Here is a 63,702-nt window from a genome sequence, read left to right as displayed (position 1 = left end):
GCCTCCAAGCATTTATGATTTTAGCAGTTCTGACATTTTTTTTAAAATTCAAAGTCAAATATTGATTAAGAGATATTTTCCACCAGTGTAATACATTTAGGAATTTTGGCGACAAGGACAGCGCAAATGGCGATGTAATGTGAATTAATGAAGAGAAGAAATCAACTCTGTGAACTAATTACCGTACACTTGCGGATCGGACCCACAATTCTAAAAGCATTTCTCTGATGTCTGATAATAAATTGGGATCAAACTTACAGCTGCCGGAAGTCAATAAATTCATCGTCAACGGTAGACTGAATATAACCCATCTAATTCCTTAATTTTTCTTCATATTGATTGATACGGATCTGTGAACATTAATCAATACTGCCAGTATGAGTTGAGAATTGCAATAACACAGCATTTTTTTTATATCATTCATGAATAGGAAAAGCGGTCAACTGTGAGAAATTCTCACTTATTCAGCTTATTGAAATAATATTTTCGGGATAAACAACTTTCTAGCAAACAGGGCCTTAATGTTGGAGCAAGGCAAGAAACAACATTCAAGCCAAACACCAAAATCAATATATTTATTGTTTGTTTAGCTCAGGAACACCACGTTCAAGACATTTACTGCAAATGCAAGAATATTGGACCTCTACATAGTTTTTTTTTTTTTTTTCCTGATCTCATCCCAAATCAAATTCCCGAAAGCCCATCCTAAACTGACTTAAAAAACTCAAGTTGGGTTGAGTTGATTTGGTTGGCCCAACCCAATTAAGTTACATGCTTTAGATTGACCACCCAGTTATATTTGTGGTGTTTTTATTGTTTTATATATATATATATATATATATATATATATATATATAAAATTAAGTGTAAGGAAAGGTATTAAAGTTGAAGTACAAGGAATATGGAACATGTATTGAACAATCTAAATAATGTTATTAATGAAAGACAAAATATGGAGCTTACCAAGGATGTGTCATCCCAAGAAATTTGGGACGTAATTAACACTATGGGTGAAACTAAGGCACCTGTATCAGATGGCTTAAATGCTTATTTTTTTAAAAAATATAATTAGGGAATCAGTTGAGAATACTGCGGAAGTTTTTATTTATTTTCATTCTGGGAAAATGACAAGAGATCTGAACAAATCTTTTATAGCATTGATTCCTTTGACTGATAAGTCAGATAAGACTGATAAATTAAGGTCCATCAACTTGTGTAATACAATATATAAAATAATAGCTAAGGTTTTGGTGAATAGACTAAAGCCACTTTTGGGAGATACTATTGCTTCATTTCAAAGTAAATTCTTTCTTGGTAGGCAGATAACTGTCAACATTTTGATAACTCATGAAATGATGAATACTATGAAAAAGAAAAAAAAGAAAAAGGAAAATATGGCTTTACAGCGTGCAAGATTTATATGGAAAAAGCCCATGACAGGCCAGAATGGAGATATATTAAAGAAACACTACAAGAAATGGGGTTTAGTGATAAACGGATTAATTGGATCATGCAATGCATTACTATAGTCTCATACCAAATTCTTATTGATGGTTCCCCCACAAGAACAATAAAACCTACTAGGGGTATCAAGCAAGAGGACCCTCTATCCCACTACATATTTGTTCTGTGTAACAAGGTACTTTGCAAAATGATATGCAATTAGGAGCAAGATAATAAGCAAGTTATAGGTTTTAAGGCAGTCAGGGGTGAACCTAATATCCTAATTTTGCAATTTACAGATGATTGCTTCATTTTTGCAGAAGCAAACATGGATAATGCCTTAAGAATCAAAGAAATTATGGAGAATTTTGCTAATATTTCAGGGAAAAGGCTAAGTTTTGGTAAATCTACAAAAAAATTTCTCTAAAAATCTCCATAATCGGTTTAAAAGGATTATTTCAAGGGTGATGCAAATCCCTATAGAAAAAAAAGGAGGAAAAATATTTAGGGGCCCTCATTATTGAAGGAAAGGTAAATAGAAATACATTTAAGGGGATTGGGGAAAATGTGGAAAGAAAACTAGTTGGATGAAAAAAAAAAAAAACACTCGATCACTTGTGGGTAGAGTGACCCTAATAAAGGCATCAATAAGCACTCTCCCTGAATACATCATGAGAATATTCAAACTTCCAAAAACTACAGTGGAGAATGTAGAGAAAAAACAAAGAGAATTTATCTGGAGAATAAAAAAGAAAAAAAGCCATTAATCTAGTTAAATAGGATACAATATGTAAATCAAAACATATAGTTGGTTGGGGAATTAAAAACCTACTATGGATGAATAGTATAAGCCTAGCTAAACTAGGATGGATAATTCTGACCCAATCAAATAATCTATGGGTCCAAGTGATCAGAAGTAAATACCTGAAAAAGGAAAACTTATGGGAAGCCAAGGCTAGAAGAAATATCTCCTGGGCATAGAGGGGCATTCTGCAGAGTAGAGAGATGTTAAAGAAAGGAATTGGATGGATCATTGGAAATGGGAGGTCAATTAAGTTTTGGGATGATCTATGGGTGGGAAATCACCTAATTAGAATGATCATGACTTCGAGCCAAGAGGAGGAAAGGCTCATGGTAAGTAAATTCATCACTAATGAAAAGAAATGGAATAAGAAAAACAAATTTCCAGAAAGTCCCCCCCGTCTCTTTGGGAGAAGATTAGAGCAATTCCCATTCCCTCAACCGAAGTAAATGATTTGATGATAGGGAAGCTGAGTAGCACAGGTCAATATTCAATAAATTAACGTTTCATAGCACATTCCTGTCGTGTATTGGGAATATCTCCCAATGATAATATCAAAACTGATGATATCATCATCAGGAGATGTTCCTAATACAAGGCAGGGTTGCGCTGTGGGATGTTGTGGGGCGCCCCCTTGTGGGGAACAGATCTAAACTCGGCTTATACTATCATGGAAGAAGATTCGAATGATGGTAGTATGGATGATAGACTAAAAATGGTATGGAATTGAAATGCCCCCCAAAGATTCAGTCCTTCATGTATTTAACTCTAAAAGGTAAGATCCCATTGAAGTTGAAATTAAAAGAATGGGGCCTAGTTAATAACTGAGGTTGTGGCTTATGTGGCAAAGAGGAGAATATGGACCATCTTCTCCTTGAGTTCAAATCAGCCCCCCACTAGATTGCCCTTCATAATGTACCACAGCACATCTCTACCGTGTGTTGTGAACATCTCTCAATGATGACAATATCATCTCTAGTATCATCATTGAGAGATATTCCCAATACACAACAGGGATGTACCGTGGGACGTTGTGGGGGGAAATCTTGTGGGGGGCTGAATTGTTCTCCTCCTCCAATGCAATCAAGCCAAAGAATTATGGAATCGTGCTAATTTTGAAAAGGCAAGGCCTAACTCGGGAGAACCCTTCATGGTACGGTGGGAGAGGCTATGGCCAATAGAAATAAAAATAAATGTATGTGTATAGAGATTGTGAGTATTATTTTATGGAATATTTGGAAAATAAAAAATGATAAACTTTTTCAAAATAAGGATATCTTGATTAATTTGACTATAGAGAAGATCAAAATGGAGCATTGGGTAGAGAAGGCCCATATTCATACTATCCAAAACCAAACAATAGGATGGGAACATCCGGAGAGGGGTTATTTAAAAATTAATTTTGATGCGTCAAAAAAACTAGTTTTGCAAGTGTGCAATTGGGATCATTGCTAGAAATGATTATGGGAAAACAGTTTAGATTGTTTATCGTGATATTAGTGAATGTTGATCCAATGAAGCTGAAGCCTAGGTTGCCCTTTGTTCTAGTATTGACGCAGAATCAAATCCTACAACCAGTAATTCAGAGAAAAAAGGTTCAGAGGAAGTTATTGATGAATGGTGCATACCACTGAATACAAAAACATACTTCCTTTGTGCATGGATGAATCCATTGTGAAATATCAGAAGATTCATTAGATAATATCGATAGAGGTGAAGTAACAAGAATATGGAAGTGACCTATGTGCATGCTCTGAGGGAAGCAAACTTTACATCGGATCGTCTTGCTAATATTGGTCATAGGCTTGCTGCCTCTAACTCTTCTTTTTCTGATGTTAATTTAGATTTAATTTGCTATTTTGATGCTTGGGGCCTTCGTTCTAAGCAACATGGCTTTGTATAATGGGTGTGGGTCGGGTGTCTTGTGTTTTTGTGTCTGAATTTCTTTTGCCTGGTTGTAATTTCAATTCTTCCTCAATTATTAAAAAAATAAATAAATATTAACCATGGACAAAATGTATGACAAGTGATATTTGAATTAAACTTACATGTGCATGACACCCAAGTAAGGGTGTAAGTTGGGTTGGCCCAATTTAACAACTGTTTTGCGTTCGGTTTAGGTTGAGTTTATTGAAATTTTGACAAAATCCTAATATATATATATATATATATATATAATATCCACTTTATATAGTATAGATAAAATGGAAAAAACAATTATTTATTTATATGTATAGGGCTCAGGTTGAGAAATTGTAAAAGTTTGAATAGACTCGGCAAAAAGCTGGGCCAAATGCAATTTAAATTCTTCAAATCAGGTAACTGACTTGTACTCATACTATAAGCAAGTTCATGCCCATGGATGAACATGCCTGGGCCATGAAATTTCCTGATTATCGGCCTCTTGGGTGCTTGGAAGGATGCTTCTGCCATTCATATAAAAGGAGTAAGAACTAACTTGTCTCAGCAGCCTTTTTTTTCCATGTTTTAGTTAAAAACTAATTTGGGAAAATTATTGTTGTAGAAACTCCTAAATTTTTACTTGTAATTAGGAAATATAGAGCAAAATCTTTACAAAAAATTTTGCTCCAATGAAAACTTGTACCTATGTCTTCTTTGTATTCAACCTCTACCCAATTACTTCTGAATTGATATTTAAACATCCAATAACTTTTGTATTGAGTGTTATTATTGTTTAAAAGAATGTCACCAAAGATCTCACATAGTTTTTTGCCTTATTTTTCTTTATTTTTGTACTTTTTTTGCAAATCTAAAATATACTTTCTTTTTATTTTTACTAGTAAATGTATAAGTGAGTTGTACATGGCGATTTTAGATGATAACAACAACAACAACAATTCAGAACTGTGCATAAATTTTATTTTTTATTTCTTTTATAATCTTTTACATTTCTATCTAGTTTTAATTTTTTATTATTTAATTATGACATTATGAGCTGTCCTATTTGAAACAATAGATAAAATTGTTTTTATTTCTATGTAAGTTTTAAACTCTTTACTCCATTTTCATTATCAATAAAAACAATTATTGTCTATGACACTTATTTTTGTATAATATAATCTCCCGAATGTAAAACATCTTCCTTTAAACATTTTTTAGTTTTGTATTCCATTTCCATCATCAATAAAAATCATTCTTATTTATCACACTTATTTTCTTTATATGATGGCTATATAATATTAGAGATGTGCCAAATTTTCTACTAAAATTTTTTAGTTTTTGTATTTCATTAGATTCTTACTAAGACCCCTCCATTAGTACTCCCAACGAACCTTCAAAAAGATTCTCATGTGACTGTTTTAATTTTTTTAAATCCTCAAATTACCCATTTATCCAGTGATTTTTAGTATTTTTTTTTCCAATTTTCGTTTATTACTGTTTTAGTTGATATTAATTGAATGTTGTGCTTATTGCAATTCCAGGTTTCCATGGAAATTTCTCTCTCTCTCTCTTTTTTTTTTTGTTGCAATTTCCATTTGGTAGGTCAAAGCAAATTCAAATTTGTCACCAAAAAACTGCTCCTAGTTTGAAGATTTGGGGCCGGTTTCACATACCAAAAGTTTAGAAAACTAACCATAATTAATCATAAAAATGCCAAATAATTACACCACTTCAATGTCTTTATAAATAAACATTAAATGCAATAGTGAATTACCTTTTATCGTCACCTGTTTATCCCATTTAAGGTTGAATAATTGAATAACGGTACTAGTTTTGTCCACCGAAATAAAAATCATTCAATGCAAAATTAAATACCCTTGTTTTCAAAGTAAATGACCTTTTTAGCACTCTAACACAGCTTTAGGAACATTTTGCACTATAAATTCTCCAAATGGTTTTGGAATAGAGTGCACACACTAGTCACACTTTATACATTCATTCGTTGCCCTCTCATTCAATTCTAAAGTTATATATGAATCTACAAAACAAATCTTCATTCCAAATTACATGGGGAAAGAATATGAAGAAACATTATTGTTTTTATTCTTATTCTCAACTGATTTAAGAATTTGTTACACTCGTCGTCCTTAGTTGGTATAGGGAATTAATATCATACTTCCTTTTATATTTTTTTTGGTAAATTTCCTTTGGTTGTTTTCGGTAATATATATTATTCCTTTTTTGGGGCCGCCCATCGCTTAAACCCTGATCCCCAACCTTGGTGATGAAGGGGGATTGGATCCAAGGTGCCTCCACAGCAACCAGCCAAGACCTTACGAACTGGCAAAATAATGTGGTCCTTACTCATTACCAATGTTTTAAAAGTCGGATCCAACAGAACGGGATGGCCCGTTCTGACTTAAAAATAATAAATAATAAAGAACAGAAAAAAATCGTTGTTGGGATTGATGGTTTGACAGTTAGATCACTCAGGTGAGTAGGTTACTGATCAAATCAATGGTTTTTGGCCAAAAATCATTTTTGGGGTAAAATGAAACTGGTTACCTGATTGGTTCCCAGTTTTTCCGGTCCAACTATTCGGTCTAGTCCACTTTTGAAAACCATGGTATTTACAAATATGTAGGGTGCAAAATCTTGTATTTTGTATTATTTTGTATGTATTTACATTGTACATATAACAGGATATATCAATATTTTGAACCTGAAAATTTACAGTTGAATCAAATAAAACCTAAGTAACAAAATTTATATCTGGTTCAGATTTGCCTAGTAAACAAAATAGAGCCTTATTGTAAGGATTAGGCTTCCTTTTAGGTCAAAAATAATTGTTTGTTGATAAATACATTTATTTCACCAAATGTCAACCTATTTTGAAGCTGAGACAAATGATAGTGGCATGCGTTCATCAAGTTTGGCATGACTTAAGCATGACAAATCAGCTTGTACCGAGTACCGTTGAAGAGACATGAGATTGAGATTTGAGGTCCGTGAATCCAATTTGGACTTAACCTAACTAGTCCAATCAACAACCCCTTTGCCTAAGAGCATGACAATTCAAAGCAAAAATTTGGTTTTGAAATTTCATTAATGGAACAGTAATTCAGTTACTCAAAGCTCATTTTCAAAAAAAAAAAAAAACTAAAAGCTGATAACCTATTGGTGAAAGTCAATCTTTGATAAAGAAATTGACACCCAAATTTCAGCTTAATTTATTTGCACTGGTTTCAAATGTTGTAGTCTTGTAGATACCACTAGAATTTTGTTGGGGGAGTTTTGGTTTGGAGCAGTGTTTTCAAACCGTGGTTGATTTGAATGATCGGACCATTTGACTTGAGAATCATCTACACAACCGGTTTCATTTCACCCTTAACTCGGTTCTTGGCAAAAAATCATTGATTTGGTCAGTGGTCCACTGACTGTTTTATATTTGAATTACTTGTTACTTTTTAAATTGGAACAGACTGTTTATTCAAACCGGTTGGTGGAACTGTTGATCTAGAAACCGGTGGCAAGAACGGTTCTGATTTTTGAGTCAAAATGAAACAAGCTGCTCAGAAACAAGAAAAGGAAATCTGGTATTCAAATTTGAATTTTGATATTGTGAACAAGTCCGTTACGCACTCAGCACTGCTACTACTGTCAAGTCTCAACTGGTTCTGGTGACGAGAGGTTTGCTGAACCTGGCTCAGGTTGACCAGCCTAACAAGTTAGAACTCGGGAATTCTGGCAACGCGCATGGCGCAAGTGGACAGTGTCAATTCTCTGTAAGATGGGGCTTTTTGTAGGCACTCCAACAGTGAAGTGGTTTGATACTTAATGTGAGAGGTATGGAGTGCGTGGCAGTATGTCTAGGGAAACCAACAAACTAACCCATTCCATCAGCCTTGATCATAGCTAAAGCAACCACAAAATGATCAAAGCTTTTTTTTGTTGTTGTCTCTAGTTCAGGAGGACCCCGAAATATTCTTGAATTTTAATGAATTGCCAAGTTGTTCATCTCCTCCTACAGCCTACTAGTGTTTGAATAAATGCCTAGGCGGGGATCTCTCTCTCTCTCTCGAAATTGGAATTTTAACGTGTACAAAGGGTTGGCCTATTAGCCCATTATTGGCCCAGGTTGACTTTGACTTGCATTATCTATCACATGCTTTGGTCTATGGTCTCAAAGCTAACTACAGTTCTGACCTGTGAATGGGTGAATTCTGCTTGGTGGGGTCTTCGGAGGTCCCTGGCCCATGTTCTTCTGGTTCACATTGCTTTCAGAAAAGTAAACTCTGCAACTGGTGAAGCTCTGTTTCTTGTGTGGGCACCCATACTCTTCCAGAGAATATGGGAAATAGATAATTCATCTCAGCTACTGAAAGTCTGAAACCCAGTTGCATTAATTAAACTCCCTTAAAACCCATGTGGTGGTTTGGCGTTGAAGCACCATAAATTGTCTCCCATATCCAACCATGGAAGCAATAGACAGCTTCTAACAATTTTGAATTTAATCAACAATTGTGAAAGTGGGTTTGATCAGAGCACTTCCAATGGAGCTCTGAACACAGAAACCAGTAGAAACTAACAACCCACTTGGGCTCTTAGACTGGGAAAATGAATCTACCATGACAAATTTGTCAAAAGCTTCATGGTGGGACTCTGAGCCCTTGCCATGGAGTGTCTATGTTTTCAACTTTTACTAATAATGCTATAAACATTCTGATGCTGCTCTTCATCATCACATCTATCTCAATTGGCTTCTGCATTCTGGGGTTTTGGAATTTCTCAAAAGTCCCATCTGCTTTGTTTTTTCTGCCCTTTGAATTCTAGCATTGGACTCTGCTAATTTTAGACTTTCCTCTTCTTGTAATATTTTAAATATTTTTTCTCATACAAAGACTGAACTAATATTTAATTAAGAGATGAGGAGTCGGTCCATTTCATTTCTGTTTCGAAGGTTTTCTGAGTTTGGATAAATCTCCCATGCAAATTGATCATGAGTTTGCACTTGCTTTGATGATGCAATCCTTCATAGTCACTAATCACACCCACCCAACTCACCAATAGATGGATCTGAACGATCGTAGCCATCCAACAGTTTGACCATTACAACAGTATTCAGCATGTTCTATATAAATATAATATTGAAATGTTCACGTTCAAACCACCACGACCACGATAGTAACGGGTTACCACGGAATTCATATATATCATATATGAGAACCCAAATACCAATTCAAAATTTTCAACAGAAAATCAGGAAATTGACGGTGATGATCTTTGGATCATCTGAATATCATGGTCCATGAGCATAATGGAACAGTACCACAGATTCTAACCTTAATTTATCAAAGATGAGAATTTGCCACGTGTTAAAGATAAGGACTGGTTGACAAGAATATCGCTTGGTTCAATAAAAAAATGAACCGACAAAAAAAGTGAAAACAAAAAGGGAGGTTGGTTGGTGACTTGGTGCACGTGAGCCGAACCAGCGTCGAACACGAAACCAACGTGCATGAATCCACACTGCTCCACGTCACCCACGTACGACCGTCTATATCAGATGAACCGAATATATATCCCATTAAAAAAATATTTAGTAAATTTAAAGTAAAGAAGTCTGATTAGTGATCATGCGCGAAAAAACAAAAAAGAATCATTCCCACTTAAATCTGTCCGGGTTCATGTCGGTCGGGTCTAGATCCATTATCCATTTATAAAGGGTCCCATGGACCATGGTCTCCTCGAACCGGGTCCACCCAATACGCTCCATTTTCGTAGACAGGGTAAACCCATAGATTTTATGGGTCCCACCAGTGATAACAGGTGAATCGAATTATCAAACATCACCGATGGCACCTAGTCATAGATTGTCAAAAATACTAGGGAGAAAAATTTTTACTTGTAAAAAGAATAATGAAAGAATTTACAAAAGTAACCATAATTCTATTATTTGGATTTTTTAAAGTATATGAATTAAATGAAAAAAAAATGAAAAAAATTCAATAACTACAATCACGAATCAGATTATTCCTGACTTATCCATTCAAATTAAGTCCACGGATTGAAACTAGGGAAATATTAGAATTTTGACGTGTATTGGATGAGTCTTCTAGGTGGGCCCCATGTAATTGATGGGCCCATGGTTCTCGATGAGCCCAGCCCTCCATTTCGTGAAACACGTTTTTGTTTTCTAATTATTTTATTTTTTTGTTTTTAAAGCAAACAATAATCTACTATACGCCCACTCAGGCGTTCACACCATATTGACGGTAGACGTTTGGTAACGGACATTGGATCGTATGACGTTGGTGATCGTTTAGTAACGGCCGAATTCACTGAATTGAACTACTTATCAGCTGAAACAATCAGTTCAGCTTCAGCCAATGGAGGGTTCCTTACTTCCTTACCCTACAAAACTTCTCCAACCGTCCAAGTGTAAACAACAGGAATTTGAAATGCAAATAATCTGTATTACGGCACCTGTGCTTTGGTGGATCCAGATCTTCTCAGAAAGTGAAACGTGGCAACTAATGGCTCCAGACCTTGAAGGAACCCTAGACAAGGAGCCATCTTGTGGGGCCGTGAAAATCATGTGATGAGGGGCATGTTCGGAATTTCATATAATTTGTTATGGCCCATAGGCCCTATATACCATTTCCCTGGGGAAACCAAAACCACGTATGATAGGTTGACTCCAGTCAAGGTTGACATTAAAACTAGGATCACCCTCGTCGTTATCAATTTGACCTTACAACTCCAGTCTTCAAACCAAGCCACACCAAATCATCAATCAATGGATAATGTAGAAAATAAAATATCCATCACCGAAAACGCGTTTCCATTTTTGCTTCTACCCTTTTCTAGTCGGCGCTGGGCCTGGGCCTGGCTTTAACTCGATATTCCTCCTCCGTGACCACTGACCCGGTTAATGGTTCTGACTCGGGTTACAGGTGACTTTACTTTTACTTTGAATTTCTAGAGAAGAAACCGCAGCTAAACATGGAATAATTCTCCTTAACCGTTCAATTGGAATCCTCTACCTCTGAAGTTCGAGAATGGTAATGGACTGAGGCTTCTGATCCTTCTTGTCGATTTAAAAAAAACGAAAAACAAATCATTGTCAAGTTTGACAATTTTTTTTTTATGGCCACCAAAATGGAATCAGTATAACTGCTAGTAGCAGTAAAAGAAGGGGTTGTTCATTGTTCAGTCTACTCTAGAAGTCTGAGCCTTTTTGAGCCTCACTGTATAGGTGGGATGAATCCTGACCATGGATCAAGGATTTTTTATTGTTCAGTCCACCTCAAAAATTTGAGTCTTTCTGAACCCCACCCACGATACAGGTGGGATGAATCCTGACCATGAATCAATGTTAAATTCACAAATCGAATGCCGTTTATTTGGAGGAATGAGAGCTATTAGCTGTAATTTCAGATTTTTGAGGTAGAATTACTTATCCCTAAAATAAGGAAAAAAAAAAGCAACAATGGTGTCAGAGACTTTAGAGCAGTGTTTTAACCCGTTCTTGACAAGCCGGCCAACCCGTGACATAGGGAGTTTAACCGGGTCTCGGATTTTTGACGGTTCGAAATGTCGATTTGCTTGATGTTAAAAAAAATCAAACCATATACAGCACCAATACTCCCTCTTTTACAAACTTTAAGTGAATGCCGATCATTCTACCACCACTTCTCATCAATTATCTTTGTTTAGAGACGAGATTTTTTGAAAGCAAAAATCGTGCAAACACCCTGAGAGTATGATACGGTGCAATACATATCATACTGAACCATGCATCAGATGAACCGGTTGGTTGAACCGTCCAACTGTGGCAATGATGTCCGGCTTGGGTTTTAACTTAAAGCAGTAGAAACGCCCCGATGAGATATGAGAAATACAATACTAGTTGGATATGGTAGAATCAAGTGGTGTGGGGGCCAAAAATGTGGTGATTGATTGATCCTTGATGGACGGTTTTGATTGGCCTCATCTTTTCTCCACGTGGCAAAAAACAGCTACTAGAAGGGTTGGTGCCAAGTAAGCCTCAAAATCAGAGGCCAAAAGTCCAGCCCAGCCCGACCCACACAAGTGGGTTCATGTCGGCACCAGAAAACCAATTCAAACACGAACTCTTTTTTCTCTGTCCTCCCATCCAAACAAACACCGACATTCGCTCTGAGAAAAGGATCAAAGGCTACAGAGTTAATTCTTGCCACCTTAATAATAAACCAGTCAAAACCTGGTGTGAACATAACACAACCATGGCATCTTCGCATTTTTTTTTCTCTCTCTCTCTCTCTTATAAAAAAGATCGAAATCAGGAATCGAAAACACTTGCAGAGAATTCAATTTTTTTGGTAATTAATTAATATTTTTTACAAAGCTCTCAGACGACTGATGATATGACGGCGGCGTAACAGAGTTTGAATTTCAATCAACTATAGTTTATATAGCCGTTGATTGCAAACGAGCTTGAAAGCGTCGTTTGAAGATCGCCGGAATACGAGTCAAACTGGGTTTGAGTTTTGGTGATCGAGTCTCCGCAGAGGTTGGTTACATGTGCGAGCTGAAGGTGGCGAATCCAAGAGACACAGATGAGTTTGCTAGATTTCCGACTGGGTTTGACGTGGGAGATACAGATGAAGGGTTTTCTCAGGCACCACCTGCACCTTCGGTAACACAGCACGAAGGGATTATATTACAGGGATACTCGGGACCAATGTTTTCAGGTTACAGCCGTGCAAGAGAAATGTCAGCCATGGTTTCAGCTCTGACTCATGTTGTTTCTGGAGAGAGGAGTGGTGGGGAATGGGCTTATCAACCAGATTTTAGTGGCTCTGTGGCGTCAACCATTGCTTCTGGTGGGACTACTTATGCTTCTGGTTCGCCTTCTTCCTCTTATACTTCTTCTTCTTCAATGAGCGGTGGAGGACAGAAGAGAGGGCGTGATGAGGAGAGTACTGGTCAGTTGCCTGAATCCGTTTTGAGGATGTACAGAGGCTTTGGTGAATTCAGGACATCATTAGGAGAGTCATCATCTGTTTTGCCGGGTAAATATATATTTCAGTCAATACCCATGTATTTTTCTGTTTTCTTTTTAACTCTGTATAATTTTAAGATATTATTTTCCTTTTATTTTTCTATTTTTTCTTTAATAAAACTTAAATAGTTTGGAGTATTGCATGCACTAATAGAATTTCAACACTACAACATTATCTGTGATAAACTATTGCTATGGTTTATAAAATGCCAGTTCAATATATCTTTTCCAAATTCTTTCCTTTTTTGTTCTGTCTATTCTTATGTTCCTTGGAGAAACCATTGCTAATGTTTTTTGTTTTTTCTTTCTCTGCAGTTAAACAAGAAGGTTCGAGCATTATAACCACCACAACTGTAGGGACTCCATCAACCACCACCACCACCACCGCCGCCAGAGATGAAACCACGTCCCAAGGAGAAGTAGGAGAGAGGAGGAGAAGATACAGAGGGGTGAGGCAGAGGCCTTGGGGGAAATGGGCAGCAGAAATAAGAGACCCACATAAAGCTGCCAGAGTTTGGTTAGGCACATTTGATACTGCTGAAGCTGCAGCCCGAGCTTACGATGAAGCTGCTCTGAGATTCAGAGGAAATAGAGCGAAGCTTAACTTTCCAGAAAACGTTAGGCTCAGTCAATCTTTATCCAATCCTGCCGCGACCCAGTTAACAATTTCCCATTCTCCGGCTACCCTTCTCCCGGTTCCTCAGATTTCTGAGCCATTCATGCCACCTCAAACCCAGCAGCAGCTACAGAGCTCCGATATTGCGAGGGATTATTACGAATACTCTCAATTACTTCAGAGTTCTGGGGAATTTCAAAGACAACCCACAAGTTTACTAGAGCAGATCTTTTATTCTTCATCTTTGGCAGCTTCTCTACGACCATCTTCTTCTTCTTCTTCCCCACTTGCCTCCTCCGTTTCCTCTTCAATGTCATCTAATCCATTTCCTCTATTTTACACGGATCAACAGATGGAATATCTGAGACAAATGGATACTCGTGGACAAGGTAACACTTCTGGCGGTGGTTCAGAGTTCCCGACGCCATCCTGGACGGATTCCGGTCACTATCCGTCTTCTTCCTCTAGTTAATTTTATTTTCTTTCCTATGATTGTTTTCCTGCTTTGACTCCTATTTGTCTCTGTGTTGCTTGTTTAAGGCTATAATGTATTCTATAGGGATGTAAAAGGTCTATTTTATTCGATTGAGCCATCCATGTAACTTCCTCTGTCTTTTTTTTATTTTTTTTCCTAAAAAAATGATATGATAGAAGAACAGGAATTAAAAGAAACAAACGTGATTCAAAGACATAATCCACATCTCAAGAGTTAGTGATATTATATACCTGAAGCTTTGATGTTACATTGTTTCGATCGTTAAAATATCGAGTCAGACGTCATCTTGTTTAGCTGTCTCCTCTTTAGCTTCCATGCAAGATTAATTAATAATTTGATATTCACCGATACCGTAATGGTTTCTGATTACTTCTTTAAACTTCTCAACGCTTGTAAAGGGATAATAAAAACTAAAGAAGAAATGCGAAACAAATGAAATAATTCTAAAATCAAAAACTCAAATAATGGTTTCACTCCCCTCTAAAGCCCAGAACCAAATGACCCCATTTGACTAAAAACTGACTACATACATGACACATCTTTTATGGGCCAAATTTATACCTAACTACAATCCAAATTTGAGCCAGGTTTGACTTAGCTCTCCACTACTCCCACTATATAATAATTAACAGATAAAATGCTTATGGGGGAGAGTGGATCAGGTAAAGGATCATAAAAGGGAGGGAGTTTACCAGAAACCAAAATGGATTATTTAATCATGGTATTTTCTCCTTATAAGTTACTTACAGCTGCAGTTTACGTCTAGGCCAAGTATTCTTTGAGGAAGAAGCTTGTATTTTACTGAACAGTTGAATCACTTCTGACGTGGAAGCACACGTGAACAGTGAGGTAAGAGATTCATGATCCCGTCAAAAGAAAATGGTCACGGGAGGCCACGTGTGGCTTTCATTAATCCACTGTTGCTACGTCACGGTCATGGATGTTCAAAGACTGCAGACGTACACACTTTGATAACCACCTATTCATTCTACACATGTTTCTTTCCTTTGTGGATTTCTCACTCTCTAAAAGCGGTAAAGGCCCCCTGTCTCGTCTTGAAGGGGTTAGGTTGTTCAGTGTCCACCAACCTATTTCGAGAAAGCGAGATGCTTACTTCAATCCCACGACTGGTGCACTAATCAGATCAATCTGGATCAGTGGTAGATAGCACAGACACGACTGCTCCAGTGCTCTTCTGGTGGGGGTCACTTGGTCACCTGGGACAGCTGGCCAGATGGGCTTGGGGCTACACTTGTCTGGTTCGGGCATGGACCAGAAACTTGAGATTTTAATGAGATGGATAAAATCAGAAGAGCCAACCAGTTAGGCACTTGATACCTGGCAGTGGGCCTGGTGTGGGAAACAATGACCTGAAAATTGGGTCACACATCCACTGCACAAACGCACAAAAACGAGACATTAAATAAAAGTGGAAACGACCTTTTCAAATTTCCAATTCTACCTTCCCTAGGAGGAGGTTTGAACAAAGCCTAGGGAGGGAAGAATAGGTTTGGCACCAGTGCACAAATGTCAAATGGAGGAGGACATTTGTTGCAATTTGGATTATCAGTCTGGTACATGCATTATCTGTCCAATTAGGATCAATCAGCAAGATAAATATTCAACAGACAAGAAGTTAGATTTGACTACAAATATCTAATCTTCGCCATGGAACCAAATTATACTTAATGGTTTCCCAACTTTCCTTATATAGGTACAGTCTCGGGGCCTTGCTTGGTTTGTTTATGGCAAGGTAATTGGAAAAATTGAGCGCAAAACAGGTTCTGGATGTTCTCTAATTGTGGTCCTTGTAGCGTAGGTTACTAAGCAGGATGAAGCATTTTGCTGACCGACGATGCCAACGAAGTCTGGTCGTAATACAAATCAGACTCACTTGTCCAACAAGATAGGAAGTGATGTCAGAATGAACCTGCAAGTTTTTATGGATAAATACCCAGTTGAGATATTCATGTTGCACATCTAAGAAATTAGGGATTTGATATTTTGCTATATTAAAGCCTTTTGCAGTTCAATTAATCTTAACAACGATTGTGAAGTCCAAACTCCAACGTAATTTAAATAATAGAATCGCCCATTGATAGATCAGAGGTTCTTACTGAAAAAATAAAAGCAATGTAGAGATAATATCAGCACCAAATTTCCATTTCAGTTTCAATAGAATCTGGATTGTGCATTTTAAAGGGGCTCCTCTTTTTAGCTGTCTCAACTCTCAAGTCTCAACGTAATCTCTATTTTTAGGATCTAGGCATGGTAAAGCTGATTAATTTCGTTTCACCTACTCATTTAATATTAGTCAAAAAAACCTGGGGTGGCTATTAAGTTGAAATAAATGCGTACTTGAGGATCAGAACACACCACAATAGGTCCCAAATACGTGCTTAACCAAGCAATTCAAAGACGACTGTTGCATAATTACAATTGCAGATTTTTTAACCATGAACATTTGAAGGTGGAAACCTGAAATAACTCTTACAAAGCTAAAGTAGTGCATACCAGATTGCCAAAACCCCATCAGAAAAAAAAAATGATTAGGCTGATATCATAGGCACTCTTTGGGACACATCCAATGGTGGATCCCAGTCCTATGATATCAAACAAGTAGAGAGTTAGAGGCAAGACTGCTACAGCATGCCCTGTAGCCCTGATACCGAGGAAAAGATTAATTATAAATGAGCTAGTAGTTTCTTAAAAGATTTCTCATTAATCAACACCTGTTCATCAAATGTAAAATGAAAGAAATTTCAAAATTTGTAGTAAAGATATGAATGGCTTTTACCAATACAAACATGTTTCATAAAGATCATGTCTCACAAATACAAGAGAGAGAGAGAGAGAGATTAGAGAATCATACTTCTTAATCAGTGATACTATCAGTTTAGACTTTCAGAGCAGCTTTGTGAACCATGGTTTCCCTGTGGATTTGGTGGCAACTCTTCTCAACAAGATCAAGCAGCTTCTCCAAGTTCATTGCCCATGAATTGAGAACGTCATTACTATCCTTTGCTGTCTGGAAGCAGACAATTCCCATTGGCCGGTCCATTTTTGCAATCAACGACTTGGAGACGACCATCTCTGACAGGTGCTTCTCAGCTTCCTGAAAAGCAGCAAAAGAAGAATCGATAAATGAACAAAGCTGTTAGTTGAATTCTTTAAACAACTAATGCACATGGATGATGGTAAAAGACCATATCATCAACAGCTTCAGAGACTGATAGCTCCAAAAAGGTTTTGTATATTTTTTTATTTATTTATTTATGGAACAATGAAGTTGGTATTTAAGAGAAAATAAGATACAAGGTGTACAAGGAGAAGAAAATTATCACCTAATACAACAAAAACAGAGGTCTCACTCTACAAACATCTTTTTTTCTTGATCAGTAATCAGATCAAAGAGAATGTATCAAGAAATCACCAGTAGAAGTATAACCGCAAAGAGGAAATAAAATAAAAGGCCGGTTGATACTCAGTAACCAGACCGAATGAATCACTAACTAGTTAGTTGATACTCAGGAGGCGCTTGACTAGTTGATTAACAACTAGCCAACCATAACATCATTTTAAAGCTTTATTTATTTGCTTCACCACATTGATAACAATGGGCAGTAACATCCTATATTGCATGTTTTTTGTAAGTGAATTTTTGTAAAATATAAGGCTGGCAAGCATGAGAATGACAGTTGAAGTCTGAGAGAATCCATTTTGTGCTGAAAAGTGTGAGTTCCAGATGTTAGGTTTGCATCCGCTCCACCCTTTCCAAGACCACAGACGGTCAAGACCAGCATTGGGTAATAACCTTATTATTCTTGTATGTTAACAACACTAAACTGTCACGAGAAAGGCCTTCTTGTATACTAACCTTACCCAGCCGTACAGATGAGTTGCTACAAAAGATTGGTTGCAATCAGATCTAAATTTCTAACATCCAGCATGCAACTTAAAGAAAATTTCTTATTAGGACACAAAAAGGTATGATGCCATCATTAGAGAGTCGAGGGATATTATGAAACAGCACATCTAATGGTTGGAGTAACTTGTAAGTCACAAAACATACAGATTTAGGATTAAACAGAAAAAAATACTATGAATGAACTATGGATGAAAAATGAAATACAGCTGGTTAGTTTCCATGATACTAATGCTGAGCAGATATTTAGGAATGAGAAATCAGATGAAAGGATAAAAAAGAAGAAAAATAGTTGCTGTACTGAAGGGAAAAAAACAAACAATCATCATCATCATCTAAGCTTTGTCCCAACTATATGGGATCATTAAATTGTGGGTGCTTAAATCATTTCTAATTACTTCCACCCAAGTTCTTTTCAGTCTTCCCCTAGCTATTCTAGCCCCTTCAACTTGTAACAGATCACTTTTCCTAATAGGTGCTGTAGATAGACTTGTATGTGCAAAAAAGAAAACATAAAATTACCAGAGACAATGGTTTGGCCTCCATTGACAAAATTAAAGCCAACTCAAAACGAACCAGCAACAACTCATAATTGTCTTGAACCCATGAAGACGATTAAATTTTGACTTGCTCTTAAAACAATTCTAAATACCCATTACTTGATACAGTTAAATTCACCATAAACAGCTCCACATTAAACTAGAAATTAAGTAGGCAGATATCCCATCACTGACATCCTATTGCTGAAATGGTCATAGCTCTCCTGAATTTGCATAACTAAAAACTCCATGTGGTGACACTAAAATCAAGTAAGAAGACAAATTCTGTTTGATGGTCGCAATGGAGTGGCAACTGCCTACCAACAATCAAGTAGCTAAGCTTTGATGGCTGTAGCATGGGCAATCTGAGCAATTTTGGTATAGATGGGGTCTTTGCGAACAGAAATGGTTAGGTTCTTGCAATATACCTGGGAAATGCAGGAATTGAGAATTCCACTAGAGCAGAGTGTTGACAGTATTATCACAGCTACAGGGGTTGAGGCTGGCAAAAATACTCAGCTTGAGAAATCTGACAAGTTGAAGGAGACTTTAGGTTGTAGTAGGCTGGATGAGGGGAAAACAGTTTTCTTGGCACTACAGACACATCACTAGAGAGATAAGGCAGTAAAGCTACAGAACTGGTGGTAAATGTCAACTGGGTGCAAACAACATGGATGACTCGATGGCAAAATCAGGGATGAATAGGTATGGAATCACTTCTTTTTGTTGGAGGAAAGTTGGGAGGCGCTCCAGCTGCAGTGGTGAAGTTGTTTGACTCAGATTGGATGAACTGTTCAACACATAAGCAAAAGGTTCAGTGGCAATGTGTATGTAGGGCGATGCTATGGGGAATTCAGTGTGAAAGAAATACTAGAATTTTCGATAAAAGATACAAGAGAGTGGAGGAGCTGATTGAGTTCACAATGATAAGAGTAGCTCATTGGGCAGCAGCTATATGTGATGGGTTCAAAGGAGTTTCTTTAAGAGGTTGGCAGGTTATTGCTGGCTTCCAAGTTAGAAGACATGAACACGTGGCTGAATGGACTGCACCAACAGTTGGGAATCTGAATTTTAACTTTGATGGGTGCTGTCTTGGAAACCAAGGGGCGTTGGGTGTCGGGGGACTAGGGGTCACGGTGGTAATATCCTCCCGAGCTATTCAGGATCAACTGGTTTAGGTAACTAACTCATTAAAGGCTGAAGAAAAAGCAATAATTCAAGGTTTAAAACTGATTAAGTTGAAGGGAACGAGAAATATGGAGGTGAAAGGGGATTGTCAAACTATAATCTGTTGGATGATCCAAGATGCAGTACCTTGGAAGGTCATATCGCTGGCAAGGCAGACACATGCTCTAGGTGCAGCCTCGAATATCTAGTTCAGTTGGGAACCTAGAAGTGCTAGCATGCTTGCAGATGCTTTAGCAAGAGCTGGGGTGATTAAAGAACAGCAAGAATAGGGTTGTCCAGGGTCGGGTTGTAATCTATAACAATTGATCTTTGTAAGTGGTTTGTTATGCACTTATGCTTATGTTGCGCTTTGGGCTCTCTATTTATGGGAGTGTTCTGTAATCTTTGGTCTGTTGCCTAGTTGGGTATGCAGGATGATGTTTCTGTTTTAATAAAGATAATCAGTTAATTATCAAAAAAAAACTTAGGGACGAATAAGGCACAATTGTATTGACCAAAATATACCACAGTGATGTACATTTGGGGTTGTATAGGTTATTTTAAGTAATTGTCTGTGTAAGACAGTGGATTTAAGTAATATAAATCTGGTTGACCCAGTTATTTGCTTCATAAAATAACCTATACAAGTTTATTTGCATCAATTTAACTACTAGAACATGCTGGAATAATAATTAAAGGGAAAAATTGATGAAGACAATATATATTATTGATAATTGATGAAGACAAAATATAGGAAAATTTTAGAATTCCGAGTCCAAACCATTATAAATAGGTCCCTATACCCATATGTGGACCCATTATTAAGACACCCATTAAACCCATTACGAGGGGAGGGGAAACCCACACACACTCTCTCTCTCTGTCCTCCCTTTCTTTGCCCCATTCTCTCTGTCTCTGAGCCACTAACTCGTCCCACTGCCATTCCCTCTGGACTTTCAGAGTGACCGTCACTACCTTACCCCACTTCACCAGCTTATAGTCTGGATTCCTAAGATGACAATTGAAGAAATAAAAATCAACCTAGAAGACATCAAAATTGACCCAAAAGCAGGGGGAAACCCACATAATGTGACTAGTGTATTAGACCTTGCAAGAAGTTTATTTTGTTCTTTTGTTTCTTTCCCGTTCTCTATGGCTAAATGAGCTAATACCAAAATATTTGTCTAAATATAAACACTCACAAAATCAATATGCTGACATCCTAGAGAAATGTGTAATGATTTTGAAAATACAATTATTCAAAATTCAACAAAAACAGTTAGAAGGGCACATCCTTTTTTTTCTTTTTTGATGAATGATTAGGCAATTTTATTATAGAGAAAAAAGGAGAGTACAATCAGCCTTCGAGGAGGCACAATGCACGAGATGCTACCTCCCCATAGGGATGAGTACAGACCCAAACACATATCAGAGTAATAAAGACTAAGTTATCCCAATACAAAGATACCCGAAAAATCCCTTGTTTAGCCAGAGAGTCTGAAAATGCATTTGCTGATCTGCTGACTCACTGGAAATTGACTGTCATGTTCCTTGTAAACCATTTTACTTTTCTCAGAAGTATAAATAGAACCATCCTAGTGGCAAATAAACAAGACAGAAAAGGAGAAAACAATTAAATATGATAAATCGTCCTTATAAGGGATACATACCAATCAATCTATGACGTGCTTCACTAACTTAACCCACTGAATGGACAATTTGTTACCCAAGGTAATTGGAATCATGATATTATTGAACTACCTCATGGCAGAACCATGATACACAGAGAATGGAAGATTCGCGATGAAGTATATTTACCAAAATGACCTCAAGATGAATGTATAAGATGAGAATACAGAACCTGAAGACACCTTTTCAATAAATGAAAGAAAATCTACAAAATTAAAGAAATTGAATCTAGCAAAAAAACTTAAGAGGTAGTATGTCGGTAACAAACCTGGAGAGTGAGACACAGCAGCTCTGCAAGTCTCTTCAATTTGATCCTAGAGTAATATTTTGACACGACTAATATGTTCTGAAAGCATATATGTCAACTAAATTAATTTGAATATCTAAAATCATAAAATTTTGAAAAATAATATGCCATATAACTGGATGTGCACAAGCCAATTACATGCTCAATAATTCTCTGTTTTAGATCCTCTGCTGCTTTCTCACCCAAATGACCCCCAAGCATGTTCTTTTCATTCTCAAACTCATACTGATATGTCTCCCACAGTGTATTCCACTGGATCACCTCCATTGTGGTCAGCTCTTTCAACAGCAACCTGAGATAGTGGGCAGGCATGTAAAAGAATATATGAGTAAAAATTGGATGATTTCTTGGAATAAAGCAGGAATTGGTATTAAAAAAAAAACATCAATGTCACCAAATATATACCTAAATTTTGGAATTTCACCTAGATTCTTATCCTCCAAAGTAGAGTTAAGAAGGCTTGACTGCAATGGATCATGTGGAGACAGAACTAAATACCAGCAAATTTTCCGTAGGACCTGCAAGTGGGAATAATTGTCAGGAAATGCCAAGGTAAATAGGGAAGACATGAATTCAAAAACAGTACTTACTGGTATCCACTGTGCCGGATCTTCTTTGACAGATGGAATCTCATAGGTTGCCTTGTAGCTACGACAGATCTCAAGATAATCATTGTTATGGGAGTGGTACCTACATCAAGGAAAAGAATCCAACTAAATAGTTTGCTTTATATTGGGATACCAGATATAAATTCATAAATAAAGTTCAAAATCTACAGCCATTTTTACCACATAATCCGACAGTGTACTTAGATTCAAGCTCCTCAACACTTCTATTGGGAATTTCAATAATACATTATCAAAAAATAAAGCTTAGAATCAAAAGCACAGTTGAGCTACCTAGTTTAAAATATAAAAGGAGAGAACCAAACTCATATACTGTAGAGAACAGTGATGTGGGCCCCACAGCTGTGGTCCCACTCTGTCCGTAGGGTAGAATGTAGCTAGTCACAGCTGTGGTTATTTTTCTGTTCTGTTATTTCTAGTTTCAGTTTTATATTGTTTGTTATTTGTTAGCAGTTATGATGTAAACACCAAGGGCAGATATGTCCTTTCATGTAACTAGCATAACCTATATATATATATATATATTAACTTAAAGTGGTGGCGGCAGAATATTGACATTCTGTTCTCCTAAAATTCTGTGTTCTATTGCTCTTCCACCACTCTTCCCTCTACATCTTCTTCACGTTCTCTTCTCATCGAACCTGAAATCTCTTAGTAATCAAGACTGAATAGCAGTCTTGACAACCTACAAGGTATCAGAGCCAGGTTAGGGTTTTTCATGTGAGTCTAATACCAGCCGATCACATGAGAATCTCCTAGGACTGAAAGCTGAAGAGGAGGAGTTCGCAGACTGATTCTTGGAGATCGCCAGAGGTACTAGCAGCTGTTGGAAACTTGCTAGGGTTGCAGAGTGTTGGTGATCAGGAAGGATCAGAGAAGACTAGGGTTCAGGTAACCGTAGAAGGCAACGAACTATTTTTCCTTGTAAGTTGTTACTTTTTTAACAGAAGTTCTTTCAGAGAAGATAGGTTGGACCTATCTGGAGGGGAAGGCCGAACCATTCTAGCTCTTTCTCTCTTTGATTCCTAGGGTTTTACAGCAAACCCTGAACCGAACTGTGTTTCTCTCTACTCTAGGGTTTGAAAGTGATCTGCGGCAAGCCCTAGTGGTTGACTGAACCCTGTGATCTACCTAGAGCTACTCTTAAGTTGATTGGTAGGTCCGATCAGACTCTAGGGTTTCTTATTACTGCAAGCTCATCTATACAGTTTGGACTGTGCGGCTGAATTGCTTCCTTTCAGGACTGATTAAAACCCTAACTTTCCCTAGCATATCAGTTTTGTTTTAAAGCTGTTCTCAGAGTTCTAAGGGGGTTAGAGATCTACGGACAGCTACTGCTATGTTGGCTAGTTGGTTTCAGATCAGAATTACTTCGGTTTTGTGCACATACACTGACAATACAGATCAGGCCTATACTGTTTTGATTGTGATTGGTGACTCAAACACTGTTTTTGAGACTTGACAAAAATGGAGTCTAAGATTTAGGCAGAAGGCAGTCTTGGGAACATCAGTTATGGTGGTGTTTCTGAGATGGATGGTCAGATTACGACCGTAAAGTTTGATGGATCAAACTATTTGGAATGGGCCCAATCAGCCATGATGGCTATTGGTGGAAGAGGTAAATTAGGGTATCTCCTAGGAGATATGAAAGAACCTTCCAAGGGAGACCCGACATATACCAAGTGGATGCAAGAAAACTACTTGGTTATGACATGGCTGTGTAATTCTATGCAGCCTCATATTAGCTGGAACTATTTGTGGGCAAAGACAGCCAAGGAGATATGGGATGTTATGAAAGAAACTTACTCCCAACCCCTTAATGTTGCCAGAGCATATGAATTGAAATGTGAAGTGAACGCCCTTAAACAAGGAGAGAAACCGGTATCAGTCTACTTCTCTACCTTGAAGTCCATGTGGCATGAGATTGATCACTTAGAGACTCTTGAGTGGGAGAGTCCCAAAGATGCTCAGACCCATATAAAACACATCGAGACAAACAAAGTGTTTAAGTTCCTGGCGGGACTGAACCAGAATATGATATTGTGAGGCAGCAGATTTTGACTAGAGACAGTGTGACTCTCTCTCAGGCCTACTCATTTGTACACAGTGAAGAAACCAGAAGGAAGGTTATGATGCAACCCGTATCAGCCTTTGTAGCGGCTACACCCAAATCAGGGGGTGATTCAGAGAAGGACAGGAGGAAGGAAGACAAGAAGGATGTAGTATGTGAACATTGTAAGAAACCCAAACATACAAAAGAGACATGTTGGAAACTGCATCATCACTTGGTTCCTGCGAAGTTAAGAAACAAGAAGGGCACTGCTCATGTAGCCATGAACACTGATTCAACATCCTCATCTGACACAAAAGGAACATCTTTGGAGACCTTAACTGCAGTTCAGGTTGCCCTAATACAGCTAGAAAAGGAGGTTGGAAATTCAACTCAACCACCACAGCCTCCATCAGCCCCTGTCACATCTGCCTTCGCCCATTCAGGTATTCGAACTTCAGCCTATCATGCCTCAGCTCCAGGTACTACTGAGCCTTGTTGGGTAATAGACTCAGGTGCATCTGATCACATGACTAGCTTGCCTTCACTGTTTACTACTTACCATTTGTCTTCTAGTAGAGATAAGGTATCTATTGCTGATGGCTCCCTGGTTCCTATTTCTGGGAAGGGTGACATCAAGCTTTCAGATACTATGTCCCTATCATCTGTTTTGCATGTGCCTAAGCTTGATACTAACCTTCTTTCAGTCAGTAGTATTACCAAGCATATGAACTGCTCAGTAACCTTCTTCCCTGACCGATGTGTTTTTCAAGACTTGGAGACGCAAAAGGTGATTGGGACTAGCCGTGAGACGAATGGGATCTATCTGCTCGGGGAGCGGTTCCGTCAGGGAGAGTCAGTAGAGAAGTTATCTTTTGTTTCTCATAGTGTGAGTCCGATTATGCTTTCATAACCGATTAGGTCATTTGTCTTTTCGATCTTTACAGAGTCTGTTTCCTACTTTATTTGAGTCTATTGAGTTGTCTCAACTACAGTGTGAAAGTTGTGAGTTTGCTAAGCATTGTAGAAAGCCTTATTTATTGAGTAATAAAAAGAGTGATAATTCTTTTGATATTGTGCATACTGACGTTTGGGGGCCTTATCATATCCCTTCCATGGGTGGGTACAAATATTTTTTGTTATTTGTTGATGACCATACCCATTTTTCTTTGGTTTATCTCATGCGTTCACGAGATGAGGTGCCTTCCCTGACCCAAAATTTTCACCAAATGATTCTAACCCAGTTTGATGCCAAGATCAAAGTTCTTCGATTTGATAACGCAAAGGAAAACTTTGCCAAATCATTGACATCTTATCTTCATCATATCCACCAGAGCTCTTGCCCTCATACACCTTAGCAGAATGGAGTTGCTGAGAGGAAGAATAGGCACATTTTGGAAGTGGCTAGAAGCCTCATGTTTACTTCCAATATCCCCATTCGCTTCTAGGGGGATGCTATCCTCATGGCGGTATACCTTATTAATCGGGTCCCTTCCAGGGTCCTTGATATGAGATCTCCTTTTTCTCTTCTACACCCATGTAAGGACTTGTTTTCTATTCCCCTTAAGACATTCGGTTGCACTTGCTTTGTTCAGCTTCTCGGACCCCATCCCTCCAAGTTCGAACCCAAAGCCTCCAAATGCATCTTCCTTGGTTATGCACAAACTCAAAAGGGTTATTGTTGTTATGATCCTGTCTCCGGGTAGAAGTTGGTCTCCATGGATGTCATTTTCTTTGAGGGGACACCCTATTATCCTCGGGTTGCCCCTCAGGGGGAGAGTAGTGAGAGTGGGGGTTTGAGTTCTTGTCTTCAAGGGGAGAGTAGTGAGAGTGGGGCAGTTCCTTTACCTATTCCATTGGGTGATGAGAACCGCAATGGTGAGAGTGGTCAGAGGGATCAGGAGTTGAGGAAAAGCTGCAATGGTGAGGGTGGTCAGTGGGATCAGGAGTTGAGGGTTTATCACAGGCGGTGTAGGCAGGTTGATCCCGATCATCAGTAGTCCAGAGCAGCTCCAATCTCATATGCAGCTCCAGGTCCAGATACTTCAGTCCCAAAGCCCACAGAGACTTCCCCTACAGATGATCTTGACCTTCCAATTGTAGTCCGTAAAGGGAAACGACATTGTACCACATCCACACCCCACTGTATTTCCCACTTTTATCCTATGATCGTCTATCTCCTACCTACAGGTCCTACCTTAGCTCCATTTCCAATGTCCCTATTCCAAGAACAGTGCAAGAAGCCCTATCCGTCCCTGAATTGAAAGATGCAATGCAAGTTGAGATGGATGCTCTGTTGAAGAACAATACCTGGGACGTAGTTGATTTTCCAAAAGGAAAGAAACCAATTGGATGCAGATGGATATTTACGGTGAAGCATAATGCAGATGGATCTATTGAGAGGTACAAAGCTCGGTTAGTTGCAAGAGGGTTTACACAGACTTATGGCATAGATTACTTGGAGACATTTGCACCGGTAGCCAAGATGACTACTATTCGAGTTCTCTTGTCTCTTGCAGCAAGTCACACCTGGCCTTTATACCAAATGGACGTAAAAAATGCCTTTCTGAATGGAGATCTGCAGGAAGAAGTTTACATGCGTTTGCCTCCTGGATTCTATGATGCAGAAGTAGGTAAGAAGGTATGCCGGCTCAACAAGGCTTTGCATGGTTTGAAACAGTCACCTAGGGCTTGGTTCGATAGATTCAGACTAGCACTTGTGAAGTTTGGATATGTACAGGCCCAATCAGATCATACCCTATTCATCAAGAGGGTGGAGTCCTCTTTGACACTGTTGACAATATATGTTGATGATATTGTGGTCACAGGGAATGATAGCCATGAGATTGAGTCTCTTAAACAGCTTCTTCACCAAGAATTTGAGGTGAAGGACCTTGGTGTACTTCAGTATTTTTTGGGTATTGAGGTTGCTAGATCCAAACAGGGGATCTTTATATCTCAAAGGAAATATGTCCTAGACCTGTTGGCAGAAACTGGAAAGTTAGGTGTCAAGCCTGCAGATACACCAATTGAACAGAATCACAGGATTAGTGCCAAGAGTGGGGAACTTCTGGAAGACAAAGTTATGTTCCAGCAATTGGTAGGAAAGCTCCTATATCTCTGCCTCACTCGCCAGATATTACCTATGTTGTTAGTGTTGTCAGCTAGTACATGAATTCTCCTAGAACCACACATCTTCTTGCGGCAGAAAGAATCTTAACTTACTTGAAGAGATGCCCAGGTAGGGGTATACTTTTCAAGAACAACAATTACATGAAGGTGGAGGTTTATATTGATGCAAATTGGGCTGGGAGTGTTGATGGCAGAAGGTCTACCTCAGGATATTGTGCCCTTGTGGGAGGAAACCCTGTCTCCTGAAGAAGTAAGAAACAAAGTGTTGTCTCCCGATCAAGTGCTGAAGCAAAATACAGGTCCATGGCCAATGGAGTGGCTGAAATCCTATGGCTAAGATCTCTACTTGAGGAGTTGGGTATTGAGTATGAGAAGCCTCTAATGTTGCACTGTGATAATCAAGCCGCCATTAATATAGCACATAATCCAGTACAGCATAACAGAACCAAACACATTGAAATTGGCCGTCATTTTGTGCGAGAGAGGGTCTCATCTCAAGAAGTATGCCTCCCTTACATCACATCCAGTATGCAACTAGCAGACATTCTTACTAAAGTCGTATCAAGAAAGAAGCTAGAGGCGGATCTATCCAAGTTGGGAATGATGAACATATACTCCCAACTTGAGGGGGAGTGTAGAGAACAGTGATGTGGGCCCCACAGCTGTGGTCCCACTCTGTCCGTAGGGTAGAATGTAGCTAGTCACAGCTGTGGTTATTTTTTTGTTCTGTTATTTCTAGTTTCAGTTTTGTATTGTTTGTTATTTGTTAGCAGTTACGATGTAAACACCAAGGGCAAATATGTCCTTTCATGTAACTAGCATAACCTATATATATTAACTTAAAGTGGCGGCTGCAGAATATTGACATTCTGTTCTTCTCCTAAAATTCTGTGTTCTATTGCTCTTCCACCACTCTTCCCTCTACATCTTCTTCACATTCTCTTCTCATCGAACCTGAACTCTCTTAGTGATCAAGACTGAATAGCAGTCTTGACAACCTACATATACCATTAACTTCTAACCACCTAAAAGAATCCTACTACATATATCCTATCCCAAACCTATCAAAACACTGTTTTACAACTTCCTAGACCTGCATGTGTGTTAACAAATAATGGCTGGCTGAAAGATAGCATGAGAAAAGGAGATGGAGAGAGGTCTTGGGGGCGTATATGGTGGGGTAATTAGATGTTATCCAAATATCTTCATCCAAAAAAGAAGAAATATTTCATCCTTTTTTTATCAGAAAATATGTATTTTATTAAAATTCAGATTGTAAGCATTTTATACAACTTTTTTTTATCAATAACAGAATGTTTTATTAGATTATAAAAATTGTGAAACTTTGAGTACAAGAGGGGAGGTTAAATATCTTAACTCCCCCACAACAGAGAACAAGAAGGAAAGTTAAAAAGTGGCCCAAAACAAAGAATCCTTAAGCACCCCTTGCTTGGCTAACCCATCAGCCATGGAATTAGCACTTCTCTTAACCCAACTGTACTTCACCTCAATATCCCTACTCAGCCATTTAAATTTTTTCTTTTCATTTCTGTAGCTCCACAAACCATTGCTGTCTTCCTTCAACCACCTAATTACCACCTCCGAGTCCCCTTCAATGATCAAGCATTTTATACAACTTGATGATGGGACTGTTGATCCCCTTTAATCACTCTATTCACCCCCCATTACAGTGTAGCCCAAAATAATTGCTGTCTCAATGCCCCCCCCCCTGTTTTGCTAATCCATCAGCTACCCCATTTGCACTTCTTCAGACCCATTTAAATTCAGCCTCAACCTCCTTTGCAATCTTCTCCACTTCCCTAATCACATGTTTAAATGTCCATGGGGTGTGGCTGCTATTTGTTGCCCATGAAATTACTACTTTTGAGTCCCCTTCCACTTCAACATGTCTGCATTCTAGTTGTTTGGCTAGCTTTAACCCTTGTAATAATGCCAATAGTTCAGCCTTCAGCGAGTTTCCGTTGCCAATCGGTCCTGAGAACATATCCAATATCCTCCTGTCAGAGTTTCTTAATACTCCTATTCCTAAGATGCCTGGATTTCCAAATGAGCACCCATCAAAATTCAGCTTTACTTTATTGCCTTCAGGTGGTTTCCACTCTAACCTTACTTTATCTCTTACTCTCGAAGATTGTGATACTTCGGACCATGTTCTTAGAATATTTACGACTGAAAAGACTTGAAAGCAATCCAAGGGTTTTACCCAATGGGCTACTTTCACCCTGATACTATCAATCACTTCCTCTATTGTTCTAATCCCTCTTTTCTTTCTTTGTCTCAAGAAATCATAATTGAAAAGTCCTACCACATCTTGAGGGGGAACCCACCTACAGCCAAAGAGAGTACAAAAGAATTCTCAAATTTGATGCACAAAAGAACAGGATATCATTAAATGAGAAAGGGTCTCATCACTTTCCTTACACAGTGAACACACATGAGGAGAAAGGCAAATATATGGTCTTCCTTTCTGCAGCATATCACAAGTGTTTACCTTACCAAGGAATACTTCCCAGCAGAAAGTTTGGATCTTCGGGGGAATAGGCTTGCACCAAATTTCTTTCACAGGGAAAATCCCACCTAGAGGGTTGGGGGAAGCAAGAACTTTGAAGAAAGAGGAGCAAGAAAAGAGGTCGTCTGGAGAGCCTACCCAGATTCTAGAGTCTTCCAACAAAGGGTCCAAGTGGATCTTCCCCAAGAGGCCAGCAAACGGATTAAGGATTCACACTCATTCTCCCTTAGTCCCCTTCTAAATCCCAAATTCCAGTTCACACCAATTGGACACGGTGATCCCAACATGGATATAGCTTCCCCCTTAAGGTTAGATAACGCAAAGAGATAAGGGAATTGGTCTTTTAGTGGGGTTTCCCCTACCCATAGATCTTCCCAAAACAGAATTTTATTACCTTGCCCCACATTGAACCGAATGTAATTGAGGAAAGTAGGGTAGATTTCATGAATTGCTTTCCAAGGAGAAGTTGAAGACGTGTGAGGGGAATCTTTTGCATCCCAGCCATTTCCAGCCACCCCATGAATACTCTCAATCACTTTGTGCCACAATCCGTCGCCCTCAAAGGGAAACCTCCAAAGCCACTTACCTAGTAAAGATGTGTTCCTTAAAAGGATGTTCCTAATTCCCAAACCCCCTTGTTCCTTGGGTTTACTTACCTGCTCCCACTTGATCAAGTGATCATTCCCTTCCTCTCCTGGGTCCCATGGGAAATCTCTCATATACTTCTCTAAGCACCTTGCTACCTTAGAAGGGATTCTAAAGGTTGAAAGGAAATAGGTGGGCAGGTTTGTCAGCTGGTTTCTTCTAGAAACCAGCTGACTTGGGATTTCCTCCTAAGGGTAAACCTAGGTAACTAATAGGCCAGCTTCTGATCTCACACCCCAAGATCTCCACAAATCTTATTAGTTCTCCTTCCTCCAAATTGACCCCTACAATTCCACTTTTGGTCCAATTTATCCTCAGCCCTGCTACTCCCACAAAATTATTCAACAGCACCCTCAAATTTTCTACCTACTCCACATTGTTTCCTTCACAAAAAATATGGTGTCATCTGCAAATTGGAGATGGGTAACAATCACTCGGTTTCTACCTACCCTCCACCCTCTAATGAGGCCTTGAGCATCAGCTTTTGCCACCATTCTACTTAATGCTTCTGCCACTAGGGTAAACAAGAATGGGGATAGAGGGTCACCTTGCCTAATTCCTCCCTTGGTCGGGAAGAAATCCTTTGTTGTGCCATTGATTAGGATTGAGTAGTGAGCTGAACTTAAACATCCTTTGATCCAAGCCCTCCATCTATCTCTGAATCCAAGTCTTTCTAAAACTTCTAGGACTTCCCAATTAACTAGGTCAGGTCATAGGCTTTTTTTAGATCTACTTTACAAGCGAGCCCCTTTTCTCTACCCTTTCTTATTTCCCCAACGCATTCATTAGCCACCAAGATTTGATCCACAATCTGCCTTCCTTCTACAAAAGCTCCTTGAAAAGGAGAGATGATCGAGGGCAACACTTCTTTTAGTCTTTCTACTAAAACCTTTGACAGAATTTTGTAAACACTCCCAATGAGACTTATTGGTCTAAAGTCTTTAGGAGATTTGGCCTCCCTCTTCTTTGGAATTGAAGTGATAAATGTGGCATTTGCTCCTAGTGATACCTCCCCTTTGGAGAAAAATTCATTAAAGACTTCCAGGATGTCTGATTTCACCATATCCCAACACTCTTGACAGAAGGACATGGAGAAGCCATCCGACCCAGGGCTTTAGATTTGTCCATTGAAAAAATAGCTTCCTTGATTTCTTGCAGAGAAAATTTCCTTTCTAGGGCATGAGATTGTTCTTTTGACAGAACATCCCCTTCCATCCTTGGCAATTCTAGCAACAATCCGTGTGGGCTTGAGAAAATTTCTTTAAAATGATTTACAAAAATCCTTGTAACCCCCTGACTTTCTCTTACCACTTGTCCCTCTTCCTCCACTCTCAGGATTAAGTTCTTCTTTCTCCTTCCAATTGCAAGAGAGTGAAAAAACTTAGTGTTTCCGTCCCCCTCTGCAAGCCACTGACACCTTGATTTCTGTCTCCAACAAATCTCCTCCTTCCGTACTATCTCTTCTAGTTTTTGCTTTTGATTCCATCTTTCCCTCTTTCTTCTTCTGAAATGACTCCGAGAGCCTCTTTCCTATCTTTTATTTCATCCTTCATTTCTATTACTCTTATAGTCCAAGCTCAGAGTCCACTTGGGGCTCCCTGTGTGAAATTTAGATTGCCTTGAACCTTGGTCCATATTCCCTATGTTTAATGCTCATCTCTTCTGATGAAAAACAATTGCAGGATAAGCCATATGGTTTGTGGTTCTTTTCATATTCTTTCCCTAAGGACCTGGTTTATGAAAATCAGAATTGTTACTATTTTCATATTCTTCTCGTATTACATAAGTCCCTTGGCATGCTTTATACAACAAGGAAGGGAATACCATTTTTTCCCATGTTAGCTCCTTGCATGTGGCTAGATGAAAGTCAAATCATTAAAAGAAAGGCATAAAAAGACTGACTGGGGGGGGGGGGGGGGGGGGGGGCGCTCCTAAAGGTTCTCTCTTTTTGTAGACTGTAGTCTTAAATAAGATCCTTAACAATTGATTATTTTTATAACAGGACGAAAAGTGGTGGATAATTGTTTTATGCTTTCTTAATGAAATTTTTGCATTGCTACAAAGTCTGAAACAATGTTTTAAAAGGCACGGGAGGCATATGCCTAGAGGCAACGCCCGAAGGCGCATGACAGAAGCATCCAAACCATTGAGGCGTACACCTCTTGTACAGAGGTGTGGACAAAGGCACACGCTTCCAGGGAGGCGTACGCCTCTGGCATGCCTTTGGAAAGAGGCTTACGCCTCCCACGTGTGTCATTTTTATACATTCAGATTACTTGTTTAAGTTTTTTATGTTCTAATTGGTGGGGCCATGATTATATCATGGCCCCCATTGTATACAATTATTTTTTAAGTGTAAATGAGGGGGAAATATCCCTCTTTCGAACCCAAACTTTAGGATTCGAAAGAGAGAACTGAGTCTGAAGTCTGAACTCTGTGTCTCTGTGAAACCTGTGCGAAGAACAAGTCTCTACTCAGCTTCAACTTTCAACCTGCAACTTCGAGTTTGAACAATCTGGTCTGGTATGTGTTTTTTTTCTTCTTCTTCTTCTTCTTCTTCTTCTTCTTCTTCTTCTTCTTCTTCTTCTTATTTCGCACTTTGCAATCTGCAACTTCTTCTTCTTTCTTCTTCTTCGAGAAACCTGCAATTCTCAGATGTGGTGATCTTATTTTTTTTATTCTATTTTCAATTGCAATCAAAGAGAGGTTGCTGTTGGACCAACCGACCAACCTAGGTGGCTGTGTACCTATGACAAAGCTGCAAGCCTGCAACGCTTTTTTTTTTTTTTTTTTGGATCAATAAGCTTCAACAGTTAGTACTTAGTAGTTATGTTATTCATTTCTTTTGTATCTTTGTTTCTTTTTTTTTTTTCTTGATTTTACTAGTTTTGTTTCAGCCTTCTTTAACAGAACTGCATGAATAAATTATGCTACACAGCCATGTTATGTAATCTGTTGATTCTGTTCTTCCTATTTTAGTGTTATATATATGTTTTTATGCTTAAAATATCTATTTTTATTAATATACCCACTATAATTATAAAAAAATACATACTCGAGGCTTACACGCCCCTGTGCTCGGGAGGCTTACGCCTCACGCCTCTGGGTAGTGGAACGCCTCGCATCACGCCTCTGCGTTTTAAAACACTGGCTGGATAGAATTGGGTTGACTTGTAGGCTAGAAAAAGGGATGGATAGGGTCAAGTTGCATAGGGATCCTGCCCTAGAGGGTAGATGGCTGTACATGTGAATAGTGAGTAGTTAGATTTTTGAGACTTGATGGCCACTCTTGACCTAGTTTCTCATTGTACTTCTTTTCACTTACTAAATAAAGTGTTATTTATTTGTAGGATGGAAGTCAGGTAGCCCAAATTGAAGAACCTCTGAAAGGAAGAGTTTCCTAATTGAAGCTTCGATGCGGAAGATAGAGAAATAGCTTGTGTAGTGTTCTTCCATATTAAAAGACACATAAAGCTGAAAGCATACCATTTTTTGAATCAATCAAGGAACATTACCTATTTATTATTCTTTTTCTCTATACAGGATTTTATACATGTATACAAGGTTCAAAGTAGCGGGCATATTGTATCGTATCTTTAGGGGTCTGATACACCTGTTTACAGGTGTTTTTGGGAACCCTTTTTTGATGAATAAAATACATATAAATGTATATAAAATTGAAATTTGAGAAAAAACTAAAAAACATTAAAGGCACATGGTTTAAAGTACCAATACACCTCTGCCAATACACAGGTTTATCGATACTTTGAACCTTGCATGTATATATATATATATATATATATATACCTCCATGGTTTACATATCACTAACCATGTAATGATTTTGTAAGTGATTGGATTTGTTTCATTTTTTCAGAATATTGACACAATACATTCATAAAAGAAATAATGTCCATACATACAAACATATACCCATAAAGGAAAGGAAAGGAAAGAATAGGCACATACACCAAGAGGATTTAAAGGTTCACATGTAAAAGGATAAAGTTTACTAAAATATCAGAAAAAACAATGTCACTTTAATTTTTTCGCCAGTTAGATCTTGTACCATGAAGTGATTTCATAAGCTCAGTTGCAGTGACATTGGAATCAAGTTAAGGGTTTCAGTGAACCTTTTAGAGTCAAGTAGCATTTGAAACATCATGCCTTTTAGATCACAAATAAGCATTACAACGTGTTGGATGTTAAAACAATGACAAGGGATGCATATCATATCTAATATGTTCAAGTCGTGATTTTTTATCTAGCATTTAAAGCTGAGTATCATTTTTCAATACTTGTAAGTTGTATCAAAACCAAAGTTGCTAAACTTCTAGTGTATACAGACTTTTTAATGTATTAATTATGTATTTAATTAAAACATAACATTGTACATATTTTAAAAGTGTAAATGCTATAAAGTATACTATAGAATATTCGGTACCACATTCACATCAGATACATATCATGTCCAATGGTGGTTCACCCATACATGTACAGGACTACAGGTATCCAGGCATCAAAACCAGAAAGACCCAACAAAACAGCCACCAGAAAATTAGATAACGAAAAGTGAGAAGCATTCAACCATATGCAGTTGAATTGCAAACAAAAATGTAAAGGGGTTATGCAGATAGAGAAATACCTTATCATTAGTCCATAATAGACCCGCTTCAACTCCAACAATGAAGGTATGTCAGCAGGAGGCTCTTCAACAACACTATCACCTTCCTTGGGCTTCTTCTTTTCTTTGGAAGTATCAGCATCAAAAACTCGTGGACTAATCTTCCTTGAGAGGATCTGCGCACGAACATAATCCTGGCGGTCTAGACACAAACGAACCTGGAAAAGTTCAAATTTCAGCAAGTCAGCTGGAAAAAAAAAATAATATGAACAAGGACATCCTAAAAACTAATAATACTCTTAAAAGGTTCCACTAGTGATCTTTAATACTTGTTCAAGGATGAATGCTATCTTCTCTGTTTTTGCCATTGCTCCAAATGTTTCTACCTGCAATGTGAATAAGTGAAAGGTTAAATCAGCATAAAAGCTGCAGATTTGTGGATTAAGTTATTTTTGTCCAGGTATTTGAGTTTTGTACTTGCATTAAGTGTGAATGCAAGTAGATAACCAAATATAAGTTCATTGCCAATAAATTGACAAGTCCATTCCTTTTCTCCCATTGGATAGAATAGCAATGTAGAAGTTACCAAACTTTTAGGTTAAGGAAAGTTTTGAACCTACCCGTGTAATACAGATACTGAAAAGTGAAAACTTAACAACTGACATCTTTATTATAGTTCCAGACAATACTTACAGCAATTTCCTGCATCAAATCAGCAGCCTCGGCTATAAGTCCTTGTTCTTCCTTGATTTTAGCAAGCTTCTTGATCAGCCGTGACCTCTCTATTTCCACATATATCTAGACAAAGACACAGATAACTCAAATAAACCTAAAGAAAATAAAGAGGGATTACAAAAGGACAAGATGCAGCAAGACAACGTTGGGCTTGATTGTTCACCTTTCCAGCAGACACACTGTTTAATGTTTTGATGAGTTCTACTCGAGTTTCAATATCAGGTGTCTGATCAATGTATTCCATTCCCTTCTGGACCATTGCAGTCACTGCCTGTGTGAAAATAGAAAACCACCTCATGAATAATAGAAGTAAATGCATAGCAGCAAGGCAGCAACAATGTCACAAAAGAGCTCCCTGTGACAATAGCATAATGCATAAATCCATACGTCCCACAATACAGTACAGCTACATCATAAAAATATTCTTGAGAAAAGACTCCTAAATATACAGAAAATAAGCAACAAGGCAAATAAAAGCCATCCAAATTAGTGACACCATGAAACCTTCTTTGCAATCAGTGATTTTAAAGGCATGCCTGGGTGCACAAGCGAGGTGCATTTTAGGGTAGGCGCCTCGCCTAGGCATGTGCCTGATGCGCCTTGCGCCTTAGCTCCGAGAACCCCCTATTTACTAATGTTGTTCGTTCATTCATCTTAATAAAATATATTCTTAAATGGTAATTAAAATTATAAAATCATTATTTTTTGTGTGAAAATTAAGAATTTAAGACCCTAAAATGGACTTGTTTGGGCTTGCCTTGAGGGGCGTGGCACAAATGCGGCTCGTAGAATCAGGAAATGTAATATGTTTTACATCACATTAGCTCCTTGAAGTAATGCAATTGAAGAAAAAATAATAAATTGTGGGTTTTACATGCTTGAAAATGTTTTATATGTTTGATTATACTTTTTAATTTTCACTTGAATATGCTTTACATGTTATGTTTATGTATTTTAATTTTAATAATAGGTTTTTTAAAACATTAATTTTAAAATTTAAGTTTACATTTTTATTAATATTATGTTTAATATTTTTTTGCTTTTTTTTTAATTTTTAACACTGATTGCAGCAGAACATCTCTAAATAACTCATTAATTCTAAAATGCTTGATAAAAAAATTAATTCTAAAATGCTTCCTTTTTCCTGTGTTAAGCATTGCATCTCGGCCTTCTACATGGTAGAAAGTCGAAACTTGTATTTAGTTTATCATGTTAGACTATCACTGCAAGGCTAGAATGATGTGAATGAACAAACTTTTCTTAAGGTTACATTTACTCGATCCAAAGGGGGACAAAAACAGGGCTGAAATATTTTAGAAATTAAGTTTTTCCGCAGCTTCAATGTTAGAAAACGGAGTCCAAGGTGCACAATTAATATTTTTCCTCTTCATTAACCATTGGAAAGGAATTGCAATTTGCAAAATTTTCAAATAGGCAGATAATGTACAAAGGCCGAACAAAATCCAGTCACAGAATCACAGAAATGAAGTTCTTTCCTCTTTCATCAGATGCAGTAAAATCTTTTAATCAATTTAGAAGCTATGAAATTTCCAATGCAACTATTTTTCTTGTTTCTCTTCTTTACCTGTTTAAGCTGACCCCTACGCTTCGACAAAAGAACGATCTGGTCATTCAGCGTCTTCCATGCTCGAGCTTGGAAGCAAAGCTCCAGAATGTCAACAACGGCTTTCTTTGTTCCCGCAACATCTCCAGCAAGCCTCATCTGCTTTTCCACATTCAACAGAGATTCTATAGATGCCTCTAGGTTACCTCCTTCCTGCAAAGCAAATCACAACATAGCAATTTTACAATTAACTGAACCGGGATCGAAGATGTAGCTCAAGATCTGTACACAAATAATAATAATAATAATAAGTTAGAAAAATAAGAAGAAACTCACCATTGCCTGAGTCGATTTCAAGCTCCAAAATCAGCGAAGAAAGTAAGAGTCAGAGAAGCTCGAATTCGACCAAATTTACAAGATAAAACCAGTTACAGGGAGGGGAGGAAGAGTAATTTCAAGGAAAAATAAAAGCAAGATTTGGAGCTCAGAACAGAACTCCAAGGGTTGATTCCTAGCTGTGGTGAAGAGAAACTCGAAAGGAAGCAACAATAACCCTCGGGGAGGAACAACTTTTGGGAAAGAAACTCCATGGTTTAGCGAACTACGATTTAATGTCTATACCTTGTTGAATCGTTGACCTTGCTAATCTAGGTCGTTCAATGAATGGTCCAGTACAACCTTTTATCTTGATTCGATAAGCATGTATTGTGGGACCTAATCATTGACGGTGTGGATTCATGTGGTCTATTGGATAAACATATATAGTTGGAGAGGGTCGAAAAGCTTCCGAAATTCACTATACATATATTAAGCTGCTTTCGTTCATGACCAACTTTGGCTTTTCGACTTTTTTAGGTTTTCTTGCAAAGCCAACAGCCGCAACTTGAAAACGCCATCCCTGCCACACCCCGCTTGCCCGCTTGGCCTCTCAGGTGATCGGGGTCCTTCGGGAGTGCTTAAGCGCAGTGGCTTTTGGTTTCGAGGTGGGTCTTGTAGTCGTAGGTTCGTACGGGTTGCTTTGTGTGTTGGAGAAAATTCCGGAGAGCACAAATCAAATCGGTCGAACCAACTGATGATTGGATATCTGTTGTAGGCTTGTGGTAATATCTACGAATCTGGGATCAAACCCGGTTGGCGGTTGCCAATAAGTTGCCACCAGGGTTGTTGGGTTGGAACGAGATCTGCTCCTCACACTTGGGCGCCTAACATGTACACCCATCGTGCATTGGGAACATCTCACGTGAATAATAACTTAAAAGTATGGGAGATGTTCCCAATGCATGGTAGGATGTGCATGTGAGACGAGTATGAGAAGCAGGTCCGGTCTCTGTTGGGTTAAGGGGATTGGGAATGAGGATTTCTGAATCTACTTGGCTGCTCCTCACTCCAACCTCACAATACCTCTAAGCCGCACATCGAGGGATCTAGGTATCATCCTACCCGGAAGGTGCCCACCAGCAAGTTGGTGGGTAAGGTTTCCTACTAGTCATAGAGACTTGGGATCCTACCTGCACCTGGGTTGGGGGATGGACTATATAGGTTGAGTAATGTGCGGTTGTATTAATGTGTGGGTATGATTCTTGTGAGTAGGATATACATCGGGAGCATCTCCTATATGTTGTGTTGTTAATTATGAGCAAGGTTTAGTTGAACGCTTTAGTTGTTCAACGGGTTGTGGGACCAATGATCAAGGTTCAAAAAATCGATACAATACGCTCCGTACTGGGTGTATTATATCGTATCTTTTGGGTCCCAAAACACCCCACCCTTAAAAAAAACCCATTTTTAACTCCCCAAAAACAAAATTTTGAAAAAAAAATAAATAAAGGTTAATTCCATGTGTATCTAAGTATCGATATGCAAAAGCGTATCGATACTTTGAACCATGCCAATGATGAGGTTCCAGGTCATTATTTAAATACATGGGCCCCACATCTTTATACTAGGGCTCATGCATTTATTATTGTCGTAGAACCTCGTCATTGGTTCGACATCTGTTGAACAACTAAAGCGTTCAGCTAATTCGAATTCATCTTTCATAGGAAGATGTTCCTAATATACAATGGGGCAAGGGTGTGAGGTCGGTGTTAGGTGCTCTTTGTGAGGGGTAAATCCCGATTTTACTATCCCATGTTGAAGCAAAAAAAAATAAAAAATCAATTCAATCATCGATGATTTAATCATTAAACATTTAAAGGGCCTTTGTAAAAATTCATAATGTAAGTTTAGGAATGGCAATTTATACCCTACTCAATGGGTACACCCTTGCCCTCCTTGAGAGGGTGGGTTTTGGGATTTTGCAACCCATACAAGTATGGATAGGGTACAATATAGGCGAGACCAGACTCTCCCCGACCTTCATACTGTTGGAAAAGCATATAAACTTTATGTACTAGGTTTTGAATTTAATAATATTTTAAGATTTTAATGAAAGATAATTGATAGTTTATGTGTTTCTTACATGCCTTAATCAAATAATTGGAAAATTTGTTGTTTATTTGTGTTATTTTACTTATTTATTACTTATATGCGATAAGAAATAATAAATAGGAATTTAGATGTAAGTTCTAAACCCAAACTCACCCCCACCATTGAACGTGGTGAGGATAGGGTCGGGGAGGGTTTTACAATTTCATGTTTGAGGAGGGTTTGGATTCTCAAAATCCAACCCACTAGGGTTTTAGGGTGGATACATGTTTAGAGAGGTGAGTACGGTCTATAATTTACAAAACCCTCCGTAAACCCAATCCGTTACAACCCTCAGTACTGAGCTAATCGGATAATTGACCACAATCTATATGTTCTTATATCACAATGTTAGGCTTCACAGAAAGTGAATTTTTCATGGAGTATTAATTAGCGCTAGCCAAGTAACCAATACCATCCTAGACAATAATGATCCCTTTCCTACCTCTCTCTTTGTCCACGTGAAAATGCACGTGAATGTTGGCATTTAACTTTCTCGGGCAACTTTTGTCCGGGAAACACTTGCCCAATTAAACGTGCTTACCTAGGTAAATGAAAATGAACGGAAATGTTTCCAATGCACGGGTGAACTTGCTTTGTGTCATTTGCGAGAGAAAGCCATAATGCTTGTGGAGGAGGGTGGTTTTGGATTTTGAGATTTGCATTTAATCAACATTGCTTTAGTGATGAAGTTGCTTTGGCATTTTTCAGCGGAGCACAAGGGAATTTGGATAAAGATCTTAAAATCGAAGTATTGGCAAACTGGCTCTTACTAGGTCGTGGAAAGAAAATTCAGGTTGTTCTCATATGTGGTCACGCATTATGGATGTGAAATTCGTTTTATTATGGGTGTTCGTCGGTTAATTGTTAATGGTTGGAGCGTCAATATCATGTTTTTGATCACTAGGTTTTTTCACATGAGTCTTCGTTATTGATGTTACAAAGCTATATCGTCCCAATTATGGGTCAGGTCTACCTGACAATACCGATTTGATTATATCAATTTTGGTTCCATCTATTGTCCTCTTAGGTCGGTTCCGGTTCTAGAATTTTTGTGCCGATTATTATTGGGTCGGGACCAGCTTTGGCTGTCCCGATCCGATTAATTACATCCCTACTTTGGATGGTTCAATAGAACCCTCCAGGGAGAATCTACGCCATTATAGTGGACTGTAGGACACTATTACAAAACTTCACACTCATCGTCGATTCGATTAGGCAACGTGGGTGTTCTTTTGTCTACCAAATGCTTTACGTGGTCCTGTTGCCCAAACTTTCTCCTTGATATACCATTCAAAAAGATCATGGCTTGTACTGATTACGTTGGTAAATGAAATTGCCTTTTTTTGGCTTCAAAAAATTTTATATTATATTTAAATTGTTTTCGTTAAAGTTCTATTTGTTTAATGGTGGAAGTAGAAACATGAAAAAAAGATTTTGTGAACCCATTGCAAATTTCATTATTTATCTTAAAAAAGTAAGCTTACAAAATTAACAAAGTGGTGGGATTTCATGCTGCCACTACAATGGAAAATGGAATGACTAAATCACCTAGCTAGTAATTCCATCATGTATACTAATATTAGTACTATACTTGCATTGGTTCTGGTACAGGCCATAAAAGTCAGATTTGATTGTATATTGTTAATTCATATTTCATATAATCTTCACCCTTTAATTGCACACATGCATAGCACGTACCCTTCATTCGTATAATGAAATGGGAATTCATCACTATAATAGATAGAAGTTTTAATTTCTTTAAAAAATCACTTTAATAGATAGAAGTTTTAATTTCTTTAAAAACCCATAAAAACTCCATTTTTGGGTAAAGTATATTTGAAGGCAAAACCTTTGGTGCTTCTATTGCATCACGCAACAAAAGACAGAGTCCGGCTTCGGTCCAGCCTTCTTTTGGTCCGCGCATCGTTCGTGCATTCGGAGGACGCGCCGCGTGTCCTCCGAAGCGTGTGGTGTTCTAAAACGTGCGGAGGGCATTAACCCCCGTTAGTAGCCTCTACCGTTAGTGAATCGACGCGAGTCTCTCAACCATCACCGGTGGCGGATCACCGGGGCAACATTTTTTTTCTTTCTTTCAGCAACCCCAACTCACCCATCAATCAAGTTCAACAGTTGTCTCATCTACAAAAATGATCTTTCCATATGTAAAATTATGTGTCTATTCTGCTTTAAGATGATAGTAGCGGAGGGCCCCTACATGAATGGAACCTTGGATCCGTTGATCCGTTGATCGGATCTCTTGTCAAAAACCATTGAATTCGTCAACAATTCATTGATCTGAGTGGTTGAACCATCGAGTCATTGACCCATTCAGTGGTTTTTGGATGTTTTTTATTTTTTTAATTGGGAACCATCTAAGCAATCGGTTCCATTTTATCCTAATCTTGGTCCTTGGTAAAAAATCGTTGAATCAGTCAACGACCCATTGAACCAGGTGGTCAAACTGTTGACCTGTTCAATGGTTTTTGGTCTTTTTTTTTTATTTTTATTGTCAAAACGGGCCATCCATTCGAACCGTTGACCCAAAAACTGGTGGCCAGGACGGTTCCAATTTCAGATCGCATGAGTCACATGCTCGAATGATATAACACGTACGGTACTACTTAATGGACCTCACACACTCAAATTTTTGCCTGTAATTTGTGTTGTTAGAATGGGCCGTTCGTTTTTTTTTTTTTTTTTAAGTTGGGAACCGTCCAAACAACTAGTTCCATTTTACCCCAACCCCAGTCCCTGGCAAAAAACCGTTGAATCTGCCAACGACCCATTGACCCGAATGGTCGAACCGTCAACCCGTTGACCCATTCAATGGTTTTTGTTTGTTTTTTTTTTGTTATTTTTGTTGTCAGAACGAGCCATTTGTTCAAATCGGATGATCGAACTATCGACCTAAAAACCGATGGCTAAAACGGTTTCATTTTCGGGTCGTATGAATCACACACTCAAATGACATAACATGTATAATACTGGTCAATGGACCTCACACACTTAAATTTTTTGCTTGTAATTTTTGTTGTCAAAATGGGTCATCCGTTCGAACCGTTAACTCAAAAACCAGTGGCCAAAACGGTTCCGTAATTTTTTGCTTGTAAATTTTTGTTGTTAGAATGGGTCATCGGTTCGAACCAAACAATCTAGCCGTCGACCCAAAAAAACGGTGGCCATAATGGTTCTATTTTTTGAGTCGTATGAGTCACACGCTCAAATAACATAACACGTATGATACTACTTAATGGACCTCACAAACTCAAATTTTTGCCTATAAGTTTTGTTGTCATAATGGATTGTCCATTCGAATTGGATGATCAAATCGTCAACCTGAAAATCGGTGGTCAAAACGGTTCCATAATTTTTTGCTTGTAATTTTTGTTGTTAGAACGGGCCATCCATTCGAACCGAACGGTTGAACCATTGGTTGTCAAAACGTTATTAACAATATTTATCAATAATAGTAAGTAATTATACTATTTAATTAAATAACCATTAATGATAATTTTAATAAGATTATTTAGTGAATTTTAATATAACAATAATTATTAAATTTATGAATAGGATTTACTAACAGTAAACATTAAATTAATAATTGCCAAAATTAAATTAATTAACACTACTTATCAATAATAGTCAATAATTACAATATTTTATTAAATAATCGATAACAATACTTTTAATATCATTCTTAATATAACAATAATTACTAAGTTTATTAATTATATTTATAATTTTAATTTAAAGTAAAATTAAAGTAAATATCTTCTATTTATTAATAATATTTATAATAACAGTAATTACTAATTATAATCACTAATTATATGTTTATTAAATTACTATAATAATCAATAATTATTAAAATCGACAATGATAGTGCCATTTGGCAAAAGGGGAGAGCACCCTTTCGTATTAATATATATAAGATAATCTGTGGTTGTTACAGACGGACAAGGCTTCTATTCATGGAGACGCTATCAAGTATTTGAAGCAACTGAAAGAGCGAGTGAAGATATTAGAGGAACAGACGGTCAAAAAAAGAGTGGAATCTGTGGTGTTATTCAAGAGATCTCGGATCTCAGCCGATGATGACAATTCTTCCTCTGATGAGATTAACTTGGGTGGGGGTCGCTCCGATGACAAGGTGGCACTCCCGGAAATAGAAGCGAGAGTGTCGGACAAGGACGTGCTCGTAAGAGTTCTGTGAGAAACAAAAAGGAGTTGTTGCAAAGGCACTGGCCGAGATAGAGAAACTCCACCTGACTGTTGTCAACAACAGCGTCATCCCCTTTGGAAAATCAGCTCTCAATATCACCATAGTTGTTGTAGTAAGTTCATCCATCACCATCGCCGAATCAATTAATTTATTAGTGTTGCTTTTATCTTGAACATTCTGCTTTTCGAAGCCGTAATCTGATTTCTCATTCTTTGTTCAATCTTTAAAAGAAGAGAACCGTTTCTAATTAATTGTTGTAGATGGAACCCGAGTTCTCCATGAAAGTGAAAGATCTTGTGAGGCATCTCCATTCAGCTTTTAGACAATTTATGTAAGAAGAATAATAATAAGAGGAAGAAATAAGAAAGAAGAAGAAATGTGTTATGAAGGCTCAGTTCCAATTGGTTTTAATCAAAGAATAAGGATATCTTTTTTTGGCTTCTTCGTGGGTAGAAGCTAAAAGATAAAGGATTAAATGATGGTGGGTGGCTTACAGGCAGTCAGCTTAAGGTCCTCCATTTTTTCTTCATAAAGAAGTAGTCCAGTAAAAGAAATCTGAAGAAATAAAACAAGGCCTGCAGTTCTGCTGCACACATAAACACATATTTTCAGACCATTCACCATTTGCTTATCCCTTTGTTGGCTCTGAGTTTCGTTTTGCAGGAGGGTTTTTTTGTTCGTCCATTTGCTGTGGTCTGTTTGTTTTTTTGCACAGTCAACTTGTTGACCGCGTTTATGTTGGGTTGTGGTCTGTCTTTCTTGATCCGCCGCCGATGATGATTGTGTAGTCGCCGATGGTGATGGTTTTGCAGTCGCCGCCTGGTGGAGAGGAGCGAGCGTGAGGTTTAGACTCGTCTGGCAGAGGAAAGGAGAGGAGAACTCGAAGAGAGAATCGCATCCAGGTTAACCCACTAGCGGTAGAGGCTACTAACAGGCTTAAAACCCTCTGCACGTTTCAGAACGTCAAACGCTTCAGAGGACACGCAGTGCATCCTCCAAATGTGCGAACTATGCGCGGACAAAAAGAGCCTGGACAAGCCGGACTCCAAAAGACATGGGGCATTAAATATCTTATAAACAACAAATTACATTTTGTCTAAACATTAAGCGATAAAAAGTAAGACATATTTAATATGATCGATACCTTAATTTATGAAAAATGCTAAATCAATTGGTTCATTTTATTTCCTGTTTTTTGATGAACGCCGCCCATTTGTTCTACCTATAATCCCAAAAATGATGATGTCATCATCGGGAGATGTTCCCACCAATATACGACAAGGATGTAGTATGGAATGTTATGGGGGGCAATCTTGTGCGGGGCTGATTTGAATTCAAAGGTATTCCATCCACCATATATAATTTAGCGGTTCCTCTCTTTGCTTCTTGCAAAGTATGTGTAAAATTTTGCTAAGATTTAACTCATTTATGGCTTCTAGATTTCGATTTCCTTAGTGATAAATTTCAACTAAGGGAAAAAATGCAAAGGCTTGTATGAATTTTGATTTTGATTTCCTTGGTTTTGGGAGGGTGTTGGAATGCTTTTTATTGGTAGGTGAGTCGCACTCGGGGAATAATGCAAAGGCTTGTATGGATGTTGTTGGGACCTAGGGTTCACTTTAGGCTAAACCCAACCCGCATATTATTGAAAAGAATATAAATTTTATGTATTAAGTGTTTAATTTAATAACGTTTTGAATTTTATATGAATGCCAATTGATAGTTTGTGTTTTTTACACCTTCTAATCAAGTAATTAGAAATATTGTTGTTTACTTGTGGGTTCTAAACCCAATCAATCCACCCTTATCTTTAAATGTGGGGATGGTTTTACACTTTCATGTACGAAAAGGATTTGAATTCTCAAAATCCAACCTATTATTGATTTTAGGACAAGTAGTGTTTGGAATGTTTAGGGAGACAAGTAGGGGACTGAACTGTAGGCTCATTTTTGAAACAAATTGGTGTTACAATTTTTTGGAAGATGGTAATCAAAACTGAACTGAAGCCAATCGATTAACTGGTTGACTGATTTAGTTAGCCATCGATTCAATTCATTGGTTTTTTATTATTTACAAGACATATTATAATATATAATATTATATTTTAAATGATAAATAATATATTATATATTATAAATATATATATATATATTTATTAATTTATAATGTATAAAAATATAAAATATATAATGTACATAAATTATATATTATATATATACTAGTCGGTTTGGTTAACCATCGGTTTTCTATTTCGTTTAACTAAAACCTAATCGATATCATTAGTTTTTTTTAAATACCAAATTGAAACCGAATCGACCAATTTGGTTAATTGAATTTTTGATTCGGTTTCGGTCAATTTGGTTTTTCTTACTTACCCCTTAGATGAATAGGGAAAACCCTCAATTAATCATTACCTCACATGCTTCTGTTGGTAGTTGGTATGTTATTTGCGCCTAGGGGTGATCATGGGCCAGGCCGGGCTTTGCACTTATGATAAGGTTGTAGCTTAGGTTTGGGTCCGGCCTTGCTTGGGGTTTCGGGCCTGGAACATAAGCCCTATTCCCGGTCTACACGGGCCTGAACCGGGCCAGGCTGGGTCGGGCCAGGCCAATGTCTTTCATATATAAAAATTACATATCTATAATATTTTATATTAAATGAAATAGCATGCATATAAACTTTTATTTTATATAGTATATAATATAAAATATTACATATAATATAAATTATAGATATCATGTTATAATATTTATATATAAATTATATAATATAATATAAAATAACATGTATATGTATACATTATACACAAAATATATAAACTTAAGTATATGCGGGTCGGATTAGGATTGAAGTATTAAACCTAAGCTCCGTCGTAAAATTTATGGGCCTAATCACAAAACCCAGGGCCCGCAATTTCCGGGCCGAGCTGAAAGGATCACCCTATTCTTGCCCGCACGTTTCCATCGCTAGCCGGTATCATTTGCGACCTCTGTTGAGACCAGATCGGTACTCGTCTCGTAATAAACAAACGGTTGGTTCATGTGATTCGGGTCGGTCCGGCCCATTGGCGAGTCAACTAGACGATCTTAGTTTTACACGCCCTCTCGTATTCTCTGGAATTGTCCAGAAGGTTGTGTACACCTGGCACTGATAACGTTATAAATTATCGAATTCTAATCCGACGGTTCAGCATTATGCCCATCGTTTGTTCCTTTACGGCCAGTCGCAGTTTCTTATTTTAGACCATCATCTCTCTAAAATTCTAAACCCTAAACCCTACGTGACGCTTATAAATTCCTTCCCTCATCGCCTCTCTTCTCTACTTCTCTCTTTCCCGCACCGCTCTACCTAGCTGCGTTATTTCAGTGAGTTACAGTGGGTTCGCCCCTACTCTTCCTTTCTTCCTATTTTGTTTCTTTTAATTTTCTTGATCTTTTGAAGTATTTGTGTGCTTGTTTTGGATCTCGATCCACTCTCTGGTTCAATCGAAGATTGAAGATTCTCTAGGTTTTATGTCTTGTCTCATGGATTGATTTATCAAGATTAGATTGTTAGTGATTATTGATCTAGATCGAGTAGTAACTTGGCATTGGTGGCTCTGTTTTTGTGTCATTGGAGAACTAATTATTCGCTATTCAGTCTGTGATGACAAATTTCAAGGCTTGTTTCTCAAAACATTCGCAGTGGCCGACTAAGAGCTTTCGCCTTCGCCTGGCTTGAGAGCTTGTGCTGCTCCAATCCTTCCTTGGATGTCTGAGATATCAAACATGACCCACAGTAAGGCAATGTAAATCTTTGATTTCTTTCTGTCTTTATGGCCTCATTGATGTTGATTTGATATATAGTGTGTTTTGAGTTTGATTTCGACCGGGTCATGTGACATCACATGTTTAATTGTTTTACTGAACCGGTTACCCACATTTTGAGGTTAATCGTTAGACAACAAATAAATGCGTCTTAGTAATGGATGTATGTCTATGATGACAAGTTTTAAGGCTTGTTTCTCAAAACATTCGCAGTGGCCGACTGAGAGCTTTCGCCTTCGCCGGGCTTGAGAGCTTTTGCTGCTCCAATCCTTCCTTGGATGTCTGAGACATCTTTCATAGTCCAAACAAAGGCGATATAGATGTCTTGAAATGTTTCTACTAGGATTTATTTTTGGTGTCCTGGATTTGAAAATGACATATTATTCTTTTCATTTCCAGTCCTTCCTTGGATGTCTGAGACATCTTCCATAGTCCAAATAAAGGCGATATAGATGTCTTGAAATGTTTCTACTAGGATTTATTTCTGCATGATTGTGCCGTGTACTATCTGATTATATGTGTGACATGCTACGACTGTTTATCTTGTATTACTTAATTAACTGCATTTTGATTTTTCATGGTTAGACTTAGGCGACAAATGAATGCGTCATTTCAATGAGTTATTGTCTATGATGATGAATTTCAAGGCTTGTTTCTCGAAACATTCGCAGTGGCCGCCTAAGAGCTTTCGCCTTCGCCGGGCTTGAGAGCTTATGCTGCTCCAATCCTTCCTTGGATGTCTGAGACTGTTCTCTTTCTTCTCACCAAGTTAATGTTTCTTATTCGGTGATTTCTATAGTTGCACTAATGTGGGTATCGTACTCTCTGTTTTGAATGTTGTTTCTCCATCATTGTACCCTCGCCATCTCTTTCTGTAATATGCTATTGCCCATTTACAGATGCTTTTGATTTTTAAACATTTTTATGGAATTTCTTTTATAATAGTAATTGCTCACCATCTATGATGACAAATTCATAGTAATTGCTCACCATCTATGATGACAAATTCAAGGCTTGTTTCTCAAAACATTCGCAGTGGCCGTTTAAGAGCTTTCGCCTTCGCGGGCTTGAGAGCTTGTGCTGCTTCAATCCTTCCTTGGATGTCCGAGACTCTTTAACCTTTTTGATTGCTGATACATCTATTTATCGAATTTCTTGTTGCCATCTTTTCATGAATGTGTTTTTATATTCCTAGGGTATCTTTGTATTTCCTTCATGTTTTTCTTGATTGTTTCTCTTCTGGTCATAAGATTCAACCGTTCATCCATTTAGAAGGGTGCCATGAAATGTTTCAATCCGACGGATTGGGAACTTGACGTCTGCCCCTCTGGCTAGATGATAAGTGCCTCAGGGATGAACAAGTCCCTTACATTTAACCGTCTGTTTCACTTTGTCAGCAGATGTTTTTGTTTTCTGTTGATCATTTTAGGATGGAACATATTCTACTGCTGAAATCGATCTACCTTTTGTTAGGAAACAAGATGAACAACTGTTTTTTAAGCAAATTGCATGTTTCGAATGTGTTACACAGCGATTGAATTATAAATTGTGGCTAATGATGACAAATATAAGGCTTGTTTCTCAAAACATTCGCAGTGGCCGCCTGAGAGCTTTCGCCTTCGCCGGGCTTGAGTGCTTATGCTGTTCCAATCCTTCCTTGGATGTCTGAGGCTATTTATTTCATTTTAAAATGTTTAGTATTTACTTTTAGGTAATACCGGAGCGTTTCTTTCTCTGAAAACTTCATTTCTGCAGCAACAATTCATCATTTCTGTTGACAATTGCGTATCAGAGATTTGCCGTGGTGACTCAACTATATCAGAATATGCTTTCTTGAATGCCAGACAGGATTCATGTGACCAATGTAATTCTGTGACATTGAAGATTTTGGAGTTTCCGATTGCCTCCAGTGACGCTCTATTTAGTGTTTTGTAAAATTGTTTGGTCATTTCCATATTGTGTCAGTCTCGTTTTTTAGTAGAAGCAATCGAATGTCTGTCCAAAGAAAACATTTTGGTTTTAAGCTTTACTGTACCGTATTGTTTATGCTTGAAATACCAGAAATTAGATGGATGAGTTGCATTTTATCCGATGTCAAGTGAATTACAACAAAATGGCTTTTTTAATTCTCAATAAATATTCTAACTTCCAAGGTCTCCATCATGTTAATTGGATTTGTTCCTCACGTAACCATCCCAAGTTGATAATTAGAATTTATTATCGCTAATGGCTCTGAGGTTGGCTTTACGAGTATCAAATCGGAAGAGGAATTGGTAGCTTATAACTGGTTTAAACCACACAGCTATTATCGTATTTTAGTATCATTTGTGACAACACAGGTTGTACAAAAATTAACACTACTTTAATTTTTAAAATTAAAATTTTATATCAATTTTTCGAAAAAGTTTTTTTATGTAGTGTTTTTCTTTACTTATTAATTATGTTTTCATTTATAACATAAAATTCAACAACAATCTAAAAGTGTCCTATCATGTCTTATAGTGGCCATAGTTATTGATACTCATAGTTATCGATACTTATGTATTATCAGGTAATTGTATCCATCAGTACACTCGTGGGACTAATCGTGGCCATAGATATCTATACTCTTGGGATGCATACCCAATCAGGAGTATTGATGCTTTAAACCCTGATTGGAATTATGAAATTTGAATATTTTCACATAAAAATGACAAATAAATTGATCCTAGAACCATTCATTTGAAAAAATTGTAATTAATAATTGAATATTTAAGGTTCAAAGAATTGTTACTGGTCGTAACACCGGTAGGGTGTAGTGATTTTGAATATTTAAGGTTCAAAGTATCCATACACCGGTTTTAAGTTCTACTCGTAAATTTTTAGATTTCGGCTGATAGGGTCATTTTAAGTCCTGACTACCCTTTGAATCAAGCCTTGACCCGATAACCTAATTGTGTATCTGGAAGGGTCCATCGGTCGATATCAGCCAATATGTAACTATTTTTTGATCCTTTTGAATTAAGTCTCCTTTGCAATTGGTATATGGTTAGTCACCTTTGATTGGATTGATGAACTAATTTGGAGTCAAAGATCTAGAAGGGAAGTTCTGGATGAACTAATTTGCATATTATGTGACAATCTAATTGTATAATTTTTATCCAAATGCTGTGGCTAGAAGTCCAACAACTGTTACAACAAAGAGAGAGATGGAGATTTTTGCTCTCATTTAATCGCCAGAAAACCATTTGATCGGTGGAATAGACTTTTCAAGCATACGTCATATTTTTTTCTCCTTAGGTTCCAATGGGGTTTTACTTCGTAAGGGCTGATGGCTTTGGTTTCATTGGTTCTATTTATGCTTTCCCTTTTTTGTTCTCCAATTTTCTTCTTTCAATGGGGTAGAGTTCGGTTTCGTTGGTTTGCAGTCGAGTTCATATCCCGCGCAAAGGAAAGAGGGCAATTGATCTGCACTTCTTCCGTGATGAGCCACTTGTGGTTTCTCTCCACTATCTTCCCGCCATTGCCGTTGCAACTCTTAGCAGCAGCGGTTAACACTCTCCCTTCTCTTCCTATATGTACTTTTCAGTTTTGTTCTTATTTTAATAAATGTATATTTTTATTTTTTATAATTAATTTGTATTTAATAGTTTTAAGATATTAATAAATAAGTGTTTTTTATTAATTTGTAATAAATATTAAATATTTTAATAGTTTTAAGATTTTAATTTGCTAATTATTAAATATTTTTTCATTGCTTCATGGACTATATTACAATTTTCTTTATTATTTGAAAATTTAATACTTTATTTTAATTAATAAATTTATATGTATTTTCAATTTTATTCTTATTTTAATATTTTTTTATTTTTATAATTTGTTCATATTTTCAATATTATTTTGAATTTAATAAATTATTTTTTACAAAATAGTACAAATTGAACTCAAAATTACTAAATAGTAAGTTTTAGGGGTAATATAGTTAAATCATGGAATTTCAGGTGTTGAAGGGATCTAACACAAACAACATTATCTATTCAGAGTCTCTAAAAAGTTGAAAAGTGATGATGCGCGATCCGGCCGGTCTTAGCTGTCAACGACCTTGCTTCTGAACTGAGTAGCAGGGAACCTGAAACAGAGGAGATGAGGAAGCTCCGGGGGGAACCTGGTGTAACGACTCCGAAGCTTAAGTTAGAATCCTTCAAAAGTAAGATAAAACCAGATAGCACAAAGTTTTCATACATTGTTTGTTGGGGGCAAGGGGCTCTTATAATCACTTCGCGCACTTGCTCCGAGGCCCTTGTCAAGTCGGGTATGATTACCCTTGCGCTTATCAATTCGGTTGTCGTCCTTTCTGTTGAGACAGAATCGTCACTGCCTAACCGTCTCTCTAACTGGAGATGGCGGTGTCAGTGGCGGTGGCAGGTGGCCATTTAGAGTGCGGCCGCCAAGCGTCAGATCCCAAGTTAGTCAGGTGCGGCGCCCTCGGGCACGGACTTCCTCAGTGTCAGGCATGGTACGACTTGTTTGGTTTTGGTGCCTAGAAGGTGACGTGGAGTGTTGAGCGAGGCGAAGCCTTGAGTTCGGAGGTATCTATAGGGTAGGTCAGTTCGGCGAGGTGTATCCCGAACTGTTACAAGGTTGGCCAGTTCGGCGAGGTATACCCCGAGCTGTTACAAGGTTGGCCAGTTCGGCGAGGTATATCCCGAGTTGTTGCGAGGTTGGCCAGTTCGGCGAGGTATACCCCGAGCTGTTACAAGGTTGGCCAGTTCGGCGAGGTATATCCCGAGCTGTTGCGAGGTTGGCCAGTTCGGCGAGGTATATCCCGAACTGAAGGTAGGCCAGTTCGGATTACTTTCTGGTTTTGGGCCAAGGGTGAGTTCAGGCCCCAAGTAGGGAGTTCGGTCCGCTGGTGTTTCCTTGGTGTTCACGCCTTAGGCTTGCTTTTTTGCCGAGCTATTGTTTTTGCCACGTGTCGCATAACTGTGAGGTCGGGCCAAATCTTCCTTCATCAATTGCCCCCCACTCCTCGCGCCAAAGGTTTTGCCCTGGTGCGGGGAGTTTCGCGAGGTGGTAGGTGGATTTGTCCCGTCCTTCGAATCTTGACTGCGCGAGTTGCTTTTGCCAGGGTTCTTCGGTTTCCAAGAAGGCGGGAAACGTGCCTACTACTCATAAATGTTGATAGTTGTGACCGCGCATTTTGAATTTCAAAAATTCGCGCCAGTGGGACGTGACAGCGGGTCATTCAAACTTGAAAAAAGCGTGCCACTGCTGTACGTGCGCGGGCGGCTGTCAGGGAGACGTGCGGCGCAGTCGGTGCGACGTCGGTTTCAAGAAGACGTGCGCAGACGTTTCGCTCTTTTCGGAAAGACGTGCGCCAATCACGTCTTGACCTCATGGGACGTGCGGTCAATGCAAATGTGGGCCGTCGGATCGTCTTTGATCTACACGGTCGATTCTTGGTTACTGTAGCTATAAATAGTGGGGGACCCCAGTCAATTTGTCACTTCTGCGGTTTGCCTACTGAGCTCGCGTCCAAGTTTTTTCAGCTCGCGTCTAGGCTGGTTACATAGCCTCCAAGGTTTTTTTTTTTGGCTTGTTCTCGTCTCCGGAGCCTTCAAAACTTTCTTCCGATGAGTACCTTTCTGAATCCACCTCTTTTCCTCAATATCTAGCTTTGATAGCTCAGACGACTCTTCAAGTAGGGCTGACGTAGGTTCTACAAACCGATCCGTATCCCCCGACTGCCTCAGTGATCCTGAGGTGGAACTCGAGGACTATGAACTAGTAGGCCGAGCCGCTTCGGGCAGTTTGGCGTCTTTCGCCGAGGTCGGATGCTAGACAGGTTTGGTCCCTCGACCATGACGCCTGAGGGGCTTCAATCTATACTTATGTCTTACAACCTTTCTGGGTGGTATACATATTTTATTCCTTCGGGTAGCTTTCCTTGGGAACACAGTCCTGATGAGATCGTGATTTTTCGAAAGCAGCTCGCTGCGGGGTTGCGACTTCCTTTCCACCCCTTTCTCGCCGAAGTCATAAACCACTTCGATGTCACCATTGACCAACTTCATCCGAACTCTATTCGGAACCTGGTGGGGACAGTTTCCCTTTTTTGTGAGCATAATTTCCCCTTAGACTTAGAGATATTCTCCTCCATCTTGATGCTCAAGAGACAGGCGGGTTCTCTTCCTAGGGTAAGATGGGCGTATTACCTTTCTCCTCGCCAGGGCTTTAAGCTTCTGCACGATCTTCCTAATAAGGTCCCTGCATGGAAGCGGGACTACTTCGGTGTGCGAAGTGCACAAGGATGGTCCTTTCAGACCGGGTGGGGTGAGGCCGCTCCTGATTCAGGTGTTACTCTCGATAAAGAGACGGTGAAGGGCCTCCGGCAATGGGCACGACAAGGTTTGAAGTGCCATCACTACTTAACGGAGGCCAAGCTTATTGCGGCCGACCTGAGTTCGGGTAGGTTTCTAGCTATGCGGTTTCTTGCTTGCTTTGTTCCTTCATTTTTTCTGATGTCGAACTCGTTTCTGCAGGTGTGATGGACGCGGAGAGAACTCGTGGGGGGCGTCTGTTCCAAGGTATGAAGAGGAGGAAGCGGGTCGCCAAGCGAACTCGTACCGAGCTGCCCCTGGATGAGGAGCCCCAAGTTCCAGACCACACGCTGGAGGATCGGCCCAGGGAGCCCGAGGTGACTCCACCGATGCATGAAACTGCTGGGGCACCTTACACTGAGACCACTCATACGGGCGCTCCTACATACTCAAGTGCTCCTGCTCACTCTGGGTCCGCTCATACGCGGGCTGGGCCCTCGGGTTCGGGAGCTCAAGGGGAGTTCAGGAGCGTGTTAACACCGAACCACGCTCTTCAGAAGAGTAGGGAGGCTACTTTCCCTGAGGAGATCGCGGCGTGGACTGATCTTCCTTTGAATCAGGTCGCCTGCCGCGCCGTAACACATGCTATGGTGGTAAGTTAGTATCCGTATGCCTTTTTCATTTTCTGTCGCTTTTGCTGTTATTGCTCACTTGTTTCTTTTGGTAGGTGAATTTTTCGATTCATGCCTTAGCAGCCCAGGTGGAGAGGAGCTCGCGATAGGCGCGAGCTGCTGAGGTTGCCGCTCATGCTGCTGAAGAAGCTTTCCGTGCTGTAGAGGTGAATACCCGAGCTGCTGAGGCGGCCGCTTATGCTGCCGAAGAGGCTGCTCGCGTCGCAATGGCCAGGCAGGCAAGGTCTCAGCGTGACGCCGAGGTCATGGGGGTAGTTGTCAAGCACATGGTGGACTTGAAGTTGGATTTGCAGCATCAAGTCGAATATCTTCAGGAGGACATCAGGGAGAGAACACAGATTTTTTCCCAAGGCATTGAAGACGCCAAGAAGAAGGCCGTTGAAGACTACATTGCCTCTCCGCGTTTTGACGATCTGATGGTGGATTCTTACAGAAGGGGGTTCGAACTGAGCAGGTGGATGATCTAGAACACGTACCCCGACCTCGATGTTAGTGCCATATCCACTTTGCGTATAACTCAAGAGATGGCCAATGCTGCCAATGGCGAGCCGGACTCTGAAGGAGAGGTAGGGCCTTCGGGTGTTGTTGAAGTGCCTTTTGATGGCAAAAAAGTAGCTCCGGACATGTAAATATATATATATATATATATATATATATATATATAGTCCCTTCTAATGGCCAATGTACTCTTGTTTCTTGCAACGGAATAGATAATCTTTTTGCCTGTGTTCTTTTTCCAAGAACTGATTCTTTGTCGAACTGAATACGCCACTCTTGTCCGGGTTATTATACTTCCGCAACCTGTTTTGCCGTGAAGGCTTTTGAAGTGAACTGATTTTTTGCCGAGCTGATAATATGCCCGAATTTTCTTTGCTTGTTTACGCCGAGGTTCCTCTTGGCTCTGCATCGTGGCCCATAGGACTTGATTTCGTCCTTCGCTTGGCGGTTCATAGGTAGTATCGCCTTAAGTTCACGATGTTCCACGCTCGAGGTACTTGTTTGCCTTCCAAGGTTTCTAGTTCGTATGCCCCTCTAAGCGCTCTCTTTACTTTATAGGGCCCTTCCCAGTTTGGTCCAAGTTTTCCCACACCGGGTTCAGGCACCATAATCTTACGAAGGATCAGGTCACCGACTCGGAAGCTCCGTTGCTTTACTCTGGCATTGTAGTAGCGAGCTACCTGCTGCTGGTATGCCGTTGTTCGGATGTGCGCGAGGTCCCTTACCTCGTCCAATAGGTCAAGGTTGGTAAGTAACTTATCTCCGTTTGTCCGATCGTCGTATGTTTCTAGTCGCAATGTTGGTACTTTGATTTCCGCCGGGATCACTGCTTCAGTGCCGTAGGTGAGGTTGAAGGGGGTTTCTCCCGTGACAATTTTTTCTGTAGTTCAGTGAGCCCACAAGACACTTGGTAGCTCTTCGGCCCACAATCCCTTAGCTCGATCCAGACGTGCTTTCAGTCCGCACAGGATGGCTCTGTTCATTACTTCCGTCTGACCATTTGCCTGCGGGTGCGCGACTGATGTGAAGTTTTTCCGAATCCCCATGTTCTGGCACCACTCTTGGAACTTGTTATCCTCGAACTGCTTGCCGTTGTCGGAGATTAGTACCCGAGGTAACCCGAAGTGACATACTATGTTTTTCCAAAAGAAGTTCTGTATGTTTTGGGCCGTAACAATTGCCAGAGGTTCGACTTCTATCCACTTCGTAAAGTAATCTACTACAATGACTAGGAATTTTCTTTCACCTGTTGCTGGTGGGAATGGCCCCAAGAGGTCGATGCCCCATTGTGCAAAGGGCCACGGGCTGGCGAGGTATTTGAGGTCGGAGGCAGGTTGATGGTGGATATTAGCGTGCTTCTGACACTTGTCGCATTTTCTAACGAGCTCGACAACTTCTGCCTTCATCGTTGGCCAGTAGTATCCTTGTCGAAGTGCTTTTTGGGCGAGTGCTCTGCCCCCCAAGTGTCCGCCGCATAGGCCTTCATGAGTGTCGCGAAGTATGAACTCGGCTTCGGCAGGTCGCAGGCAACGCAAGTAGGGGAGCGTGTAGGACCGTCGGTATAACCGTTCGTCTATTATGACGTATTTGGCTCCCTACTGCTGCACCCTCTTGGCCGCATTGTGTTCTGCAAGGAGGGTTCCGTCTATCAAGAAGCTCGCGAGTGGGTCGATCCAGCTCGGCTCTGCTTCCAGGACGGGAGCGACCTCCTCTGTCCCCCCAAGAATACTAGGCCAAGGTAAGTCCTCTATGTACACGATTCTCATGTTGTTGTGACTTGTGATGGCTAACCAGGACAGAGCGTCGGCCTTAGTGTTCTCTGACCTCGGGATTTGTCTGATGAAGTGTGACTGGAAGTTGAGCAGGGTCTCTTTTAGTTTCGCCAAATATGCGATCATGGAGAGCTCGCGTGCTTCATACTTGCCCGTAACTTGGTTGACCACGAGTTGGGAATTGCTGTAGATGACTAAGTGTTTTGCCTTTACCTTTCGCGCTAGGTCCAACCCAGCTATCAGTGCTTCGTACTCTGCCTCGTTGTTGGATGCCGCGAACTCAAAGCGTAGTGCGTATTCTAATTTTGTGCCGCCCGGGCCGCATAAGACTATTCCAGCTCCGCTGCCTTGCCGGTTCGAGGAACCATCCACGTGAAGGATCCAGGGCTCCTCATCCCAGTTCGTGTTTCGCCTGACCAGGGGAGATGCCACACTGGCTGCTACTTCACGGGGTTCAGACTTTATTGGCTCGGGAGCTCCGGGTTCGTTCGAATTGGGGACCTCGGGCTCGACCTGTAAGGCTTCGTGGCTGAAAGTGCACTTGGCGATAACTTGTCTCAGAGGTTTGATGGCCCATTTCGTCAGTCGACCGGAAACCTCGGGTTTGAGTAAAACTTGTCTAAGAGGTTTGACAGTCAGGACGATGACGGTGTGAGCCTGGAAGTATGGGTGGAGTTTCCGACCTACAGTCACCAGTGCGTATGCTAGCTTTTCTATTTGCGGGTACCTTGTATCTGCTCCCTGCAAAATTTTACTAACATAATAGATGGGTCGCTGGACCCGGTCTGTTTCTTTTATTAGTACCGAACTGTCCACCTCGTCGCTTGCCGAGAGGTACAGTTCTAAGACCTCGCCCTCCTCGGGCCGGGCTAAGGTCGACACACTAGCGAGGTAACCTTTTAGCTCGTCAAACGTGAGCTGGCAGTCCTGGGTCCACTCGAACCCTTTGCCTTTGATTGCTTTGAAGAAAGGTAGGCAGCGGTCTGCAGATTTGGACATGAAGCGGTTTAGAGCGGCTATGCGGCCGTTTAGCCTTTGAACTTCTTTTACTTTCCGAGGTGGTCTCATATCTAGAATGGCTTTTATCTTCTCCGGGTTGGCCTCAATACCGCGCTGATTGACAATGTACCCTAGGAATTTGCCCGAGGTGACGTCGAAGACACATTTGTTGGGGTTCAATTTCATGCTAAACTAATGCAGGATTTGGAAGACAGAATCTAAGTCTTGTATTAATTTTTGTGAAAACTGAGTCTTGACGACCATGTCGTCTACATAGCACTCTATCTTTGTGCCAATCAGGGGCCGAAACAGCCTATTTACAAGTCTTTGGAAAGTCGCCCCAGCATTTTTTAATCCGAAGGGCATGACCTTGTAGCAATATAGGCCGAACTCGGTTATGAAGCTGGTTTTTTCTTCATCGGATGGGTCCATCCGGATTTGGTTGTAGCCCGAGTAGGCGTCCAGGAAGCTTAGCAAGTCATGTCCCGAGGTCACGTCCACTAGGCGGTCAATTCTGGGGAGGGGGAAGCAATCTTTCGGGCAAGCTCGGTTCAGGTCGGTGTAGTTGACGCACATGCGCCACTTGCCGTTTGCCTTTTTTACCAACACCGGGTTGGTCACCCAGCTCGGGTAATGGACTTCCCTTATAAAGTTTGCTGTGAGGAGCTTCTCGACCTCCTCGTCGACCGCCCTCCTGCGTTCTGGGGCTAAGTTGCGTTTCTTCTGTCTATCGGGTATGACTACAGGGTCAGTATTAAGTTTGTGAGTTATCAGGCCGGGGCTAATGCCAGACATGTCAGCCGCGGACCAAGCAAAAATATCTAAATTTTGAAGTAAAAAACTCACCAGTTCGGTTCGTAGGGGTTCCTCGACGGAAGCTCCGATCTGAAGTGTGCGAGCTGGGTCCGTAGCCGAAGTCGGGATTGCGACCGTTTCCTCTGTGGGCGAAGCTCGTTCCTCACCTTGCTACGCATGCCGCTCTAGTTCGAGGTCGTCGGCCGCCTTGGTTTTTCCCTTCAGGGCGGCAACATAACACTTGCGGGACTCGAGCTGGTCGCCCCGCGCTACCCCCACACCGAAGTCCGTAGGGAACTTCATGGCCAAATAGTAGGTGGAGACCACCGCCCGTAGGATATGCGTGATCGGCCGCCCTATTATGGCATTGTAGCTGGTCAAACGCTGATTTAAAGAGGATGTCCGCTGAGCTGCTCGAATCTACGAGTACGCGTCTGACCTCGAAGTCGTTGATCCTTAGTTTAATGACAAGCGCGTCATCATGGGGGTAGCGGACCCCTCGTGCGTCGTCCTCCGTGAAGAAGATTGGTTCTTCGACCTTTGGTCTCTTTGGGGGGTTTCGTTCCTCGAGGGCCGCTTCGCGAACTGAAGTCCGGGCTGCTGCCGAGGTACACCCTGCTTCCACCGAACCTCCCACAATTACATGGATGGTTCCCCGAACTGGCCTCTCTTCCGGAGGCTGTCGCCGCAACGGTTCACCAGGTCTGCTGCTAGACTCGGGGGCATCCTTTTCGTGCTCCCCTTGCCGACCTGCCTTATTATTATTATTGTTGTGCTATACAAAGTTTCTCAAGTATCCGCGATGGATGAGCCCCTCTATCTTGTCCCGGAGGTTATTACACTGCTCGGTACTATGACCATGGTCTCTATGGAAACTACAATACAAATTCTTATTTCTCTCGTTCGGATTTCCCTTTAGGCGAGGTGGCCACTTCACGTATGGGGCGTCCTTGATCGTCATTAAGATCTCAGTCCGCCTTGTGTTTAACGGCGTGTAATCCATCCGAACTGCTAGGGGAGCTCAGAACGACTGGTTCGGCTTCGGCTCCCGGGCTGGGTTTTTCCTGTCGACTAAGTTGGGGAGCTCGCCTTCCCTCTTTCTTTTCTCGTTCCCGCCTTTGGTTCGTTGGTTGATTTCTTCCTCTGTCCTCATGAACTTGTCCGCGAGCTTGAGGAATTCGGCCACGGTTGTGGGCTGGTTAGCTACCATGTGCCATTTGAATTCTTTGTGCGTTACCCCTCTTTTGGCCGCCACGAGCTGCACCGTGGGGTCCAACCGCGGTATCTGCAAGCATTCTTCGTTGAATCGCTTGATGTTGCCCCAGATGGATTCTCCTTCCCTTTGGACTACTCCGAAGATGCTTTCCTCTGTTCTGGGGCACCGTTGGCTGGCGACAAAGTGTGCAGTGAAGGCCTGCACGAACTGGGCCCAACACTTTATCGACCCGGGGGCCAGGTTCCTATACCAAGTGCGGGCTACCCCTCTGAGGGTGGTGGTGAAGGCCACGCACATGCACGATTCGCTGGCCCTGGCGAGGTGCATTTGGGACTGGAAAGCGTCAACGTGGTCGTTGGGGTCGAAGGACCCGTCGTACTTGTCCAGAGGTGGGAGCTTGAAATTTCTGTGTAAGGGGACCGCCAGGAGTTCTGATGCGAGGGGGAAGGAATCGAGAGAATCGGGGCAGCTCCTACCTCGTCCGAGCTCGTCTCTTCTTTGCCTCTGAGCTCTGACAAGACACGGGTGGCGGTTCGGCGACTTTGTCGGCGCCTTCGTTGTTGAGTGGGCCTTGTACTGGCGCTGCTGGCCTCCGTGTTGTCGAGCTCGATGGGCCCGGGATGCTGGTAGTCTACCGCCAGGGCGCCGAATCGGTTTTTCGTGAGCGAGAACTTGGGCTTGGAGCGTCGAGGCGCCGATCTCGTGGGCGAGGTTCCCGACCTGCCTGCGAGCTGCGAGGCGGGGATGATTTTTTTCTCTCTTCGGCCTGGGGACGAGGCCTGGCTGTTAGGGGGGTTTTGGGGCCGGGAGGCCTTTCCCTGGTGGGGGCGTCCATCCTGCGGGGAGGCCTTGACCGGCCTCGGAGCGGGGTGGCGAGGTGGAAGTAGTGGTTGGTTCAGTGGCAGTTGGGGGAACTGCTGTTGATAGTGATACTGGGAGATGTTGTGCAGCACTTGGTGCTGGTGAAGCTGGTGCTGCTCGAACTGTTGCATTTTGGCTTGCATTGCCCGCATGCACTGCATCAGGTCGTCCAACCGGTTTTGGTTGGCTGCTAGGGGGATGGCAGTCGGTTCAGTAAAGGTTGTCTCAATAGGGGGAGGAAAAGGGATGCTTGTGGCAGGAAGGTTTACGGGCGCCACTGCTTGTGGCGCGTTCAAGCTGGGGATCCCATCCACCGAAAGGGGGATGGTGAATTGTCCAACGCACACCACAGGGACTTGAAGTTGTTCCCCGGTGGTGTTTGTCCCCGTGCCACGTCCAGCGTTGCTGGAGGAGGCCATGAGTGTTGGGTTTTTTGAAGAAAAGGGGTTATGGAAGTTTGGAGGGAGGCTTTTTGAAGCATTCCCACAGACGGCGCCAATTGATGATGCGCGATCGGGCCGGTCTTAGCTGTCAACGACCTTGCTTCTGAACTGAGTAGTAGGGAACCTGAAACAGAGGAGATGAGGAAGCTCCGGGGGGAACCCGGTGTAATGGCTCCGAATCTTAAGTTAGAATCCTTCAAAAGCAAGACAAAACCAGATAGCGCAAAGTTTTCATACCTTGTTTGTTGGGGGCAGGGGGCTCTTATAATCACTTCGCGCACTCGCTCCGAGGCCCTTGTCAGGTCGGGTATGACTACCCTTGCGCTTGTCAATTCGACCATCGTCCTTTTTGTTGGGACAGAACCGTCACTACCTAACTGTCTCTCTAACTGGAGATGGCGGTGTCAGTGGCGGTGGCAGGTGGCCATTTAGAGTGCGGGCGCCAAGCGTCAGATCCCAAGTCAGTCAGGTGCGGCGCCCTCGGGCACGGACTTCCTCAGTGTCAGGCATGGTATGACTTGTTTGGTTTTGGTGCCCAGAAGGTGACGCGGAGTGGTGAGCGAGGCGAAGTCTTGAGTTCGGAGGTATCTATTGGGCAGGTCAGTTTGGCGAGGTGTATCCCGGACTGTTACAAGGTTGGCCAGTTCGGCGAGGTATACCCCGAGCTGTTACAAGGTTGGCCAGTTCGGCGAGGTATATCCCGAGCTGTTGCGAGGTTGGCCAGTTCGGCGAGGTATACCCTGAGTTGTTACAAGGTTGGCCAGTTCGGCGAGGTATACCTCGAGCAGTTACAAGGTTGGCCAGTTCGGTGAGGTATATCCCGAGCTGTTGTGAGGTTGGACAGTTCGGCGAGGTATACCCTGAGCTGTTACAAGGTTGGCCAGTTCGGCGAGGTATACCCCGAGCTGTTACAAGGTTGGCCAGTTCGGCGAGGTATATCCCGAGCTGTTGCGAGGTTGGCCAGTTCGGCGAGGTATACCCTGTGCTGTTACAAGGTTGGCCAGTTCGACGAGGTATACCCCGAGCTGTTACAAGGTTGGCCAGTTCGGCGAGGTATATCCCGAGCTGTTGCGAGGTTGGCCAGTTCGGCGAGGTATACCCTGAACTGTTACAAGGTTGGCCAGTTCGGCGAGGTATACCCCGAGCTGTTACAAGGTTGGCCAGTTCGGCGAGGTATATCCCGAGCTGTTGCGAGGTTGGCCAGTTCGGCGAGGTATACCCTGAGCTGTTACAAGGTTGGCCAGTTCGGCGAGGTATATCCCGAGCTGTTGCGAGGTTGGCCAGTTCGGCGAGGTATATCCCGAACTGAAGGTAGGCCAGTTCGGATTACTTTCTGGTTTTGGGCCAAGGGTGAGTTCGAGCCCCCAGTAGGGAGTTCGGTCCGCTGGTGTCCCCTTGGTGTTCACGCCTTAGGCTTGCTTTTTTGCCGAGCTGTTGTTTTTGCCATGTGTCCCATAACTGTGAGGTCGGGCCAAATCTTCCTTCATCAAAAAGCATCTTATCTTTTTTCATATTTGAGACACTTTTAATATCTTTTAAACTTTTCAGATTTCAGATTTATCAATAAATGGGGAAATTGGGAAAAGGGAAGTATAAGACATGCAAGACTTGGTTGCAGAATTAGAATGGTTATAGGATAGTCAAGAAATATATGAATATGTATTGATCCTTGTATATTATTTATAGTTTGGTTGCAGAATTAGAATGGTTATAGGATAGTCAAGAAATTTATGAATATGTATTGATCCTTATATATTATTTATAGTTCTATTGAGTCTCTTTCAATGTTTTAA

The 63,702-nt window shown here is 40.3% G+C and overlaps 2 protein-coding genes, 1 long non-coding RNA gene and 6 other non-coding genes across 12 annotated transcripts; 8 read left to right on the top strand and 1 right to left on the bottom strand.

The window, feature by feature from the left end:
• Nucleotides 1-12,241: 12,241 nt before the first annotated feature.
• Nucleotides 12,242-14,411, top strand: LOC148851551 (ethylene-responsive transcription factor ABR1-like). Its single transcript, XM_088947908.1, has 2 exons — nt 12,242-13,203; nt 13,509-14,411. Exons 1-2 carry the CDS (start codon nt 12,711-12,713, stop codon nt 14,279-14,281), a joined length of 1,266 nt encoding a protein of 421 aa, XP_088804034.1. The 5' UTR covers nt 12,242-12,710; the 3' UTR covers nt 14,282-14,411.
• A 1,466-nt stretch (nt 14,412-15,877) lies between these two features.
• Nucleotides 15,878-38,799, bottom strand: LOC148851550 (26S proteasome non-ATPase regulatory subunit 12 homolog A-like). Of its 3 annotated transcripts, none has more exons than XM_088947907.1 (12): nt 38,174-38,461; nt 37,859-38,050; nt 36,437-36,544; nt 36,232-36,336; nt 35,868-35,924; nt 35,560-35,756; nt 22,523-22,622; nt 22,338-22,450; nt 22,071-22,224; nt 21,894-21,971; nt 17,178-17,420; nt 15,878-16,235 (listed from the first exon to the last, which is right to left on the bottom strand). In XM_088947907.1, the coding sequence occupies exons 1-11, from the start codon at nt 38,174-38,176 to the stop codon at nt 17,202-17,204; spliced, it is 1,326 nt and encodes a 441-aa protein (XP_088804033.1). In that variant the 5' UTR covers nt 38,177-38,461; the 3' UTR covers nt 15,878-16,235; nt 17,178-17,201. The 3 variants fall into 3 exon arrangements, with proteins under 3 accessions (XP_088804033.1, XP_088804032.1, XP_088804031.1); XM_088947906.1 differs by lacking the exon at nt 15,878-16,235 and adding an exon at nt 17,008-17,037 and having other exon boundaries at nt 38,174-38,491; XM_088947905.1 differs by lacking the exon at nt 15,878-16,235 and having other exon boundaries at nt 17,008-17,420; nt 38,174-38,799.
• An 8,917-nt stretch (nt 38,800-47,716) lies between these two features.
• LOC148851543 (uncharacterized) lies at nt 47,717-50,421 on the top strand. 2 transcript variants are annotated; one of them, XR_016099210.1, is made up of 2 exons: nt 47,717-48,305; nt 48,920-50,421. It is a non-coding gene; the product is annotated as an uncharacterized LOC148851543 (long non-coding RNA). The 2 variants fall into 2 exon arrangements; XR_016099211.1 differs by having other exon boundaries at nt 47,736-47,893.
• LOC148851549 (small nucleolar RNA SNORD14) lies at nt 48,166-48,289 on the top strand. Its single transcript, XR_016100158.1, has one exon. It is a non-coding gene; the product is annotated as a small nucleolar RNA SNORD14 (small nucleolar RNA).
• On the top strand, nt 48,501-48,624 carry LOC148851548 (small nucleolar RNA SNORD14). Its single transcript, XR_016100115.1, has one exon. It is a non-coding gene; the product is annotated as a small nucleolar RNA SNORD14 (small nucleolar RNA).
• On the top strand, nt 48,959-49,082 carry LOC148851547 (small nucleolar RNA SNORD14). The gene has a single exon (XR_016100139.1). It is a non-coding gene; the product is annotated as a small nucleolar RNA SNORD14 (small nucleolar RNA).
• On the top strand, nt 49,325-49,446 carry LOC148851546 (small nucleolar RNA SNORD14). The gene has a single exon (XR_016100010.1). It is a non-coding gene; the product is annotated as a small nucleolar RNA SNORD14 (small nucleolar RNA).
• Nucleotides 49,677-49,775, top strand: LOC148851545 (small nucleolar RNA snoR99). The gene has a single exon (XR_016100128.1). It is a non-coding gene; the product is annotated as a small nucleolar RNA snoR99 (small nucleolar RNA).
• LOC148851544 (small nucleolar RNA SNORD14) lies at nt 49,885-50,007 on the top strand. Its single transcript, XR_016100147.1, has one exon. It is a non-coding gene; the product is annotated as a small nucleolar RNA SNORD14 (small nucleolar RNA).
• Nucleotides 50,422-63,702: the final 13,281 nt, after the last annotated feature.

The sequence above is a fragment of the Nelumbo lutea genome, chromosome 5 (genome assembly GCF_056320005.1).
Source record: "Nelumbo lutea isolate HS-2025 chromosome 5, American lotus-T2T, whole genome shotgun sequence".
Classification (NCBI taxonomy): domain Eukaryota; kingdom Viridiplantae; phylum Streptophyta; class Magnoliopsida; order Proteales; family Nelumbonaceae; genus Nelumbo; species Nelumbo lutea.
Note: the sequence above shows the minus strand (reverse complement) of the source record. Positions and strands in the feature narration are given on the sequence as shown.

Excerpts from the sequence above, each read along its gene's own strand:
- LOC148851550 (XM_088947905.1), bottom strand. Across the intron at positions 22,451-22,522 it reads ATCCGGCACAGTGGATACCA|GTCCTACGGAAAATTTGCTG; the intron begins GTAAGTACTGTT and ends TCCCACTTGCAG. Across the intron at positions 21,972-22,070 it reads AACAGAGAATTATTGAGCAT|AACATATTAGTCGTGTCAAA; the intron begins GTAATTGGCTTG and ends ATATGCTTTCAG.
- LOC148851551 (XM_088947908.1), top strand. The coding sequence starts at position 12,711 with ATGTGCGAGCTGAAGGTGGCGAATCCAAGAGACACAGATGAGTTTGCT. Across the intron at positions 13,204-13,508 it reads GTCATCATCTGTTTTGCCGG|TTAAACAAGAAGGTTCGAGC; the intron begins GTAAATATATAT and ends CTTTCTCTGCAG.